The following is a 72,089-nucleotide window of genomic DNA, read 5'->3' as shown; positions in this document are numbered from 1 at the left end:
ACCACAGACAAACCCAACTGAGCTTCTACAGTAAAACACTCTCTCAAGAGGTTGATGGTAATATATCAAATGAACTTGGTGAACTAAAACAATGCACAGTACAACAGGCCAGTAACAATTGGATATTTTTTATCCTCACTAAACACTATGGCCGCGTTTCCCAGATTCGCTCGTTCTTAAGGACTTAAGAAGGCTCTTAAGAAGGGTTCGGCTAAGAAGGAGCGCTAAGATAGGGGTGTTTCCCAGATGCGTTCTTTACTGCCTTCTTAAGATCCCGCCAAAGAAGCTTCTTAAGAAGCTCTTAGTGGGAGCTGTCCACCGCCGTGGTGCTGAAATATAAATCAATCGATGCCAGGCAAATCGATCACCCACCACTTTATCAGCGCTTAAGTCACCCCACACACCTGTGCAATAAGGCTACGTGTGTGTGTGTGTGTGTGTGTGTGTGTGTGTGATCACAGCTAACAGGTGTATCCGAGTAGTAATCAAGCCATTAACGCATATATACCCCACTGGCGGACCTCGTCCCGCGTGGTGGGCATCCTGATGTGTCTCCGGGCATGGCGCAGGAGGATCGGTGTCACGGCTGCCACACTCCATGAAACCGGTGCCTTGCTGAGGCCGGTGCCGTCCCCCACCACCTCCAGGAAGCTCCCCACTGCGTAAAAACGCAGCGCGGCCAGGAGTTGCACCTCCGGGCTGAGGGCAAAATTGCAGCGGGTTGCCCTCTGGATGTGTGGTGACACGAGCGTGACGAGGCGGTGGATCTCCTCCAACGACTGGACAGCCCGGTCCGACAGCACGTCGAGTGGGGAGAAGTGCTGACGCACATAAGCGTTTATATAAACCGTCTGGCTTCGCGCACGGCGACGCTGTTGGTTCGCAGCGAGAATATGCTGTATTGCAGCCATGGTGTCTCACACGCGTGGACTTCGGCAACGCCTTAATATAGACTTGCAGGTGGAGACCCTCTTGATGAGCTGAGTTCAATTACACCTGTCAGTTTCCCTCATATCTGTGAAATACCACAGGGTTGTTGATGTTTTTATAGCTACTGTAAACTCATATGCAGATGCCGAATGTGTGTGAAAACGTAAAGAGTGATAGTAATGATGATTTATTTTATTTATGTAGCTACAGGAACACATGGGCAATTCTTTATTTTTATATCGTTATTTTTCTTCTTATGCTATTATTTTTCTTGCGTCAATGTTCTGCAGCTATGAGCGCACATTCATCATTACGCAGGGTTTTAGTATTCCTTTGTGTCCGATATAACTTTCCCTGATGCGGCTGCACTGAGCGTTTGGTCGCTAAGAAGGCTGTTAAGAGTGGGTCAGGGCGATCTTACACTTCCTTCTTAGTGAAAGATCTTCTTAAGCTAAAAACGACTCTGGGAAACACTTCCTTCTTTCACAGCGCTCTTAAGAGCGTCCCTAAGACGCTCTTAGCGCTTAAGAGCTTCTTAAGCGCTTAAGAGCTTCTTAAGCGCTAAGAGCGAATCTGGGAAACGCGGCCAATAACGTTAGGCCGGACGGTTTTCCCCTACCTGTTTATTGACATGGCTGAAAAGAATTTATCGACAGAGACAGATTGTGGTTGACAGAGGGAGATAGCTTGATAAAAAATTATTTCCGTGAGAAAAGAGAGAGAGATTTAATTTCAAATTCCCGTTGGCAAAAAAATATGAAGAAATCTGGATTTATTGCTCGTTTGTAAACACAACACTCATCAGTCTAAATACGAACCTAAAGGTTTATTAATTCAATTCAATTCAAATTTGCTTTTAAATCGATAGATTTGACAGGTACTGATGCGTGGGTCAGGGCTTCTTTGGTTCAGCACCGCAGACAACGGTGTGTGTGTGTGTGTGTGTGAGAGAGAGAGAGACAGAGAGAGAGAGAGAGAGAGAGAGAGAGAGAGAGAGAGAGAGAGAGAGAGAGAGAGAGAGAGAGAGAGAGAGAGAGAGATTGCGTATGCAAAGAAAGAATTCTGTTTAAACATAAAATAATTTTGTGAACTGAAAAGGAGCGTGCTTGCGGGGGGTGGGGGGTGTTGTGTGATAGCGGAGCGGAGAGCCATCAACTGGATTTTGCACCCATGCTCAGTATTAGCATAGTGTGTATAGGCAAACAAACAAACAACAACAACCACGACCACTATTCATTGCGTTATTACATTTGTGGGAAGTTATTACAATCTTGAAAGTTGAAGATTTTCACTTCCCCACAAACATAATAAATCCCTGCAAACGTAATAGTTATTACATTTGTGGGAAATCGCGTGTTACGTTTGTAGTAGGCAGCGGTTATTACGTTTGTGGAAAATGTATTACGTTTGTGGGATTATTACATTAAAAGCTACAGATTTTTATTACGTTTGTGGTTTATTACGTTTGCGGACATTATTACATTGGCGGGCGTTACATTCGTTCTTACTCTTCTTAACGAGCCTCTGCAACGTCATTCTGGATGCTTGCTGCTTCCCCTCCTTCTCCTCCTCTTCTTCTTTTTATTTTACTGCCCCCCACAGGTCACAAATAGAGGTTTGGATAACTCACAAATCTCGCAAGGCTGATTTTCAACGCAACGAGAAATATCGTCGACTTTAATCTTGTGAGATCTTGTCACACCCCTATCATTAACCCAGCATTTTTGAATTGTAACTTTTTGGTTTTGCAACAAAAGACACAATTTGCTATTATTTCAAGTTTATGTATCAGGAAGATACAGTCAGTAACAGTGGCAGCTCACCAGAGGTCAGGGTCTGTCAGCTTGATGGGGATCACGAAGGATTGCTGGAAGGAAGAACAGAAACAGAAGATCATTCCCATCACTCATCCCCAAAGCATCCACACTTTCCATAAGTTACATTAATCAATCCCAGAATTTTTTCTGATATCAAGACTTAAAAATAATCAAATAATCAAAACGTTGAACATAATGAACTATATTCAACTGTGTTTCATGACATCAGACAAAACAAATATGTAAAGAACTGCAATTTATAACAAATTGCTGTTTCCCATTTAAATAATTTAAGTGATGATATTAATGACTTACTATTCTTGATCATGCTTTTCCTAAATTGTTATAGTGTAGTGTGCAGCGGTCCATCAGTAGATGATACGATCTATTCCTAACAGGATCTGATTTCTCACCGTCATGATGGATAAAGGTTTGACGAAAGTGACGTTCTTAATGGAAACCGTTCCCACCACCATGTCAAAGTTCAGGGCCTGCACTGTCAGATTGTAGGCCTGCACCGCCACAAAGTTGTTGTTGGTGATGTTCAGGACATTCTACGAGGAAACACAGTTATGATTTTATAACACATGATACATCAACCTTAAAATGAGAGTAAATACCATTGTTTTCTTGCTCCAACTATCACTACTTTCACTTCTCTTTCATTCTCTCTACCCACCGTGATGTTGATCTGGATATCCTTATCATGGATGTAGACAAAAGAAGACTTGACAGCTACTGGAGAAAGGAGGACAGAGCGAGGAAACAGGAAAAACAACACCAGGGAGCTGACCAGGAGGCACACGACAACAGACACAGCAACATACAGCTTCCTGAGGAGACATGTCATTAAAACACCATTACTCCAGTGAAACAAACTGAGACAAATCCTTTCATGTAATCAGACGCGGTTTTACAATAGAGGCAAGGTAGGCAACTGCCTGGGGCCCCACCAACTTCCCCGAACTGCAGGGGCCCCCAGACCAGCTGCCCACTCTCCATTCAGCTGGGAATCGGGGCCCTCAGTGATCCCCAGCCATTGCGTTTTTAAATGTAAATGTAAATTTGTATGTTTAAATCGGAAACAAAGACAACAAACTAAAATACAAAGAAATAAAGTATCCGTCTACACCCCCTCCCATTTCGTGTTATAATGGACTATTCCATCCAGGCCATGATCGAGAGTTCCAAAGTTATGTGACGGAAGTGGAGGGAAGTTTGGAAGACGTTACGTGATCGGTGAAATTGATATCAACAGTTGGAAAATGAAGCGAAACTACCCAAGTGGTGCCACCAAAAGAAGGAAGCGGGAGGAGGCGAAATAAAAAAAATGACACACTCCCGAAGTTGACAACATTTTTTAATGTTTCGACAACACCGCCGGTTGTCGAGGAGCAGCAGGAGGAAGCGGCTAATTCAGAAGGGGAGGAGGTAACCATAGTAACCGCGTCATGCTCGAGCTCTGACAGAAGAGATGTCAACAATGAGGAGGTGGTGAGTAGCAGCCCTGATTCTGTTGACCACCACGAAAGTGTTGTTATCATCGGAGATGATCCGGCGTTGTGGCCCAACGTTTTCAGTGACTGTCAACGTAAACTGCAAACTAGTAACTAACTGTAAAAAATGTTTGTAGAAATTACAGTAAAACACTGTAAAATTGCATCTGAAATAGGTCGTAAACATTGTACATCACCCTAGTAGATACATTTAGTTACTGTAAATCAAAGAATAGTATAAAACTTTAAATTCTACAGCCATAAACTGTAGAAAAGAAAGTAAAGTTGTAAAGTTAATGGAGAAATACCATGATGACACAATTATCCTAAAAGTAATGGGATTATTCAGTATAAAATTACAGTTTTTGCTGATATTTACATTTACATACGCTCACTGTATTTTTACGGTGAAGTTCTGGCGACCACAGCTGGTATTGTACCGTAATTTAAACAGATTTTTGTTTTTACAGTGTATATAGCCTATATGTATACATATGTATAGTTGAAATGATCCCTATCTTGACAACAGTGAAACGCTGCTTACATAAATCTATCAATAATAATAATAATCAAATAATATATGTAAAAAGTAAAAAACAATCTGAGTGGAGCCATTCTGCATGATGAGTACTTTTACTTTTGATACTTTAAGTACATTTTGATGTTGATACTTTTTTACTTTTACCTCAGTAAGTTTTGAATGCTGGACTTTTACTTGTAGTGGAGTAATTTCATAGTGTTGTATCAGTACTTTTACTTAAGTAAGAGATCTGAATACTTATTCCACCACTGTTAGTTACATTCCAACAGTGCGTAAACAGCGTCAGGTGAGTGTCACCATGGTGCTCACCTAGCAGCAGGATTTTAACCACGTTCATCATGGTATTTCTCCATTAACTTTACAACTTTACTTTCTTTTCTACAGTTTATGGCTGTAGAATTTAAAGTTTTATACTATTCTTTGATTTACAGTAACTAAATGTATCTACTAGGGTGATGTACAATGTTTACGACCTATTTCAGATGCAATTTTACAGTGTTTTACTGTAATTTCTACAAACATTTTTTACAGTGTGTGTGTGTATATATGCTGTAAATATATATATATATACAGCAAAAAAAGTCAACAGAATTAAATAACATAAAACTCTTTTTGTTAAAAGTAAGGATTTGTAGGGCCCCCTAGATAAATTCGCCTTGGGCCCCCAAATTGCTAAATCCGCCACTGCATGTAATACATTACATTAGAACTCATTAGGACCAACAGTGACGCAGGTAAAAGGTTCGACTGTGTGTGTGTGTGTGTGTGTGTCTGTGTGTGTGCCATATGCACATCTGGGGCCTCATGTATCAACGGTGCGTATGATACATTGCGTACGCTGTTTTTCCCGCAAACGCCACATGTATGAAAAGTGAACTTGCCGTGAGAATATGCGGACCGCTCCGCAACCTTTCGAAGTGCTGTGAAAATGTGCAGTAGCACCGCAAACTTTTGTTTGGTGGAAACTACTGTCTTTTATGCTCTATTTAAAATGTGTTTCATATCTAAACTCAAACTACACACAACTGGCATTGTATTTACAGTTTATAGGTCTCGGACAATGGAGGAAAATGCTATTTTCCACCCTCAATAACCCATTCTAAATATGAGGGGATAGATGATTTTCTTTTCATCTATTATCACATTTTAGATTTCACCTGCGTACTGCTGCTTACTTGTGCAATGAAAGTATGTTGAAGTCTATATGTTTTGATGTTAAGATTGTATATTTTCTGAAATCTATATTCTGCTATTTCCACTATTTTTATATACCGAATTTCCCTCCGGGGATCAATAAAGTACTTTAATGGAGCGCATATGATTTCCACAGTTAACCTGCCTTAATTGCTGTGTCAAAGTCCCGATCGCCGACCGTTTCCCCTTTGGTTTAACATGGAGATGTTAACGCTGCAGGTGCTCAGCGATCCATGACGCACAGATCCCTCTCTCCGGAGAAAAAACGTGATTTGGAAATCCTTTCAGAATAAGTCAGGCGTTATGCATATTTGATCCCGTATGTGATGTGTAATTGGGACAACAAGTTAAGTGTGGCTTATAAACTGATGCGTAAAAATGCTTTTGGCAGGCATTACGCACTGGCTGCCCTAACGGCTCTGAATAAGATTAACAACGGTGGAGTTTAGAAGGAGCGTGTGTTGAGGGACCCTTCTGCCATGGTGCAGGTCTCTGATCCGGCTGCGTTAACAGCCACAGTGACACCTTGTTGCTGATCCCAGAGCTGAGGCAACAAAAAGCTAATTTTTCCTGCCTCCACCCCGGAGATCACCACGTCCACCTCGAGCGCAGTGGCAGTAAATTGATTTGCCGTTGTTTTGTTGATAAGCAGCGGACATGCCGGCGATTTATAGTCATCTGCATATTAATTTTCGGGAGGAGGCGGGCGTGGTTGGTGGCTCGTGCATGTGCGCTCAGTTCCATGCTGGTTGGGATGTATCAAGGAAAGGTGCACTGAACCTGGCGTAAGCACAGTTTGATACATGTGGAGGGGAGTTTGCGTACGTACTTTTCTAGTTTTGGGAGTACGCCATCTTTCAGTATGAAAGCTACGCACTCTTTGATACATGAGGCCCTAGGTGTCTGAATCTCGCCACAGACTGTGATTAAGTGTTTGTTTCTTACGTGTGTCTGGGTCTCAGCCTCTGATCGTTACAGGGGATGACAGCCACAAGCTTGCTCTCCTGACCTGGAACACACATGGAACATGGTTTCAATACTGAAAGGAAGTTGGTCTTGGATCCCCAGGGCTGGGAATTTTTTTATACTGGTTTCAATACAAAACCTCAACAATAATGGCAGACTACTTTTTTTCTATTAACAAGAAGCTAAAGTTCTCAAAAGCTAAAATTGAGCATATCTAGCAAAATTTAGACATTCGTGAATGCACTGAACATTTTGTTCTATACAAATTCTTTTGATCGAATAAAAGATGAAATAAAATATTGTGCACATTTATCTTCCCAGTTAAAGTCCAATTACACTGCAAATGTTTAATATTTTAGCCAAGTTTTGATGTAAATTTAGATTTATTATAGGTTAATCAATAATAAAAAGGCCTAATATAGGCCTAATGTGGTCAGATGTTAGGATGTGCAGATCCATTGCAGTATGTATACAGGGTGTATAGAAGTGTGTTCAACGCTTTACAGTTTAGTCATGTCAGAAAGGGATCTATTCACAGCCAGTGTAGAGTGAACGAAGGATTATAGAGACAAACAATTATTTAAACCGTGGTTATTAAAGATAAAGTAAAATGACTGATGGAAAAAATAGAAACATTTAGCAGCACTCTAGGATGAGATGTAAGGAACTTCAGATTACAAACAAAGACTAAAGTAAGGGACCGTGTGTGTGTGTGTGTGTGTGTGTGTGTGTGTGTGTGTGTGTTACCTCTGGGTATACGACCAGTCCCCTGGCAGGTGGGACAGTGCACCGTCTCTCCAGAGCTGTGTCTCCTGCTTTCTTCCTTCTCAATTATCGGCTTGCTGTCACTGTCCTGACCACACACACTGTGCTGTGAACCCGCCCCCCCAGTGCCACTATCACACCTGGTGGGAACTGCCCCCATACCTGAAGACACACAAGAACATTTCAATTACAGGTCAACTATTGGCGCAAAAAATGCAAACGTTGTCGGTAAAAAAAAATCACAATTTCAAGACATATTAAAATTTAACTATGACTTTTTTCTTATCATTATTTTCTCAAATTATGACTTTTTCTGGTGAAATATTACACTTATATTATAACCCCCAATAAAATTAGTACAAGCTACATTTGTTATAATTTATTATATTCATATTATATTTGAATGACCGTCATAATCTTTTTTTCTGCGTTTTTACATCAGATATTCAAACTTTTAGTACTCCGGGTTACACTCCCCTTAACACTAACAGTGAATTCCCTTTTAAACGGCATCTCATGATTGCTAGAAAGGAAAAGAGGAATAATCACAGTTACAAGTTTCAATTCTTTTATCGGCACCTGACTATTGCTGGAAGACCAACGAGAGAAATGTAAATGAAGAAAGAGGAAGAAGGAAGTAAGGATCTAAAAGCATAAATAGAGTATAGTAACTAGTATAAATAGAATACAAAATAACAGAGTGTGGTGAGACTCCCTGCTGAGAGGCTACAGCTGCACAACACACCTGCAGAGCAAACATAATGAGGAAATAATCACGCTTATAACAAAAAATACTAATCAGCATGGACTTTAGTTTCCTAACTTCACCTTGGTATCATAAAAGACTTACGAAAGTTACAAATATTTAAGTCTAAATAATGTCAGCTGATTTAATTGAATATGAAATGAAAATTAATTAGTAGATATATAATAATACATTTAGCTGCAATTTAATATGCATAAAAATGTGGACTAGAAAGCCATTTATTCATATTGGTGACATCATATAAATGTTTTTGAACTGCTGCCTGGTATAAGTGTCTGTAATGGGCCACTGGAATATAGAATAATAATAACAATGCTGCACTACACTTACTCATGTTTTTTTTATTATAAAAATCTGTTTAAAAAGCTTTGTAAATGGATTCATTCGCATTCAAATGTATCAATGCTGTATATAAATAAACTAGAGATTATTTAATTAGTCATAAATAAGTGAATTTTCTTATTTCATCTTAATAGGATTTACTGAAAATTGTATTTTAAAGTTGTATTTCTAACAGGCTTTTAAATGTTTCTTCTGGTAATTTTTAAAATGCAATATTATATATATATAATAATAAAATAAATGTATTTTATATACTTTTTATACTAATGATACTAAATATATATTATATATATAATACATATTTTATATCAAAAGGGAAATAATAAAATAAATATTTTTTGTATTATTTAATACATAATATCATTATATATATATATATATATAGTAGTAACAATGAGCCCTATCTTTACCAAATTAAAACGCTGCTTACATAAATGCAACAATACAAATAATGTAATAATATATTAAGAATATATAAAACAATCTGAGTGAGGACATTCTGCATAACGAGTACTTTTACTTTTGATACATTTTGATGCTGATACTTTTAAATACGTTTTGAATGCAGGACTTTTACTTGTAGTGGAGTAATTTCACACTGTGGTATTAGTAGCTACTTTTACTGAAGTAAAGGATCTGAATACCTTTTCCACCAGGAAATAGAAACAAAGGTAGTAAACAACAACAAAACAACGTCGTGCCAGGTATGCTGATGAGATATCAAGGCATAATTTACTAATGTTTAACTCTACATGCATTAGGCTAACGTTATTCATTCAACAAATATTAAAGGACAGGTATAAGTACTGACGAGTTGTTTATGAAAGTTTCTGCAGTGGATCATTTCTCAACAAGATGTCTACAACATGTCGCACTTTGATTTCCGCCTCTCTCCGGATGATTCTCAGCAGTTCAGCAGGTTTAAAACTAGCTGATTACAGATTACCTGAGCGCCGAGCGTCTCTTCACAGGTGCTGACAGGTTCTCAGTCTTCAGGAGAAATCAGGTGTTTTGCAGATGTTCGGCGGTGCAGGACAGCTGACCAACTGTGCTGCTGCCTGTCACACGGCCCCGACACCCTCCCACACAAACACTTCCTGTCACAACCTTCAAAGTAAAATATCAATCAACGCAATTCATCACATTTTTTCAGGAATATATCTAGTACAGGGATGGGCAACTTAAATGCTGGAGGGGGCCACAATTTTTCATCGACACTATCACGGGGCCACATATAGGACCGTGCACTTAACCAGATATGATGAAACTGCATTTTTAAACATGTTTACAGTGCAGTAGGCCAACTTAACATATTTCATGCTCAAATGCATGTATAACAGTATAAATAGGAATAAAGGTTTTGAAGCAAATAAAAAATAACCACTTATTGTGATTTCTTTTTTTCAGTGCAAGAACAGCAGACCATTGTCTTATTGTCCTAAAACATCCCTCTGGATTTACTTTGCTTAATCGTTATAAATCTATAATATTTATTAAATTACATATTAGTCAGTGAAGTGACAAAAATGATTTTCAGCTTCCTATGGATCTCTTCTTTGAGAGATCTGCTTATCAAAATGGAAATTGTAACCACGGTAACAGGAAACTTCCAAAGATCATTTCCCTTTTATTTTGAAATCACAAAAAGCCACCTTACTTCCTGTGTCATCCTGGCTATTTTTGGCGGCTTAGCTAAACAGTTATTCAGCATTTTTTTTCTGTCTTAACCATTTATACAGTCTATGGTCTTAACTGACTTTATGCCACATGCTTAGCAGAAACATCTGGGCTCTGTGCATATATAACCGAATGGCCTTTTTCTGCTTATAATACGTCCATCCTCAACATTACTATATCAACAACCTGTGGTGGAAAGTAACTAAGTTCATTTACTCAAGTACTGTACTTAAGTACAATTTTGAGGTACTTGTACTTTACTTGAGTATTTCCATTTTATGTAACTTTACACTTCTACTTCACTATATTTTGAGGCAATTATTGTACTTTTTACTCCACTACATTTAGCTGAAAGCTTTAGTTTTTACTTTTCAGGCTGAGATTTAACATAAAAAAAACCCCCATAGCATATATTAAGTAGCTAAAATGAGCCCTATGTTGTTTACATAAATGCATCATAATAATCCAATACTATTTGGAATATATAAAATAGTCTGAGTGGGTCCATTCTGCATAATGAGGACTTTTACTTTTGATACTTTAAGTACATTTTGATGCTGACACTTTTGTACTTTAACTTAAGAAAGTTTTGAATGCAGCACTTTTACTTGTAGTGGATTCATTTCACAGTGTGGTATTCATACTTTTACTTAAGTAAGAGATCTGAATACTTTTTCCACTACTGTCAACAACCAAACACAACTGTTTATATCAGTCTTTGACTTATGACAGTCAGAAACATTTTTAAAACTACAGTTCAAGAGAAACTTTTTTCTTTTAATTCCAGGCTTGAGCTACACAGTGGTGCAGTGGTTAAGAGGGTCTCAGGTAAGATATCCAGCTTTTGCATCATCCCTGTCAGCGCGGGTTCTCTCTGGGTTTAATTGGTGACTCTAAATTGCACATAGGCAGTGGTGGAAGTACTAATACTACATTGCAGAATCACTCCACGTAAAAGTCTTGCATTCAAAACCAATTTAAGTAAAAGTGCAAAAGTATCAGCATAAAAATGTACTCAAAGTATTAAAAGTAAAAGCTCTTGTTATGCAGAATGGACCCACTTAGATTGTTTTATATTTTCCAAATAGATTATTGGATTAATATTATGATGCATTTTTGTAAGCAGCATTTAATTTTATCAAGATGGGGCTTACTTTAGCTACTTAATATACTGTTATGAGGATTTATTTATAAAAAAAAAACAACAAGTCGAATCACTTTAAATGTATTTTTTATGTTAAATCTCGACCTTAAAAGTAACTAAAGCTAAATGTAGTGGAGAAAAAAAGTACAATATTTGTTACACAATGTAGTGGAGTAGAATTATAAAGTTACATGAAATGGAAATACTTATGTCAGGCACAAGTACCTCAAAATTGTACTTAAGTACAGTACTTGAGTAATTGTACTTGGTTACTTTCCACCACTGCCCATAAGAGTGAATGAGAGTGTGAATGGGTGTCTGTCAGCCCTGTGACAGTCTGGCGACCTGTCCAGGGTGTCAGCTGAGATTGGCTCCAGATATCGGATAAATGAATATGTTTACTGTTACTAAAAAGAAAAATGATCAGAAATAAATTCCGTAGTGTAATGACTTTAATTGGAGACAGACTGATTTGTACATTATAACCATGTTCATAAAGTGCAACACAGAAGAAAAAAACAACAACCTCAAACAATCCAGCTTTTCTCTTCCTCCAAATAAATACTTCACTTGTTTTCAATTCACACCCCAATAAGAAAATATTTTCACTTGACCATCCCTTATAGAATACAATTACGTTTGTTTAAAGCAAAATGACAAACAGTACAGTGTGTGAAACTCTGCACCTTCATCGAGTGCACATTTCAGCTCGGTTCCATTTCACCACACAGGACTTTGGATCAGACGAGGGAACTCTTGATGTGTTTTAAAGGGACTGTGGTGAAATTCAGTTGAGTGACTACGATGCAAAATGTACAAGAAACTTTGGAATACATGATGTGAAGTTTATGTAAACTATGGTAGATAAGAGTTTGTCTCCACATCCTTCATCTCATCTAACTCCTAGCAGGAAAGTGAATGAGAATATCTCCCAAAATGTGAAACTATTCCTTTAAGAGTATGTGTCTATGGATTACTTAAGACTCTTTTAATTTGACTTTGGCTAAAAAACAAAATGCAGAATTAGTATCTGGACTAAAGTTGTTGACCGCTGATTCATGTAATACATATACACAAAACTAATCATAATCCTACAACAAGTGCTATGTCTTCAACTCCAACCCATAATCCCTCAGGTCCAGTCATATAGAAAGACAAACTTTAATCAATCTGGTTACCCTTTTTTTTAAAAAAACAAGTGAAAACACTAACACACACATACCGCAGAGCAAACTCAACCACCACACAATAAGCCTAAAAATACAACATCATCACCAAACAGTCTTCAAGCATCCGAAGCAAAAGCACCTTAAACTTAATTTTTTTTAACTCAAACAAACAAAGTCAACTGATTCATTGCTTCCAACTAGGAGGTTCTTTATATATTCATACATTTGTGAAGGGAAAAAAAACAAGCACATTTTCACATTGTCACACACTGTTTGATTCCAGTTTAAGTTCGGAATGACCTTACTGTTACTGTACATACTAAAAGGGCAGTATCAGCCCCACACCTGACCACTCTGAAGAAGCACAAAACAGATGACAGGAGTACAAACTGATATGAACACACATGAGCTTTGCTGAGGAGATTCAACTCAACATAGCTGAATCCTAATTTAAGTCATTAATACCCCTTTTCGACCAAAGCGGTTTCAAGGCCGGTTTGGAGCCGGTGCTAGTGCTGGTTCACAGTTGATTCAACTTGCTAGCCAGCTAACGTTAGCCAGCTATCGACCGCCCGCTGATGTTAGCATGCTAGCTCACCCGTATCAATCACATTGCAGTTAAACAAATCAAATAAATTAATTATACACGTTTTAGTTGGTCTCTCTCAATGGAACCAAGTTGGTTTTGGTCTTGCTAGCCCGTTGACGTTAGCACGCTATAGATTGCCCGATAACGTTAGCATGCTAGCTCGCCTGAAACAATCACATTGCAGTTAAACAAATCAAATAAATGAGTGATACACATTTTAGTTGGTCTCTCTCAATGGCACCAAGTTGGTATTGGTCTTGGTCTTGCTAGCCTGCTAACGCTATCATGCTATCGATCGCCCACTAATGTTAGCACGTTAGCTTGCATGTATCAATCACATTGCAATTAAATATATTGAATAAATGAATGTTACACGTTTTAGTTGGTTTCTCTCAACAGCACCGAGTTGGTCTTGTTGGTCAGATAGCCCCGTCCCCAGCCCCTGACGTAAGTGGTTTGCCGTTCAAAACCAGCAGAGTTGGTGCCACTGTGGAACCAGTTTTCCCAGCCAGGAGCAGAACCGTTCGCAATTGGGCACCAGCTGGGAACCGGCTCTGGTCGAAAAGCCCTATAAAGGATACCCCCAACTAAATGCAGTTACACAAATCAGCCAAATGTCTATGGCTGATTTGTGTAACGTGTGATGTTATAAAAAGAGTAATACAATGATGGTACGAGGCCTCCATTTTTAACATTTTCTAACCTCAGTATGCTTCAAACAAAGGGAATATTAGGTCATCTGAGGTGCTTTACACCTGTTGTTTGGTCTATTTGGTCCAAAACAAGCAGAGAAAAAAAGACCTTCTTGTCTGTTTCATGTTCACACTCATTTATTGGACAGTTCTGGTGATGTCATGCAGCATCATCAGCACTTGACTATTTAAATAATGACAACCGGTAGAAATAGAATGATGGTGGGATGCAGCGGGAAGAAGATGCTTTGAATGTGGCCGTTCACAACAGGTAGAAACACTTGCTGATGGGGGTTGTGCGACAAAGTTTTACAAACTAGTTCATTGAAGCATACTGACTTTAGTCTGACCAGCATGTAAGGCTCCAGGAGGTTAGTTTTCAACTTTATAAGAGAATTTATTTTTCTGCCGTAACAATCAACCAATCTTCAGAGTATGCATAAAGAACAGTGAAAGGTGTGAAAACCCTTTGAATGATCCAGTGATATTGACACATTAAAAGAATAATAATATTGATTGATTATTATTATAATAATAATAATAATAATCATTATTATTATGCAGCTGTAATGTAATATACTTCAACTTAAATGAGCACAGATCATAGCTGAGTACCAAGCTCTGAAGATCATGATATACTTGCTTTTTACTGATATGAATGCATTGACAAGTGGCTCCAACACAGTCAACTTTGTTCTTATACCTGTCTGCCAACAACACTAATTAATATAAGACTATATATAATTCTGTATCCCATTATTGATACACTGTATGTAACCAGTAAGTGGATTTTCCGAAAATATCTCTGGGAAACCAATTGAAAATGTATTTAAAAATAAAATAACCAGGTGGCAGTGTATGCTTTTGGCTAATCCAGTAAATTAAAAACCTCGTCATATCCCTGAACCCTTATCTGGATTTAAAAAAAGACCTGGATTGACCTGGATCGTACCGGCAACTTTAAGTCCAGACCCAACCAAATTTGAGACCCAGACCCAAGCCAAAACCTGAGGCCTATACTACCAATACTGAAAATCCAAAGTTTTCATTGAAGAATTTTCAATGTAAACATCACTTAACATGGCAACACTCTATGAATTTGACATATTGTACAATGTTAAGACCATGGTTGAAAAACTGGTGACTAGTCTCTCTGCTTAGCTACATCTTGAAGAATGTGTAGCGAAAATTTTTGAGGACGTAAACAGCAGATTCTCCAAAGGAACCAGCATGCCCAAAAGACACACAGAGACAGACACACACACACACACACACACACACATTCTTGTACTTCTATCTTTGTGAGGGCCCTCATTGTAATAGTGAATTCCCTTGCAAGGTTATAATAGTTTTGGATTTTTCATTAGTTTTAGTTTTAATTTTATTTATTTATTTTAAAATCCTTTAGTTTTAGTTTAGTTTTTATTATTTTTTGTGTTAGTTTTAATTTTTTTGTAATGGGGTATTTGTTGGGTGGGAGATTAAAAGAGGTCACAGTACATTTTGATTTTATTCTCTTTGTCCTATCCATCTTCATTATGTATGAAAAAAGTTGACAAAGATGAAAACGAAGGAGGTTTTCACTATAATTTTAGTTAGTTTTGTAACCACACAATACAGTTTCAGTTAATTATCATTATCATGTAACCTCTAACCCTTAAAACAAAGACTGAAATCTCAAAAAAAAGCCTTAAAAGAAGTGAGGACCGGCCGAAATGTCCTCACTCTGTTGGTTAAAAACGTGTTCCGGTCCTCACTATGTAGGAAGTACAAGAACACACACACACACACACACACACACACAAACAAACAAACACACACATGAACACCCACACAGTTAAAAGGAAGTATATCAGTGCTCTGAGCTGTTTGGTGTATGGAAAAACCACACGATAACTTCAAGGTGGATCTGTGAGGTTGAATGGTAGCAAAGTGATCTCCATTATTCTCAGCAGATGAGTATACTTGATAGTATCTCACTGTGCCAGGTAAAAGCGCTATGTGTAGCATTTCAACTCAAAGAAATCATAACTATTATTATTTCGATGTGGAAATGTTTTGTGTTTAGGTAACACAACTACAAATTAGCATACTGTGCTACATTAAAATACATATTTTCTATTACTGATAGCTTTTATCAGCTTTTATACTTTTCAGAAGAAATGGTGCTATGTACCCTCTTTGCAGGCTACAGTGGGGCTCGTGGGATATGTGGTCTTAAGTTTGAAAAATGCTAAATGCTACACATAGCTCCTTTAAGACTTTAGGAACATGTTCTTTTATCATATATTCCTATGCAAAGCAGCTGTCCCGACACTAACAAGACCTAATCTGAAAGTAACACTACAGACAGGGGGAGTTGGATGCTCCGGTACAATATCCCAGAGTGTTTGTTGGAATGTCTCCTTACATGGTCAAAGAGAAGATTGATCTCCATCCACCTGGACCATCGAGAGGAGAGATGGGCAGAAGGAGGAAGGCAAAAAGGCAGATGAGCAGAAATCAATTTCTCTCTCCCAGTCTTTCTTTCTCTTCTCTCTTCATTTATAATTCAATGTTTCATCTCCTTCTCACTCCTTTTCTCCTCTTCCTACACTTCTTCATCTCTCTATCATCAGTAGCGTGTAGAGTACCAGTCATTGTCAGTCATCTGAACAAGCTCGTTGACCACGTCCAGCAGGTTGTAGTTGTACTTCTTAAGCAGCCGCTGGTTCAGCGGCCGGTCCCCAAAACCCATCTCCACCAACACAGCCATCATGGTGTCCTGGGTGGATGCATCAACTGGAGGCTGCATAGAAACAAGAACTTATCAGTCCAGGAAACCTGCTGTTATAAAAGACCAAATGGAAACATAAATCCCCATGGAAACTCCTACCCTGAACAGTGCCTATCCAATCACAAGATAACTAACTAGACATGGCAGCCTGGCATTGGTGGGCATGGGGCAGCAGTGTGAGAGATCGGCCCAATAACAATCTACACCCAAACACCTAACTACTAAACCTTAACAATAATAAATAACATCATTTGCACAGCTGTAATTTCTTGAGTGTGTTAGTTCATGAGGGCTCAAAATGCTACAAAAAGGACAGCCTGATCACACGAAATTATGTGAAATTACTACGACCTATTAACACCGAAATAATTGCTGGTGGCACGAAATTGGTGAAAATTACGTTACCACATTACCACATTCGGGAGGGAGGGGAGGTGGATGGGTCAAACAAATGATGGCCTTTCACCCAGGAGAACCGGGTTTGTTTCCCATGTGAAAAAAAGGTAAACTTTTTACTTTTGATTTCAACTTCCATTGTTTACGTAACTTCTGTGGCTCATGGTTTGTGAATCACAATTTTTTATGAAACTTAGGTTTTTTAACGTCGCTTAGGTTTTTTTTTTTAAACATAACTTTTAGTGAGTTAGTTAGTTAGATTTTTTTATGTAACTTAGGTTTCTTACGTAACTAAGATTTTTTTTTGGTTCGGTGGCTTCACTTCCGGCATTTTCGGGATATCTATTTACTTTTTAAACCATCCAACACCCTACATGGACGTTTTTTTGCCCTTAACCTAGGTCAGTAGTTTTGTAGCCTAAATTCACAGAAACTGCAGCTTTTTGTACAACAGCGAACAGTACATGTAGGTATAACGACGTGTGTGCTATTTTTACAATGCAATTTTCACACATTACATGCCACCAGTACAGAATTGGGTGTTAAGATGTCATGCTCATTTCACGTAATTTTGTGAGACTTGGTTGAAAAAGAAGGAATGGACACAACAAATCACCATTAAAAAAGAAAGAATGAAAGAAAGAAAGTCACTCAAAGCGTCAGCTTGTCCCGTTATTCAACTTGTACAATGAAAATTGAAAAAGGAAGCTGGACTCTGCTTAATGGTCACTTGACAATAAAACACTCGACAATTTGACAGCGGGATAGCCTTGAGCCCCCACACACTTAACAAAAAAACTCTTCCAAACCAAATATATAAAAGGTTATGTAAAATAAACCCTGTTTATGACTACCATAGCCACAGTATAGCATTGTGTAGTGTTGACCTTATCTTTAATTTTTAATTTCTAATTAAGACAGGAAATGTGCTGTGTCAGAAAAGGATCCGCCCTGGTATTGGCAAGTATCTAATATTGAAGAACACAGATTGGGATCAGGGCCAAAAAAAAAAGAATCAGGACATCCCTAGTTTAAGTACTGTGAACATCTCAACAACATAAAGTATGACATAAGATGGCAGAGAAACGGCGTGCTGACCTGTGTGGGGCCTTGTCCAGTGAACAGAGCTTTGTAGGCAGAAGCAGCTACTGACAGAGCTCCTTTCACCAGGCCACTGGTGATGCCTGGGTGCCTGGAAGGGAACAATATAGAGGTTATGAAGGTGACTGGTATGTGAAACCGTGGCTACAACTCCAACTGCATTTATACAGAAATAATGACGTATTATAATGAAACATTTGTGGATATTTTTAAGATCAAGGTTAACTCTGCAAAACTTGTGCTCTATACACTCACCGGCCACTTTATTATGTACATGTATTATGTATTATTATGTGCCTTTGTTTTTTTGTTTTTTTAACACATTTATTTTTATAGAGAAATGATGGTGTAGCAGCATGACACCAATCACACACCTCAATGCAGAATGATTCTGATTCACTCACTGACTACTACATTAGGTACACCTGTTCAACTGCTCATTAACATAAATATCTAATCAGCCAATCACATGGCAGCAACTCAATGCATTTAGGCATGTAGACAAGGTGAAGACGAGCTGCTGAAGTTCAAAGCGAGCTTCACAATGAGGAAGAAAGGTAATTTAAGTGACGTTGAACGTGGCATGGTTGTTGGTCTGAATATTTCACAAACTGATGAACCAACAACCATCTGTAGGGTTTACAGAGAACGGTTCGAAAAAGAGGAAACATCGACAGAGCCTTAATGCCTTGTTGATGCCAGAGGTCAGGGGAGAACAGAGACAACAGTAACTCAAATAACCACTTACTACAACCAAGTCTGCAGAAGAGCATCTCTGAACACACAACATGTCCAATCTTGTGTGGAGTCAGAAGAATGTGAAGACCCACATTTAAAATAAAAGCAAACACATGTAGCTTTCAAAATAAGAGCACATGGATGTGTTAACAGAGTCCACCACAGAATTGCAGATTCTGATGCCTTAAATAAAACATAGAAGAACCCTTTTTCTCCTTTACAATAATTCATTAAAATATGCAATGATTAAGATGAAATAGTGGCATTAGAATGTGCGAGAGGCACCAAATTTAGGCTTTTAGGGCAAAAATGATCCCCTACTTTGTTCAGGTCCCCCATCATAGTCTCAGAAAATCCTGTGGTTCTAAAGCTTGATTTGCAGTTTGAGTGTCATTCTTTAATACTTTCTAAATTGCTGATTGATATTTACAAGTGGGGGACATCCTGAAAAAAATCCTAGGGGAAACGCTGTTAGAGTGCATGTGTGCGAGACCTGGGGTCCTCAGGGTTGTCCTCCTCTGTGTCTTCAGTAGCTTCTGTAGCTTCTGTCTGAGTTTGTTCAGGATCAGAGGCTGTGGGGCGACATAACAACACATTATCATACATTCATTGACATCTACTGTGCATCTCTCAACATCTCAACATCAAGGACGCCAACAGACTGACCAAACTGATCAGGAAGGCGGAGTCTGTTGTTGGCTCCAAGCTTGTCACCCTGGAGGAGGTGGTGGAGGACAGGATGCTGGCAAAACTGCTGGCAGTCATGGACAATCCCTCCCACCCCCTCCACAAAACACTGGTCAAGCTAAAGAGCAGCTTCAGCAACAGACTCATACAACCCCGCTGCTCCAAGGAACGATACAGAAAGTCGTTCCTTCCTTCTGCAATAAGACTCTATAACTCATCTACCTCTGCCAGAACCAACTACTCAATTACTGAAATGCACTAAATCCACGCACGACACTTTGCTATGCTATTAATATTATTACTGTTATTATTATATATACTGTTGCTGCCATTACTATTATTACTATATACTGTAATATACTACTATTATTACTATTATAGCGGCCTTATTTATATATTATTATTATTACTATTACTATTATTATTATATATCATATTATTTTACTTATTACTTTATTTATATTTTTCATTTTATTTTTATATTGTTATCTATTATTACATATTATATTATATATATTATATACTGTACTATTATTATTATTATATACCGTCTAGCCACTATAGCATTGTTGCCATCATATCATACCAGTTTAATTATTACCATCATCTGCCAACCATCCTACCAGCTGATGTTCTTCTTTTTAACTTATTAAGTGTCCTTGTTCTTGTTCTATTCTGTGTTTTTTTCTATTGTTGTTTTTATTTATGCTACCTCAGTATTTTATTTTATTCTATTGTATTTTACTGTACTTGAATACCGGACTGCTGTGACAACCGAATTTCCCTTCGGGGATGAATAAAGTAATCTATCTATCTCTCTATCTCTCTATCTCTCTATCTATCTATCTATCTCTCTCTCTCTCTCTCTCTCTCTCTCTCTCTCTATCTATCTATCTATCTATCTATCTATCTATAATACATTAAGTCGGTACCAGTATGACCAGTATGGTTAGATCAAACACAGAAGTCAGAAAGTCTGGGCAAGGTGTGAAATAGCACTTAGTCTTGTTATTTCACTGCTAACAATACAGCGATGTGGTTACCGTCTTCAGTCTGGTACAGTTCAGAGCCCTCTACTCCTTCCGCAGCAGCAGCAGCAGCAGCAGCAGCAGCAGCAGCAGGGTCAGCATCTGTTTCTCCACTGCTCCCTGGACTGCAAAAAAAAGACATTGTCTTCTATTATTTAGTATTTACAACCAGTGAAACAAATACCAAGACAAAACAAAACCATTTCACCAAAAAACAAAAGAAAGAAAAAGAAGAGAGTGAATACTGGGCTAACTTTCATCAAGTGAACAAACTCCAAACTAATGCCAACGTTGCTTTGTGTCTGCTGGAGGTACTATTTGCTAACGTAACACATAACAACAAACATATTAATACGTCAGCTGTCCGAGTTCAGTTGTTAGCCGTCTGTGCTTTCTGCCAGGAACCTTGAAATTTAACTTGTTATTTAAACCATTTTATAGCCCCATGTAAAAATACAAAATAAATCCCATGGAAATAAAATACACTGCTGCCACTTATGGGAAAGAAGTGAGCATGAATATGGACTTCAGAAAGCCAAACATTAATGTTCTTAAGCCTTAATAGGTTTAATTAATAGATAATTGATTAAGTCATTTTTGATTAGAGATTTCAGATGATTTACTGTACACTACTGTTTACTGTTTACACCACCATATGTGGAATTTATTGTTGACCTGCCATCTCCCCCTGAACATCCACTGCCCACAAGCCCAAATTCTCAATGAAATGAGGCGTAAATAAAAGGGGTACATTCATGCTGCTATTTCTGTATCCTGCCCTTCGTACTGACCTTTGTGTGAGGACGGCTTTAGGAGGAGCCACCACCTCAGGTGTCAACGGTTCATCATCCAGCGTCTGAGATGTACAAAGCATGTCGTTGGCGCTGCTGGTGCCCGACACCCCTGTCCCTGGAGCCGCCACAGCTTCATCTGCCTCACCCAGCTCCTCCCCTGGGGTGAAACTGCCCGGGCAGTCGGGAGACGGGGTTTCTGGGTCAGTGGGGGTCTTGGCTGGTATGTCACCAGGCTGAGATAAAGCAGAGCTGCAATGGGGCAAGGAATGGGGAAGTAAGGTAAGCGTAACAATATAGAGGCTGTTCACATCTATATTTAAAATGCTTCTCTACATGCATCTTAAGTGACCACTTGTGATTGAATCTTACATACATACACAAACAAACAGGGAGTATGGCTATAGCAGACATTGTGATGTAGGATTGCAGGAATGTCTGTAATAATGGTGGGGGAAAAATCAATACACCAGAGTATCGTGATATTCTGCGTGGCGATATTATATCGATTCATGGCCGACAAGTATCGATATTTAGGGTTCCAGCAGCCGTCAGTATTTTCGTCATTTTTTTTTTGTTTTCACTTTTAGGAATATACTGGAGATACTGGTATCATATGAAACAAGAATATCTAATGAATATATAGCAGTGAAGCTTAAAGTTGAGGAAAGTTTGATAAAATGCTGCAGTTGTTGTCGTCCATACATGTTTGATATCAGTTGAGTTCAGTTTGACTGAATACTATGTTGGTCAGTCTGTGGGTTTGACTCTCATTGTGGAGAAATAAGAAGACTGAAGTGAGATGAACAGACTGAGAATTTTCTCTTATTTGACAAAACCATTTGTGATGGAATTTAATTTTGTGGACACAAAATGCAGTTTTACAGTTAAATCGCAATATATTATATCGCAATACTCACCATATCACAAAATGCTTAAAATCACAATAATATTGTATCGTGACTCGAGTATCAGGATAAAATCGTATTGTATAAACTCTGGGGACAACTCTAGTATTAATGTGCATTTGGAAATGTATTGTAAATGCAACCATTTTTCACAGGCATCACAGGTTTACATGACAACAGGTGCTGTCACTGCCAAGCCAACAGGTCACATACCTGTACATAGACTCCCCCAGTGGCCGACTGGTATCGAAGCAGTCAGGGAGGATGATGATGTAATCTTCCGAGGAGGTGGAGGAAGAGCGACTCCTCGTCCCTTCTCTCTTCTCCTCGCCCTCTTTCTCCTTCTCCTCCTCAGGCCCCTTCTGTCTCTCCTTCAGCCTGGACTCCACACAGATGTTCTCCATGTGGGACTCTTCACCTTCAGCTGTGTTGGAATCAACAGAACAGATAAGTTTCACAGACCATTCAATGTCACTGCAACATCTTAAACCCTGTGGGTAAGACTATGGAAATTAAATTCTGTTCAAGATCTAATGGGCCTTATTATGAATAGTTCAATAACATTTTGTGTTCCTAAAATTCCAAACGTGTCCTTCCTTAGCAACAGTTAATCTGCCTTCTCAGCACTTCTGAGCACACAGGAATGAGTCCTTAAACCCGGAAATAAGTCTTCAGCACCATGGGGTCTAACCTCTCAAAACAATGATGATTTGTTTCTATACATGGGACATAGATGCAGATCGGATCAAATTTATGACAAATTAATTTCATGGAGAGGCAGCGTTCAGTTTTTATGCATCACATATCTGGAAAAAAATCCCAGAAAACTGCAGGTCTGCTGCAACTCTCAACTCTTTTAAATCATGACTGAAGACTTTTCTGCATCTGCTCGTTTTAAATTTTAAAATATTATATTTGAATGGAATTTTATATACAGTCATGGAAAAAAATAGTAGACAATGTTTTCTTGATTGAAATCATTTTGAAATCATTATCAAGAAAACCATGGAAAATGGCTAGATATCAGTTCTTAAACTAAACTCTTATGAGCTATTTTTGTTATTATAATTATATTTGTTCAAATAACTGTACCTTAAGTTGTACCAGGCATTAAAATGAACAAGAAACTGGATAAAACAAGGGTGGTCTAATATTTTTTTTATTCCCTGACTGTATGTCTCTTTCAAATGCTTTTAAAACAAGACGTTTCTGTTTGCCACTGCTTTCCTCGTTTCCTCGTTTGGAGATGCCGCTTTTTCTCCTAAAAGGGCGATGCTGGGTGTGCCGATGCGGCGTAGGGGATTAACTAATATTTTCCATAATAAACAGTAGAAGAGAGAATCTCCTGTTGAGCGGTAGAGATAAACAATAATTGCTGATACTGCACTGTAGCTTCTATTTGATATTTTTTTCGTAAATATTTCATCTTCTCATTTTCAATTTTAAAATTGTATAATTGAATGTAATTTTATATATGTCTCTCTCTAATGCTTTTAATGTTTTGTGTGAAGCACTTTGAATTGCCTTGTTATTAAAAGGTGCTATACAAATAAATTTGCTTTGCTTTCACAGACTTTTTCTTGCCACTGTATGTGACCTTACATGCATCTTTTTTTTATCTGCATGTATCTGAACTATCATTGAAGATAAATTAACATTGTGCTGCTCAGGACTACCTCATCAGCTTAACGTTACCACTAAGGTTATTTATAGTATAGAGAGGAATGCTGCTTTCAGTGAAGCATGTGCAGAAAAGACACTGAGGTCTGCAGCTTCCACTCAGACTTATTGAGCTTTATTAGTCAGCCTGGATATAAAGTCAAAATCAATAGTGCTGATTAGCTTAAAACAAGATGAACTGGACAAATACACGTCCAAGTTTTTTTCCATCTTTTTAGTACTATCAATACATTTTCCCCTTTCTATTGTCATTGCTGCTAATGAACTGAAGAAAAATAATATCATTATAACTGTGGTGGAATAAAAATCACATAATTCGTGTCACAGTGAACTGTGTATAAAACGTGATTTGTGAAAACTGAAGCATCTTTGTGTATGACAGATCCACCCAGTAACTGCATGATTTACAAGTGCATAAGTTGAATCAAAGTCATTGTTTCATGTAGTTTTATGTACTAAGGAAGTCTTCATTTTTAAACAGACAAAAATGATTTACATTATTATATAAGGTTGGGGTTCAGCAAGATTTGATCAAATCTGAATCTAGTTTTAAACCCCTTATTGAATCCATTTCTCTTGCGCCTGTAACAAACATGAAATCTACTTAAATCAAAATGTGTTCATCATTGTTTTTGAGAGGAGAAACACTCCAGTTTAGAGTTGCAGTCAGTATTGGTCCTGAGCCATTGATAAAACCTGAAAATGAGATGAGCCATAGAAAATATACAATGCTGTTAAAATGTGTCAGACTAATCAAAGGAATGGCTGTAGCTGACCTATTTTTAGGGTCTGAGCTTTGACCGCAAGCTGCGGCGAGGAACCTATTGAAATTGAAGGAATTATTATTATTTCGATAAATGAATTGCCTTTTTGGAGGCTTTCTCACACTCAAAAAGTTGTGACATTTTGAACGTATGTCAAGTCTGGTGAAAAACTTGATATTTTAGCAGTCATGTGAAGGGGCGTGGCAAATTGGCTCAGTAGTGCCCCCTAGAAAGTCAAGAAAATTGGGCCACTTGCACATGAATGTCGTAGAGACATGAAATTTGGTACATACGTCTATTATGGGGAGACGCACCAAAAAGTCTCAAGGATCCATACCCGAAAACGAACAGGAAGTCGTCCATCTTGACGTAAATATCGTTTTTTGGCCATTTCTCCGTACTTTAACAAACTCCTCCTACAACTGGGTCAGTCCCATCATAAGACCTGTTTGATTACAACTCGTTAAACCTTATTTTTCATGAGCTACTTTACAAACTAACATGATACAAATTAAAGTTTAACTGGGAGATTTTAACAACTGAAGCAAAAGTGAAGCAGCTACATGTCAGCACTCTGTTGTTGAACTACAAAAACAGAAAGTCCACGAATGATTATTAGAGTGGTGTTTCAGAGTGAGGCTCCTTCTGATCTTTGGCTTCTACCAGAAACCTTTCAGATTCACATCTGAACTTAAGTTCACACCTCCATAATAAACATTCCCATCATGTTTAACCAAACGCTGCTCATTCTCCCTTAATAAAGAACCATTGTTATGTTCTGATGTCATATGGAACAACCACTGAACCACTCAACTGCTCTGTTTTCTGCCGTCACCTGTGGCTGTGTGCTCCTGCAGTGTAGAGGACCTGGGCGGAGCGAGGAGCGGGGTCGGTGCTGAGCTGGGGCCGGGTCCCGGGGTCGGGGTCAGGGCCATCGACAGGGGAGCAGGCAGGGAGGCTTTCAGTGGGGGAGGGAGGGAAGCCTTCAGCATAGCCGGTGGTTTCAGGGTGTTTCTAGAGGTGCTGGGGCTGCTGTCTGGGCTCTCCTCTGTTTTCACTGTTTTACTCTTCACACAGGATAGAGAGGAGCCGCCCTGAGCAGCCGGACGAAGCACTGAGGGCAAACAGGAAGTCCACTGTCAGATATTCTACTAAATACTTCTCTCTTTCAATTACATGCAAGCACATGCAGCTGCAGGCAGAGCATAAACTCCCATCTGAAACACTGATGGAGCTGAACACACACATAGGAAGAATGCTGAAAATACCCACTCACAAGATAATAGGCATGTATTTAGAGGTAATTAAGGGGGATAAAAAAAAACATGTATATTACCTTTACCTGTTCCTGGGCGGGACCCTCTCAGAGGGGCGTGGTCAGGGGCCTCCTCTAGGGTCATTGAGCGAATCACAGTCTCACAAACAAACTGTGTCCCGCTAATGTCATCTTCCCCTTCCTCCTGAGCCGGGACTCCGCCCCCCTCTGCGCCCGATCCCGTCCCGCTAGGAACATCTGAGGATCAGTAACAGGTGGACAAACTTGTTTTTCAGACCAGGGGCTCATTTATCAGTTAAAAATGTTCCTCTTTCTAATCAACTGAGCCTCACAAAAAAAGTAGCAAAAAAGTCCAATTCACAAACACCAGCATTAACAGCCACACACAGTTTAAGTGAAATTATTAGCTTCTTCAGAAAGTTTATGGGAAACGATAATGACAAATATAATGTCGACTCAAACTCCATTATTTTGGGATTCAGTGACAGGACGTTTCTCTCATTCCCTACATGTCGTATTTAAAAATAGCCTACATGAGAAGTTATTGAAAAACAAGGTTAATAAACGAGTAGATTTCTGGCTCAGTCTGACTCTTGTGATGTCCACTCACATATGCTCACTGTGTGAAAGTGGACTGACTGTGTGTGTGCGTTTGTCTGCGCCAAGCTTCAAAATTGTGTTTTGGCTGTGATATAATTAGCGCAATATCTTTTGTGAATGGGTCCTTGTGGTGGGCCAGATAGCGGTTGCAAGTGATACGCAATTCATGGTGCTTTCAGCAGCCGCAATCCATTCTTTGTGACTTCGCTCCTCATTCCTATTTAATTGAAAGAAAAGGCATGCATCTGTTTTGAGGACAGGAAGATGACTGTACAGTCAGCCATTATATTTGTGCTTGACTATGGACATATCCTGTATTCCCATTCAGTTTGCTCCACCTTACCACTTAATGCAGGTTATATGGCTGTGCTGGAGATACATATCACACTCATCACTGAGTACACTGAGAAAATTTAGGCTGCAAAGATCTCCTGCAGAGGCTGCCTCACTATATCAGATCTCTTCTTTAACCGTCTGTGATGCTTTCATCTTAATCTTTCTCAGTCTACATCACATCAGGCGATTTCCTTTGGCTATGTTGACTCGGGATATGCATTTGGAAGAAACCTGCCAACTCAAGCATAACGTTAACGATCAAATAATCGAATAACCGCTATGTTTTCATACATACTCCAGTATGTATGAAAACATGCATATATATATATATTTTTTTTATTTTGTATATATATATATATATATATATATATATATATGCAAAATAAAAAATATATACACAGTACTTTGCAAAAGACTGCTTTGACAACGGACACTTTTATTTTGAAAGGGCAAATAAAACTAAAGTGAGGTGATACTGTAAAGATAACGTTAAAAAGTTCAATGTTTTATGTTTTAGCCCCCAAAGAGGCATGAGGTTAGTTTTCACAGTAATCTTGCATATTCAAGTACATTTTGTGTTTAAATAAGTTTTGGATAAAATTAAACCCGGTAATTCATGCTAGCAAGGTTTGATACAGTAAACTAGTTTTGCTCAAATTAATACTCTTGTATTTCTGTGTGTTTTATAATTGTTATTGCAATTTTCAGTTTGCAAACTGTAGCTTTATCCAACTTAATTCTCTGCTCATTGACTTATTCACGTACGGCCGCAGAACTGAACGCTCGGCCATGTTTCAGTTCAGTGAGTACTGATACCAGTCATAAATAAAATTGAAAAAACACAGATCGATTTAAAATTCCACATGATCCACCAAATTCTTAACAAGCATTAATCGATCATCGATGAATTATTCCCATCCCTAATGTTGACCATAGAAATAGTTCTTTGCATGCTTTCATAAATGACGCCTCAGATCATATTCAACTGTCACATTCATCAAAAATGAATAGAAAACTCCCTTACCCATGATGCTAGTGATAACCTCCGTCTCTTCCTGGATGAGACCCAGAGAAGGACTGCTCTTGTCCTGCAGGTGTCCCTCTTGAGGCAGAGGGGACATGCAGGGAGTCATGTCTGGATGAACAAAAGAAATCAGAGACTGAACTCAGGTCTTTTTATCAGTCAGTTACCAATAGGATACAGGTCTGTCTGTATCTGCTGCTACAACATCAGCCATCTACATCATTGATACAAAACAGAATCAGTATCAGCGTTTGAGCACAGGCTCTCAGTGTTCCTGAACCAACCACCAACCACTGGAAACCACAAGAACTCCTCTTACCAGCAGGGGTGTTGTTGGGGACACTCTCCAACTCTTGGACGATGTTGATGTCCAACAGCTCAAAAGACAGAAGATCCTGAGAGATCAGCAACAACAGATAGCTAATTAAATTGCTCTTGATCTGCACTATGGGAAATGTAGGAGGCAGCGTTGTAAGAGTTTGACCCATACTAAAGATTAAAAGTCAGGATATGTCAACTTCTGCTCTTTTGATTTAACCAACTCTTGTGGGTTTACCAAGCTTAAAGAAGTGCACAATAAATCACTGGGGTACACCTTAATTCCAAACAGTCCCTAGTTTCAGCTTCTCCAATACAGGAATATGCTACTCTTTTGTTTTGTTTTTAAATCATAAAACTCTTTGGGTTTTGTGTCAGTGAAGACAATACATTTGAAGAAATCCCCTTGGGCTCTGAAAACCCAGATTCAAAATTGTTTTTCAAAGTAAAATAACCTTTTTTTCAGGAATTCATGTATGTGCTTGACAATAAATACATATTATTGTCAATCAGTGTTGAAGCATAATTTCATTATCATTACATGTTTAACAAAGCTTAATAAAGGGCTGACATTCCATTATTTTCAATTACAAACTTTTATCTTCCGAGAAGTATAAATTGTTTAAATGATCTCCACCCTAGCATCTGCAACATTAAAGTACAAACAGATATAATGTAGTTAATATTACTTTTGGCACTATAAGTATATTTTGCTGGCAATACATCTTGTACTTGAGTACAATTTGGAATGCAGGACCTTTAATTAAGCCTTTTCTAAAATATGCTACTAAACAATAAGTCTAATTTTCACAAGCCTACAAATATTGCTGGTGTGTGATCATCTTCACTTACAGCTAAAAGGAGTTCTGTAGTTACAGCCTCACGTTGGCTTACGGCCGGCCCACACTGCCTCTGTGAGCAGCACGTGTGCATCGCTGAACCTCTTGGTTTTTATTTCGGCACCCGTGCTAACATGCTAAAGCAGCCACACAGCTATTTACTTATGCAGTTGTTAACATTTTCCAGCAACATTGTACTTCACTATGGTTTCAGTAGCCATGTTTCCAATGAAGTAAAATCCAATTTTTAGCCAAAATTTTTAAATGTTGCATTAAAGAAAATGTGAATTAGGGACATTTCCATCGACTGTTTTGGATCAAATAAACAAAGCTGCATAAGAAGATGGCAGTGTAATGTATTACTAATTCCTGCTAATCCGCCAGCAAAGAGTATAGTCAGGCAGCTGAGGACCAGATTTGAGAAGAATGAGGACACGTCGGACAAAAGCACCACATTTTTTTCCACATGCTCTCCATCACCATAGATTTAAATTTTTGAATGGAGCCACTTCATCAAGATGGAAAATATACATTTTCAGGGAATCCTTTAAAGCTATTGAGAATATCACTAGATGATTATTTGATCAAACAGATATGTTCATTTTGGCCATGTATTTCCTTAATTTCCTACTCAGTTCCTAAGCGCTCGGACATAATATAGGTCATATACAGTGCATGTATTCTGAAAAATGAATGACCGGCATACATTTAATTGAACTTTATATTCAATTTATTGGTTCTCAAAGATTTTGTATGGCTGCCATCTCCGATCCACAATCTTGATGAAGTGGCTCCCATCAAAAATGAAAACTTATGGTGATGGAGGGCATGTGGAAAAAAGCATGTTCCCTTTATTTTGCTAAGCAGCCTGACTAGTAGAAGAAGAAGTGATTGAGCAAGAGAAAAAATAATAAAAAACTGAAAAGAGAAAATATGCCTTCAGGAATTAGATTCAACTGGACAACTTATAGTTGTTCTTTCATGTCAGCTCGTCTTGACCAGTAGAGCACTGTGGAGGAAACATGAATTGCATGGCTCTATAACTTAGTAGAGTACCGGCTTTTAATTGTGGAAATACAAAGGTAGAAATGATGTTCTGTTATTTATGGATATTATTTATGGATATGTAAACTCAACATAAATGGCAGGCAGTGCCCTAGCAGCACAGCAATGAAAAACGCTGTGTGTGTTGATACTGCTCCGGTTCAGCAAGACAGTGGTCACTTGCTGCTCACATAGGCTGTGTGGCCTGAGCCTAATGAAGTTTTAGAACAAAGTGTCCAGCAGTGTACGGATTGCAGATGACTTTACCTGTGCAGTGAGCAGGTCCACAGAAGGGATGTAGTACTCTTCTTGATCCACTGACATTAATGGTTGCTCGCGAGCTGCACAGGCTTTTCCATCCTTTGCCACTGGGTTCTTGCCCTGCAGACAAAGTCAAAATTTTAAAGTTGGATATTGTACACACACATATCAAAAGAATGTCTGTCTTCCTGTTCCATTCATTAATTTTTGACACCGTCTAATTGACTGTTCACAAAACTCCTCCCCCGAACACTCCTCGTCCAATCCTACCTTAGCAACCGTTACTAAGAGAACAAGGTCCGTCAAGCTTTGAGCTCTGAGCAACAAGGTGACATGGTGTGCATACAGGATTTGTAATCTGACACCAGGTACCCAAAAACTCAAAAACAAGAGGAGCGTTGCTGGCTGTTGAATAAACAGTGTGGGAGACCCCACTCCCAACTAAATATCTCCAACAGACACATACATGTCTGCTCCAAGTTAAGCTGCTAATAGCGAGCAAACATGAGCTAACTAACGATTGTCTGGCTGTTAGATGAGATAATACAAACCGAATTTAACAGTTATGCTTCCTGTCTAGTAACTATTGTTATTACCACTACTAGTGCAGAACTAGTCCAAAAACTTATGTCAATGACACCATGTGTAAAATTAGCATGCTTAGCTAGCTAGCAATGTTGCTAGGAGCTTAACATAACACAAGGCTGTACAGTGTTAATAGCTAGCGTCGCTGTATCCCACATTGGCCAGCTTTTGGCTAAAATTCTATCAAAATATCACATTAACTACCAATATAAATGGACATGTTATGTTTCCAATTAATTAATTGGTGTGAAACCAGAGCCTAACTTCTTATCTTTCAAACCATATAGCGTTTTGACCGTGTACGTTAGCCTCGGGTTTACCAGAGTCGGCAAAAGGACGCTAACGCCGTTGAATTAGCTTAGCGCTATCGTTGTCATGGATCGGTCACTTCAATCTCCTCGTAGTAAAACAATGGGGGCTGCTGATTTTTTGGGGGAAATTGGATGTTTCTGGGTAAGCCAAATAAACGTCACCTTTATCAACCATCGTTATCAACCATCCATCATGAGATTGCATTTTCCATTCATCCACCAGTTCGTTTTACCTGTGGTGTGACACATGGTGACACCAGTATCCCATCAGCCATCATCGGCGCTGGGGCCAGAGGATCGACCACAATGCTGCACCACACCCTGGGCCCGAACTGCTCACCAGCGTGGGCCAGACGCCAGTGGGAGGTGTAGGAGCCCTCCACGGTGGGAGCACACAGCGCCACACTCACTATCCCAACCTGGACACACAGAGAATTCTGTGGTAGGCAACATCTCAAGAAAGCAGTAATATAGTGTAAAACACTGCAAATGACACAGCAGGGTAGTGCTGACCACATCTATCTGACTCAGTGGTACAAAGAGAAAACAAGGATGAGCTGGCTGACACCTTCAGGGTACTTTTTCCAAAGATAAGTGAAAATGAAACTCTCACCTGTCCGGGCTGGAGGAAGGGAACAGACACTTCTCTCCAACGGTCCCCAGAACCCACCGCCAGGTTTCCCCACATGAACTTCAGCTGCAGGGAGAAAACAGGGCCAAATATGATGTAAACACAAGTAAATGCATTTCTTCGCTGCATCTACAAATACAGGTTTAGACTCTATGCAAAGCCAAATATCAACAACATCCAGAAACTTCAACTTCTCTGGTCCCAAGCTCATCTGAGAGCGACTGTCACAAAGTGGAAAACTGCCTGCAGTCCAGACCCGTCTCCCACTGAATATGTGTGGTATGTTATGAAGTGCAAAACATGGCAAAATATGACCAAACCTTCCTAAACATTTACTGAGTGTTGTTAAAAGAAAAGATGATTTCACAAAATGGTAAACATGCTCCTGTGCCAACTTTTGTGGAATGAGTTGAAGACACATAACCCACACAAACACATCATATTTAACTGTCACACTAATTGTTGACATGAACCGAGCACATTCATTCTCTCCAGATGACGAACCATTGCATGAATTTTACTCTAACGGCACAAGATCTCTCCTAATCCACCTGGCACATTTTCATGAAATTTGCTTATCATACTTATACCTCCAAAGAGGATTAACAGTGTTTATTAATGAGACAAGAGTAGGCTGGACAACAGCAGAATTCTTTACCTTGGTATCAGTGCTCCAGCAGATCGTTCCAGTATTCCTCATCTTCCAGTACTTGATAAATTTGGTCCCGGGACGCAGTCGGGTCCCATCAGGAAGGTTCTCGTCCAGAAATGCAGCCGTCATGGCTGGAACCACCAGCGGACAGGGACGCTTTGGACGCCTGGGCAAGATATAAAGTCAATAAGTTCTGCATTGATCCTGAGTTGTTCTTTCAAAGATGTTTTTACCAATATTCAGACCAGCTGTGAGTATTTGTGTATTGAAAACGTGCACTTAGCAAAACCTACTACAGTTGTTCCAGCCTTTTTGTCTGTTATGAACCCAAATGATGTTGCACACAATATTTGATGTGCAATTTGATGTAAATCAAGTTATCCTAATAATTTCAACTTTTTATCTATTATTCTTTAGCCATTTCACAGTTTAAGCTTATTATATTGAATGCTAATCCATTACATTAAGCTATCTATTTTTAACCATTATTCATATTCTAATTGGTACTACTTATGTGCTAGCTTTCACACACGTATAGCTGACCCGATATGTTTTTATTGAAAAACTGAAAATAGCCCTGGTTCAGATTTACTGACCTACGCTTATAGTGAATAATTTTCTTAATTTACAGAGACCTGAGAAAATAAAATTGTAGTGTGTACTCCAACAAATCTAGTTTGGACCGTGTTTTTTTAGTAGCCTACTCGGGGCTGTTGTGCTGGGTGGCTCGAGGTTGCAGAAGGACGGGGGAGGAGCTTCCGTCTCTGTGGGAGGAGCTCCATTGTATGCCCCGCCTCTCCATTCTCAGCTGTTTCCGGATCTCTTTCACCTCGGCCTTCAGGAGACGCTTCTCCGCTTTCAGACGCTGCTTCTCTGCCTTCCGGAAACTGCGGTCGCCTCGCCTGTAGAACCTGAAAGGGACAGCAGTGTGTGAGCCGGTCGTTCCATGACCATAACATGAATGCGCCATCAAGCACAGCTTTAACAGTATTATTTACCGTCTGTAAGATACCTCAACAATGGAGGATAATCCCAGTACCAATGAATTCAAATGACATTCTCTCTTCAACTTCAGACAAAAATGTAGCCTAATACATTGTTTTGCTTTTGACCAATTTTGTTTTATACAAGTGGACAAAAATCAAGGAGTCTTCTTTCGATACAAATTCAATGGAGAGCAATAGATTGTTTTACTTCAGCACAACTGCTTTACTCTCAGCAATACGGACACTAGCCTCTAGTACAGTACTTAAGTACAAACTTTCAAATACAATTTAGCTGAACCTTCAGCCAACTAACACAAACATTTTTTAGCTACACATTAATGCATGAGTAAAAGTGATCTAGAAATATGAATCCACTTTTTTTTGCAGAATAACTACTTTCACTTCTAATGCTTTACGTGCAATTTGCTAAAAATATTATGACTTAAGTGACATTTTCATTGCATGGAGAAATACTTTTAAATAACTGTACTGATACTTTTGTGTAAAAAACACAATTTGTATAAATCTAAGAAAATGTCAGACTGTTTTTGTACACACCACTATCAACACCTGGCTCGTGATTTATGAATGTGAAAAGTCATTGTTTTAAAACTTAAACATTTTCTAAAGAGATTTTTATTATAAATTCCATACATTCTATTAGAAAGCAAGCTAGTCTGGCTCTTGTAAAATATATTTTTAAAAAGTCTCTTAAAGTCTTTGAAACAAGATAGCCGTGTCGTACCTGCTGTGGTCCGGGGCAGGTGATCCGTGCTCTGGGATGGACAGAGGAGTTCTGGCTCTCACCAGGTTGTGACTGGGATCATGAGAGAAGCTGCAGGGCTCGCACAGAGTACAGGACGTACACACACTGAGACACCAGACAGAGAGAGGGTGGAGAGACAGAGAAAGGTTGAAAATGAAAGACAGAGGCACAGAGAAGAGAGAAAGGGTAATTCCAACAAATACCTCAGAAGAGTCCACAACACTGTTCACTGAGACAAAAGGAGGACTGTTTGTTACTTGGCAACATATTTATATGAGGCCAAAACACACGGAAAGAGAAAGCACAGCAGCTGGAGTCAGTTTCTGTTGAGGTACACAGAAACTGAATCCCATTTTTAAGTTTCAGATATCAGGGAAAAAAAAGGTTTGTGTCTTATTAACTCACTCTCTTTGTCCTATTTACACTTTCTCAAACAGTTCATTTGAATATTCCATATTAGGGATGGACGTTTGGAAGAAACCTGCCAACTCGAGCATCTATGATAACGATCAATTAATCAATTAATCGATGTGTTTTTACACATACTTCAATATGTGTAAAACATGCATACATGGGCAAAATAAAAAATAAAAATATATACACAGAACGTTGCAAAAGCCTGACGCGTTTATTTTGAAAGGGTGAAAAGAGACTTCCTGACGATCGTAAAACTAACTCAAATGAGAGAATACTGTAAAGATAACATCAAGGAGTTCAATGTTTTATGTTTAGCCCCCAAAGAGGCATGAGGTTAGTTTTCACAGTAATCTTGCATATTTAAGTGTTTTTTGTGTTTGAATAAGTTTTGGATAAAATTAAACCTCAAAATTCATGATAGCAAGGTTTGATACCATGAGCTAGTTTTGCGCAAATTAATCCTCTTGTATTTCTGTGTGTTTTATAATTGTTATTGCAACTTTCAGTTTGCAAACTGTAGCTTTATCCAACTTAATTATCAGCTCATTGGCTTATTGACGTACGGTCGCAGAACTGAACGCTCGGCCGTGTTTCAGTTCAGTGAGTACTGATACGTAGTCAGAGATACATTCAAAAAATACACAGATCGGGGCGTCCCGGTGGCTCACACTGGTAGTGCGCGTATCATTAAGGCTGAGTCCTTCCTGCAGCGGACCCGGGTTCTAATCCGGCCTGAGGTCCTTTGCCGCATGTCCTCCCCTCTCTCCCCCCTTTCTATCAATCACTTTCAATAAAGCAAAACTGCAAAAAAATAATCTTTAAAAAAAATAAATAAATACACAGATCAATTAAAAAATTCCAAGAGATCGACCAAATTCTAAACGTCCATTAATCAATCATCGATTATTATTCCCATTCCTAGTATTAAAGCAGAAGTCCAAATGATTGCACAGCAGCGTTGTGTTGGATTCATGAATGTTTTCTTCTTTAGTGTTAAAAATGCACCAAGTGAAATACGTGAGTGTAGAACATGAACTTCTTAAAAACCTCAAATTGCATGAAAAACTTTAAGTAGTGCAAAACATGCTATATAGTGATAATGACTAACTATTAATAATTAAATCTTAATTATCATATTAATTCATCTTGTAATAATCATGCTGGTGAAAATATAAAATCCAAGAAACATATATACTATATTGATTGTTTTCCACCTCATTAGACATTTGATCACATTTAAAAAAAGTTATGTTATTTATTATCTCCTGAAGAGTTAAAGTGTAGTGGTTCTGGTAAGGTTGGAGTTTAAAAGAACAGCTTCTGGTGGGCGGGTGTTTACAGTCAGACTCTGAATTAGTGCTGTAACTAATTTACTTATCTAAAGTGATGTGCAATAGCCAGTCAGCTGCACAGTTTAACATCACATACCTGCACTGGTAGCCTCCTCCGGTGGTCTGGCCCCGGCAGGAGGAGCAGGGAGGGGTGGAGGAGGATGGAGCTCCAGGCAGAGTGGAGGAGGAGACCTCAGGGACCTGCTGGGCCTCCGCTCCTCCTCCTGCTTCCGCTCTACCTCCCCCACCTCCTGCTCCTCCTGCTCCTCCTCCCAGGGGTTTGTGAATGCAGCACTGTCCAGAGAACTCCCGACAGATCTTCTCCACCGCCTCACGAACCACCTGGTCCTTAAACTGAAGGAATGAAGAAACGAGGGAGGGATGACAGAGAGTGGGAGAGTTTAAAGCACAAAGCTTCCATCAGCAGAAAGACACTTGTCACCTCCATCAGGTTGTTCTCACCTTCTCCATATAAGAGGTGAACCAGGCTGGAGGAGTCTTGTCTTCTTCTTTGGTCCCCTTCACGTCTTTCAGGATCACCTGGTCAACAGAAGATATGATATCCATTAGAAAAAACACAACTATTAAAATTTTTCTTGAATTCTCAATGTAATTGACCTTACAGGTTTCATTTCACCATCAACCAGCTCTGATAGCAACCGGTGGTGGCAGAAATATTCGGCTCCCTTACCTCAGTAAAAGTACTAATACCACACTGTGAAATTACTCCACTACAAGTAAAAGTCCTGCATTCAAAACTTACTGAAGTAAAAGTAAAAGTAAAAGTAAAGTAAAGTAAAAGTACTTGTTATGCAGAATGAACCCACTCAGATTGTTTTATATGTTGAAAATATATTATTGGAATATTGATTGATTATTGATGCATTTATGTAAGCAGCATTTAATTTCATCAAGATAAGGCTCATTTTAACTACTTAATTTAAAGTTATGAGGTTTAATTAAAAAAAAACAACCAGAGTCCAATCACTTTAAATGTATTTTTTATGTTAAATCTCGACCTGAAAAGTAACTAAAGCTGTTGGCTAAATGTAGTAGAGTAAACAGTACAATATAACCTTAAATAACAATATAACCGATATAACCATGGTAACCCAAGTTCCACACCTAGAGAGTTGATGGACACCTAGAAGAAGAGAGGGGAAGTTTCTTTATGCACATTAGGAAATTAAGTGTTTTCACTGTGTTTTCATTTGGTTTTTGCTTTGCTGACACAGTTTCAGGAATTAAAGGGACAACCCCCTGCTGGCAGCCTGACTACTAACCAAACAGCTTACGGGAAAACTTGAAGACTTGGTCAAAACCCAGTATATGGCTGACCACGTTTGGTCAATGCGATTTACAGGAAAATGTAATGGTAGTGTCTATGATGTGAGTCAGGGGGAGCTCACAGACGGACCAAAAGCCTTGATTTATCAATAAACATGCATTAAATATTAGAGGTGTGATCTATCTATCTATCTATCTATCTATCTATCTATCTATCTATCTATCTATCTATCTATCTACCTACCTACCTACCTACCTACCTACCTACCTACCTACCTACCTATATGTATATAGTTGCATGCATCCGAAATAATAATTCTGTACAGAATGGTCTGAAAAAGATAATTTAAGGGAAAGAGGGAAAAACTTAAATAATAATACTAAAATACTTATTATCCATGCTTTCTAATCTGAGGGTACAAATGGCTCATCATCGTTACAGCAAAACTACTGGAGTACTATGGTGAGGTAAACATTTACAAAGTTTGTTAATATTGTTGCATCGATATATCATAGCTGGAAAGTGGTAAATGAAATGCCCGGTGCTATGTGTCCTACTCTTACCATGCCCTGTTCTGGTACTGCAGCCTGGATTTTGCGGCTGACCACCTGGGCCAGAGAGGGGCAGTGCTGCGGGGGTCTGAAGCCCCTCTTGGGCTCTGTGCCGCTGGCCTTGGTGGTGGGGACTTTTGCCGGCTGGCCCCGAGTCTCGTACACATTCATGTGGAGTCTGTTCCCCTGCCTCGCTGCACTCTGGGAAATAAGAAAATGGGTTAAAGTCATTTTTTTTTTTTTAGAGTTGCCATTTTTTAAATCAATTTTAGATCAGTTTCTCAAATAGGCTGTGTCACCAGCATCAACCTCTTGTATGCCTTGCAGAAAGTAGCAAGTGTAACAAGTGTCACTAAGGGTACCATCTATTCTTTTTAGTCAGCGGTGGAAAAAGTATTCCGATCTCTTTACTTAAGTAAAAGTACTAGCAACACACTGTTAAATTACTCCACTACACGTAAAAGTCCTGTGTTCGAAACTCACTTAAGTTAAAGTACAAAAGTATCAGCATCAAAATGTACTTTAAGTTTGTAAAGTAAAAGTACTCATTATGCAGAATGGACCCACACACATTGTTTTATATGCTCTAAATATATTATTAGATTATTAGTATTGGTGCATATATGTAAGCAGCATTTTACTGCCGAATGAAGGGCTCATTTTAACTACTTGGTAAATGGTAAATGGAGTGCACTTATATAGCGCTTTTATCCAAAGTGCTTTACACTATACACTACGCTCATTCACCCGTTCACACACACATTCATACTGGTGGCCGAGATACTTCGACATGTAGGCTGCCATGGTTGGGGATCGAACCACCAACCCTCCGATCACTGGATGAATGCAACTGAGCCACAGAGCCCTTAATATACTTTATGTACGGTAGTTTAATTGAAAAACATGCGTGATCACTTTAAATGGATCATGTTTTTATGTTAAATCTCGACCTGAAAAGTAACTAGAGCTGTCAGCTAAATGTAGTGGAGTAAAAAGTACAATATTTGCCCTAAAAATGTTGAGAACTAAAAATATAAAGTTACAAATGTTGAAATACTCAAGTAAAGTACAAGTACCTCAAAATTATACTTAAGTACAGTACTTGAGTACCTTTTCTTAGTTCTATTCCACCACTGTATTTAGTGTACAGAGTTAGGGTTAAGGCTACCTTCAACTCTGTTAATTAAAAAACTTGCATATGGTGAAGTCTAAAGACTGGCTCTGTCATTACACCCTCACCATTGTCATGATGAGGGCAGAGATCAAATCTACTGTATAGAAACCTTTTTGTGTCGAAGAAGTACATAAAAGTGAATACAAATTGAGCTTTAAATCAACTTACTTTCAACGCCTCCTCGTATTCCACTGAAATAAAAGCACAAACATTAATTAACAAGAAATCAATATGCATGCCATTTTTATGTCACAGTTTTTTGGTTTTGTTTAGCAAATCTACTTACCTTGGCTATTAATGGACACCTGGAAGAAGAAAGAGAAAGATTTCTTGATTTAAAGTTTGATATTGTTGACACAGTTTTTAAGGAATTAAAGGGGCACATGAAGCTCAGTTCACTCATTAAGAAGAGTATTACTCAGCATGTGAAAACATGTCTTCTGCAGCTCTGGAACAGCTTGGTCAAGTCTGAGAAAAATCACTGATGATTTCATTGTGTTGTCATCACGATTATCTTAACCAGGATTTGTAGACAACAAACGGATGGTGAATTGAGGGTCTATAGTTTAAAAACACATTGGGCAATTAACAGGCAGGGAGGACTTAGAGGCAGACAAGCATCCAACAAGTCACCGGCGACTACTAATACCACTGATAATGGTTCGGCTCGGACTGTTACCATGACTACTACTACTATGATCCTCAACAGAGATCGTGGTTGGGTCTGGTCAAAAACGGTGAATATAGTGACGGTGCTGGAACGCTAAATATCGATACTTGCCGGCTATGAATTGATAAAATATTGCGATTCTATTCTGTATCGATTTCCCCCCACCTCTAGTATCTATCTACTATAAATTTCATATTATCATTGCTACTGCTAGAGAATTGGAGTTGTAGAATACGGCAGGTCGTTTCTGATGCAGCAGTCTATTACACAATAATTTGTTAAAATCGTGTCTACGCTCAGCTCATGGAAACAAACAACAGATATGTTATTCACATCCATTTATAATATTAATAAATGTTGATATTTGTATTATATAGCATATGATGAAGTAATTTTAAACTACTGAATATGTAATGTTATCCTGTGGAATATTGTTTTATTTATATGTTACAAACCAGATTTTCTGGTTCAGAATAGAGAATTAATAACAACTCAGCTGTTATGACAGAATCTTACATAGGTTATTGTTTGTTAATCATTGTTGGAGCAATCTGAAAATAACAACAGAGTCTCTCACCTCCTCGTTCTCCTCATCAAAATAGGTCAGCTGAAGACTGCACAGGCCGAATGAACGCTTCACCTGCAAACCAAACACAAAGATCTGGTGAGGATACAGGAATAAGAGCTAAGTGCTGAGGCATATAGAGTGGTCACAATTTCACACCTAGAAGTCAGTTTGACTGAACCCGGTGACTCAGACCGAGATGTGTGTGTGTGTGTGTGTGTGTGTGTGTGTGTGTGTGTGTGTGTGTGTGTGCCTCCTTGCCATCAGAAAGGTGACCTCTGAGAAGAGTTGATGGCTTGTGCTCAGCCAGAGGAAGCCTTGTTCACACTCTTGGTATCTCTGCATTAGCTGAAAGCTGTTTCTCCATTCAGCAATTCATGTCAGATAAAGAACAGTTGATGCTTAACCTATACACCAAACCCACTTGGATCTCTCTCATTGGAATAAAGCAACAACTCAAAGTGAAGTGTGACATCTGTGACTCAGCAGCACTCAGACAAATGAACTCTCCTGAGAGTGACCGACCATAAATCCAGCACTACCAGCACATACTTCACCTTCTTTTCTAAAGACTGAGGGACAAATTCACAAAGAACGGATTCCAGAAGATACCAAAGGCATCAAATGAAGAAATCTTTTGTCATCAGTATCACTTTAAAGATACTGGTATTGGTAATGTTTAGGGATGGTCGTTTGGGAGAAACCTGCCAACTTGATTATCTATAATGTTAACGATCAGTTAATCGATTAATCGCTGCATGCATACATGGGCAGAATAAAAGATATATATACAGTACTAAGCAAAAGCCTGTTTTGATACCGGACATTTTTATTTTGAAAGGATGAAAAGAAACTTCCTGTTGATCGTAAAACTAAATCAAGTGAGATTAAACTATAAAGAAGACGTCAAGGAGTTCAATGTTTTATGTTTTAGCCCCCAAAGAGGCATGAGGTTAGCTTTCACAGTTATCTTGCATATTTAAATGTGTTTTGTGTTTAAATATGTTTTGGATGAAATTAAACTCATAAAACTCTTCATGCTAGCAAGGTTTGATACAGTAAGCTAGTTTTGCTCAAATGAATACTCCTGTATTTCTGTGTTTTTTAATTGTTATTCAAGCTTTCAGTTTGCAAACTGTAGCTTTATCCAACTTAATTCTCAGCTCATTGGCCTATTGACGTACTATTACACAGTCAGGGATAAAATAAAAAAAATAAAAATACACAGATCAATTAAAAATTCCATGTGATCAACCAAATTCTTAATGGCCATTAAATGATCATTGATTAACTATTCCCATCCCTAGTACTGTTATTGTATTTATACATTTTTTACAATACCCAGACCTACAATTGACTTGGTTCGACATGCTAAACTTGTTGATTGTCCATCAACATACAGACCTTTTTACCCTGTTATGTAAACTTGAAAGACGTCCACTACATTATCCATGCTACTGCTCATTTGGTTATGCATTTCACAACCACTCATTTAACTTAGTTTCAGGAATGAAGTGTAAATATACCACCAAATGGTGGCAACTGCAGTCATTGTGTGAAAGCCCCTGCAGGTTACAGGTTATTCTCTGGAAAGGGACCCTTTATAATTAGTAGGTTCTGTTACCTCATTCAAAATCAAGCTTACAGGCATGTTTGCCTTTGAAAGATGTTTGGAATAGAATTGGTTGTATTGAAGAGCTTATTTCAATGAGATATTGTCCAAGATGTCATATTTCCAGAGACTCAGTTCATTGCTTCCTCCTAAATATGCCTCAGACCACTGTTATTGTTGTTGTTGTTGTTTTATTTAAAGCAAGTGCCTATCACAAGAATGAAGACATTCTTCCTGTTACAAGTACAAAGTTGAATGGTGTAGTAGAAAAAGTTCCCTAAGAGGAATGCGGATCAGAAAAGGACCAAGTCATCGCTCATTGCTTCACTGTGTGTGTGTGTGTGTGTGTGTGCAAAAACTGAATCTTAAAAAAAAAAATAAATCTTAAACTGATGTAGCACATTTCCATGTTATACACATGAACTGGATTAAGGTCTGAAACTGTCCTTTGATGAAGCATACCTGAAAATATAATATATTTTGGCCATTTCAAAACGAAATTATTTTATGGCCTATTATTATTTTTGATAAATAGGCTTAAATTAGACATTTTCCAATCCGTAGTGTATTACATTAGCTGTAATACCGGCAGTTTTAAACAGACATCAGCAAATCATTATAAAGCATAAAACATATGTGATGATGTTATATTTTGAAGGAATTATACTTAACTACATATGCAAATAACCATAATAATGATTAGTAATAAAGTGAAGTGTTAATGTCAACACACATATTAATAATATAGGGAACTATTTACTATTCACACATATTAATAATATAGGGAACTATTTACTATTTACACAGATTAATAATATAGGGAACTATTAATGTCTGCTACAGGAGAGGCATGTAAGAGACAGGGTGGGGAAATGTCCAGAGAACTAAAACCTTATTCAGTAACAACAATAACAACATCTCCCTCTCTCTTTAGTTTAAGGCATGCATCTGGAATCCAGAATACAAGTGGAGGATTATAGTTCAGAAGCAAGAGATGATGTCAGCAACCATGCTGTCATAACAGCTAAAGGAAAGCCCAAACTAAAAACTAATCTCGTCCACATTTGTTCTCCACCGTATGACCCATCAGCAGCTCCATGAATGAACTTCAGACAACAGTTGGTTGACACCTCAACAACAGTCCAGCCGCCTGAAATGTGATGTGTGCTAACCATGGTGACTCATCAGCTACATGGTTTTGAATGGCAGCCGCAGACACAGTTAGAGTCTGTTGTCCTGACTTTTTTCTACACGTAGCAATGTTCAGTAATGTCACGCAGTTACCACAAGTTGAAGGCAAAAGGGGGTCCAACCTGGTACTAGCAAGGTGCACCTTATGTTGTCGCCGGTAAGTATAGTACAGCACTAGGTTGGCCTCTGTTATTCTACCAATGAGGGAAATCAACATTATACTGACTTTGTTTGATGGACCTCCTCAACAACTTTGTAGCATTTTCAGTGGTAATTTATTTATTTTTATTTTTATTTATTACATCACAGGTCCTTGTTTTTGTCCTTGTTATAGCTCAGTGTTCTGACATATTTTTAAATGATTTACTCGAGTTTGTTTTGTGTTATGATTGTTTTAACTATGCAACTCATGCAGTGGCACTCTCAATTCCGTTGTATAGTATGGACTATATGATGACAAAGGCTATTTGATTTTATTTGATCTGAAGTGCTCAGTTTGCATCAACGGCAAAGCAAAACAGGAATATATGATCAAATGTAAGAAATAAATGCCTCTAAATAAACAATTTCAAATCAACGGAACAATGTATTATGGAATTTAGGCTCCCATCAATAATTGCTGTTAAATACTGTATTTTTGATCACTCATTTTGTGCAGAAAAGCTCTTTACAACGATGCTGTTGTGCCCTGACAGTAACATGCCAGCTAACAGGCCAGAGGAGGAGGAGGCTACATTTCAGATGGATGTGTGATCAAACTGCTCGGACCAGTTGTGTTTAGCAGGTAAACAGTGTTTCCATGACGACAAAGCACCATAATAACCTAAGGACTGCGGTGTCTCCTCTCTGTCCTCTGTTTCAGCTTTAATGTTTCAGCTCACAGGACTCACGCTGTCAGGTGGCAATGCTACAGTGTGTCAGTAGCATCTTTCTACTAGCATATCTGGCTATTCCCTTTAAGACAAGACTCCGATGTGGCACAGAAATGTCATCGATCACAACCAGTGGCGACTACAGATGAGTGTATGTGAGCGGGCTGCGCGGCGGCAGCGGGCGTGTTTCAGATCGGGCCCGGTGGTTCTCCCTCTCTTACCATGGCCTCCATCGACTCCCAGCTCTTGGTCTCGGATCCCGACAGGAGGAAATTTTTGGAATTTCCCCTGAAATTCACCTTCAGATTGATGTAGAAGTCCATGGCGTCGCTTTTCTACGCCTTAACGCATATTACGCACGACGGACACGGAGCGTTTTCCCCGACTAACGAAGGCTATTTGGGTTAATCTCACCAATTCGCTCCACTGTGATTTAGCCGACGGGGGATGAGGCGTATTTTGTGTTTACATCAGCGCCCTGGACACGCCCACCCTGCACCATGTGTCCGGAACAAAGATGGAGACTTCCGCTCTGGGAAAAACAAAAGCACGGCTCGATGCGGCGCGGAGAAAGGCCGCTGGAGGACGGCAGAGCACCTGAGATCAGAGCTGAATGATCAGAGCTGGAGCAGTGTCTTTTACAATATTTCTTTCTGCACAGCATTTCTATAAGTTAGTCTACATGTGCAATATTGTCTGTGCAATGGTCCATATACAACTCCTGAGTCTTTTGTTTTAATAGGCCTACTTTTTATATTTCTACTTGTTTACTGTCAAGAAAAATTATTAGACCCATCTTTTCTTCAATTTATTGTTCATTTTAATGCCTGTTACAACTAAGGGTACATTTGTTTGGATAAATATAATAATAACAACAAAAATAGCTGATAAGAGTTTAATTTAAGAGCTGATATCTAGACATTTTCCATTGTTTTCTTGATCACGATTTTGGTTATTATCTATAAAACCATGGAAAATGGCTAGATATCAGCTCTGAAATTAAACTCTAATGAGCTCTTTATGCTGTAGCAGAACCAGAGTACAACCCTGATTTAAAAAAGGGGTGGGATGCTGTGAAAAATGTAACAAAAATAAAATGCTATTACTTTATTTTGGCACTTTTTTTTGGCAAAGTAGGCCTACAAAGAAAAGATATTTAATGTTGAAAACTTTTGTAAGATACACACACACTCATTCTAAACTTGCTGTATTTTGTTTTTATTTATGTTTATAGACCTGTTAAACTTCGCATATGATATTATTGTGATGCTAGCTGAAATAATGAGCCGATTTTCCCATCTGCAAAACCTTTTTCATTTAAAAACTTTTCATTTTAAATTCTAGTTCTCTAAGAACATCTATGGTGTGTTTGGCCTGAGGATTGTCCCTGTTTTGAAGCCTCTACACATCAACATGCACTCACACACACAAATTATCTGAAGCCACCATGATGCTAATATAATCAAATATATACCTTTATCTACAAATCATCTGACAGAAGCAAGCAATATCCAGTTAAAATCATTCTAGTGTATTCCTCTTAATTTCCACAGCAGGATCAAACATCACCCAAAATATAAGCCGACATCTTGGTACATGTTTGTACATGTACATGATAGTGTTTGTCAACTATTTTTCACATTCCCTCAACAAACAGTCAGTCAGCCTGGCTCCACTCAGTCAGCCAATAGGTCATTACTTTACAACACACACGCACACACACACACACACACACACACACACACACACACACACACACACACACACACACACACACACACACACACACACAGATCATTATCATATTGAGTGGTGGGTATAAGTAAAGAACTATGTAGACCATTATCATGCAGATCAATACAGCTGGTCCATTATGTCATAGATGGCTCATACTAACCCGTGATGACCTGTCGTGACTCTGAGCTCCTGTGACCATCATGCAACTGTTTCAGTCCGCCATTATATCCCTTTCTTGAAAATGAAATTGCAATTAATTTAGGCCTAAATGTATTTGTGATGGATCAGCTCCACTGCTGCAGTTGCTATCAGAAGTTGAAACTTTTGTGATTTAAACAAGTGCTTCGCAAGTATAGAAAAAAACTACAGCTCAATGAAAATGTAATACAGAAGCACCATACTTACATCAACAGACTTTATTTATCACATATGTATACATTTTGTGAACACTCTCTAAAGTACTTTTTGTAAACACTGCTGTTTGTTTTTTAAAAGCATCTACAGCATCCAGGACTCTCTGTATGCTGCTGTAACAGACAAGTCTGAGGTTTTGGTTTCACTTTGGCTCTCTATTGGCATGGGGAGGGGGCTGAATATCAAGTTTCACCTCTTTAAAGAAAAGCAAGCCCTCCCCAGCATCATGGATATTTTCTCTATACATTCCCTTTAACCCTAGCACAAATGCATCACTCTCTCATAAAGTTTATTCACTAAAGACTCTCCTCAGACCCTCCTAAACCATCAAACCCTCCCTCTCCACTATCTATCACCACTATCACTATCCACTTTTTGCAGTAGACTGCACTGTGAACTAATTGTATATTCCTATATTTTTGTATGTCTGTTGTCTATGTACAAAAACACTTTCTGCTGCTATACTTCTCTGCAACATAAATATTGTATTTTTACAGTTTTATATTTTGTAATAATATTTATACTTTATTTAACTGACATTCCAGTGCACAACCACTGTCAGCCAATGCATATGTATAACTGAATGCAATAATGTAAGCATTGTAAAGACACGGCTCATTTCAACTACCCAATATACTGTTATGTGGTTTAATTTATAAAAATGTCTAATTACTTTAAATTATGTTATTTTATGTTAAATCTCGACCTGAAGAAGAAGTGACTAAAGCTTTCAGCTAAATGTAGTGGAGTAAAAATACAATAGTTGCCTTAAAGTGTAGTGAAGTAGAAGTATAAAGTTACATAAAATGGTAATACTCAAGTAAAGTACAAGTACCTCAAAATGAGTAGGCCCTAAATGCACTTAGTTACATTCCATCCACCACTGATATAAATTATATTTATATATTTATACATTTCACAGTAATGTCCAAATGTTTAGATATTTTAGCAAATATTTGAATGTTAATTTAGATTTATTTATAGGTTAAGTTTATTTTTAATGTATGTATAGTGTATGTTTGAATGCTGCTACTGGATGCTTGACTTTCCCTCGGGATAAATAAAGTATCTTCTATCTATCTATCTATCTATCTATCTATCTATCTATCTATCTATCTATCTATCTATCTATCTGTCTGTCTATTTAATTATTTAGAGCAGGGGTCTCAAACTCAAATTACCTGGGGGCCACTGGAGGCAGTATCAAAATGACACAAAATTACTAAAAAAAAAAGCAAAAAATGACCAAAAAAACAAACAAAATTACCAAAAAAGACACAGAATTACCAAAAAAGACACATTATTATAAAAAGACACACAATTATTAAAAAAGACACACAGTTATTAGAAAAGACACAAAATGACCACACAAAAAAGACACAAAATTACCCAAAAGTTATTAAAGGGACCTTCCACACACAACACGGTAAAGTGCCATTCATATAAATCTCACATTAAACTTTCATATCAAGGTGGGGGCCACAAAATAGTGTCACGAGGGTCGGGCCGCAAGTTTGAGACCCATGATTTAGAAATCGTAGCTTCACCTTTTCCCGTCGCCCCAGTCCTCGTGTGTCCCGCCTGCTGCCGTGACGTCAGCTGGGGGTTGGCGCAGCTTTTCCTCGCGCTGCCTCTCTCGTGCAGCCAGTCGTCTCCAGGGTAACTCACTCAGAAGCTGCTCGGCAGGCAACAACGTTACGAGAAGCTGCTTGGAAAACAAACGGACCGGGATCATTGTTTTTTTGCTTTGAAACTTGGATTATGTTCGCAAATTCGGCATCCTGTGACAATGTTGACTAGTTTAAAGAGCTTGGAAGTGGCGACAGGTAAGTTTTATGAACATTTTTACTGCAAAAAAATCAAAATAACCGTGTGTTGACTTTGTTGGAGCGCGGCTCAGCTGCCAGTGATTAGCTAAGCGGCACCAGTCTTTGGAGTCCTTCCGCCGAAAAACACATGGATACTATACTTTTTTTTAACATTTATTTTAATTATATTCCTGAATTGAAACTTCGTAACTAAATTGTAGCTTGTTTTCTACTACAACTGAGAACGCATGCGTTTCTCTTTTAGCCTAAAATGTTCCTTTGCTCGTGTTTTTAATCGCGTTACATACAGGACCTATAATGCATGTTGGTGTGACACAGGCATCGCAGGATTGCTCCGCTGCTGTAGGCTCTCTGTTTTTCCAGTTTCTATGTAGGAGACTGCTAGAAACACAACACCATAGCTACTGATAATGCCCTCTGCAATAGCTCACCATTCAATGTGTAACAAACAATTACCTGCAGTTTGCGAACGCAAGCTTTTTAAATGTTTAGTCTGTCCTTTTTTACACAAAATCAAGAGCGCGTTATAATACGACTTAAACAATTGTTGAAGTGCATTTATAAGAACCCTGCAGCATATGCATCTTTTTAAAAGCTACAATAGCTTAAATGTTAAATGTGCAGTGCTTCACCAGTGAACAGTAAGACAGTGGATTGGAGCTGCACTAAGTCTCAGCTAGTCCAATTAGTGACAGCCCAGTGCCCTTGTTGAAAAAGCTGACTCATGTTTTCCTCCCCCTCTCTTATGTCCTCAGTGACTGCAGCCCTCACTATGTCCCCCATCATCCTGCACCAGCCTTTGAAGTGAGACTAGGAGTGTGAACTGCTCTCCAGCCAGACTGACTCCTCTTGGTCTCCTGTTAACTACCAACTGTCTCCAGACAGACTTTTTTTGCTGCCAAGGACACAGAAAGCAAGTGAGACAAGGACTCAGAAAAACAGTGCGATAGTGGGAGTTTAAACGAAGACCTGACAAAGGAAATAAGTTATCCCTGTTCATCTTAAAAGGGAATTTTCCAGTTTACAGGACATAAACATGGGAAACCAGTTCACAGAAATTGCCCCAACCACCCCATTCCTCCCCAGCTTCCAGTCTCTTCACGTCGTAGTGATTGGTTTGGACTCTGCAGGGAAAACCTCCCTCCTCTACAGACTCAAGCTGCGGGAGTTCGTTGAGACTATCCCCACCAAAGGCTTCAACATGGAGCGCATTAAAGTGCCCATGGGGAACTCCAAAACCAATACTACTACGTTCCAAGTGTGGGATGTCGGCGGTCAGGAGAAACTGAGGCCCCTCTGGAAGTCGTACACCAGGAGGACAGACGGACTTGTGTTTGTGGTGGACGCAGCTGAGGCAGAGCGCATGGAGGAAGCCAAGGTGGAGCTCCACCGGATCACCCGGTCGGCTGAAAACCAGGGCGTGCCTGTGCTAGTCCTGGCTAATAAACAGGACCTGGATGGAGCTGTGTCAGCTTCAGAGGTACGTGTTGCCACATGAATGGCTTGGCATTGTTTTATAGAGCTGCTAGATAGATATACTGTATTGATCCCAAACTAGTAATGTACTCTGTTACAGCAGCAGCAGCAAAACACCAAGCACAACATACAAAATATGGAAAGATTTCTCAATCAACTAAATAACCAATCAGCAGAAAAGTTACGATAAGCATGATATATTTTCCCAGATGCTATCACGATAAAAGATAGTATCGTTGTATCGATGTTTTAGTTTTATAACGATATTAGAGCCGTACATCCTTTTCCACAGCAACACATTTTTAAATCTCGAGAATATTACATTGGAATTTAAATGTGAAAAAGAAATAAAACAAATAAAATAGACTTTCAGGCTCTGTTAACAAAAAAATGCACTGAGATAAACAATATGTATAATATAATTTTATTGTTAAAATATCACATAAATAGCTGTAATGGCTGCTTGGGAATTTTTTTTTCAGCAATTCGTGCTGCCTGTCAAACATTTGCAGCGTTACTTTAAACACAACACAAAAAAAGCACAAAAAGTCACGCATATAAACAACAATATATTGAGTCCAGAAAAAAAATTTCGTGTCCATTTTTATATATCGAACGATAAGTCGATATAGTAATTATCGTGACAGACCTAGTGCTGATTGCAAATGTATGATCAAAACCAATAACAAACCAACTAGCATAGTGTGCATGTACTGTCCATGACCACTTAGTTAGTGGCCTTATGTGCTCAGACCCAGATCTGGCCCTACATGATGTTTGCTGCAGAGCCTGATCATTATTTTACTGTAATGGGCAACAAGGCTGGAAAATGGAAAATACCACTACATTGACCAAATATTGAATTCCCTAGCTAGATACCTAAAAACTAGAAACGCACACGGTTCATATCAGGTTCTGAGCTGGTATATTTTGTTTCTTACAGAGAAAATTAACTTTGAAGCTAGAACAATTCTTTTTTATTACTGATTAATTTGCCAACTAAAATTTAATTGTAAAACATGTCAATTACCACTGGCGTCTTCAGATGGCTGCTTTTCTCCAGGCAGGAGTCACAAACCCAAATGTCTGTGGTTTACTGCCACATAAGTCTGTAATATTTTCAACTCTCGAATTGTCTCACATTATAACCCACTTCCTGTCTTGTGCCTCCTGTGGTTTAGGTGGAGAAGGTTCTTGCGCTCCATGAGCTGAGCTCGTCTACGCTCCATCACACACAGGGCTGCTCGGCGCTGGACGGTCAGGGCCTGCAGCCCGGCCTGGAGAAACTCTACGAGATGATCCTGAAGCGGAAAAAGATGCTCCGACACAGCAAGAAGAAGAGATGAAGTGGAGGATAAGCAGCGGTACTGGGGACAGAGGTTACTCTTTTGAACCAATACTCGTCTGAGGTGCTTGTCAGCAGCCATTTTACACTTTAGTGGGTGGAACCAGAACAAAGACTGTTAGTCCTTCAGACAAGTTGGGATGTCTTCACGGAAGTTCAGACCTTCCTTCACCCACGAGACTTTTGAGCCGACCTGCTACCTTTAGGATTGTGTCTGCTCTTGAGCACTCTTCCCTCTCCTCGTCTCCATTCCCACATCCTTAAAGGAACACGGCAGAAGACTTACAGCTCCAGAGGGGCAACAGAAGAAAACCTGTGCAATATATGATGAATACTCACTGATGCACTCACTCCAATATTGAAGGATATTTTGTACCACAACTTGTACAAACTGTAGTGCCAACAGAAACACGCAGGCCTGACCTGAGCAGAGTTCCTGTTCCTTTCAAGTTTCACTGTCACACTTAAGTCCAAATGTTTATGTTGCATGATGTTCACCCAAATACCTGCTTGGGAATATTACGACAACACTTTTGTTGATCAAAAGAAGACTATTATGTTATGTTAGGTTAGAAACTGCCCAATATTCAGTTAGGTATGTAAAGTGCCAACACTGACATTTACAGACACACTGACTGCAGAATCCAGCCATGCAAGTTTAGATTATTTTTCACTCATCATCAATGTTGTTTCCTTGTCACAGTTGGGTGTATTTGAGGGTTGGCTGGTGAGTTCATACAAGAAATTGTTTTTTATATTGTGTTCATTTTGTTTTGTAAAATTTCATCATGAATAAATTATTGAGCAACTTTGGCAAGAAATGTTTCTCCTCATTTACATACCTTCTTATTTACACATTGACAGCTGTGAACTTAGCTAACCTGGTTTGTAGGTATCCGAGTCAAAGTCATGATGCACGAGGGAAAATGGAAGAACATAATAATGTCTGACAGGTTTTACACTAATGACCCATTCAGTACTGTCAGAACATGCCTTTTAACACATCAGCAGTGCTCCCACACTCAGCACAACTGTTATCTGGGCGTGATGAACACAGTGATGAATGATTCATACCTGCAGGTCGTTACACAATATATATTTAGAGCTATAAAGGCGAATCCGAACTAGGAAAATAAATCACCATCAGGACAAATCCTGTGTTGTAACAGTGTGGTGAGTGTTGAAACGCCAGGGTTTTTGTAGAAATGTTTAGGATTACCACATATAGCAAGGTTTCTGTTTTGTTTTTGACACACCACTGTATGTATGTTGGGGCACACAATGACATCAGCATGTAACAGTGTAATAAAATCAGTGCTTAAACTGGGCCAGTGCTCCCAGGTACAGATTTGCCGCTTAGTTTAATGACCAACTGAGTAGTGTTGCCAATTACACTTTCTTTTTTTAAACAATTCCCATGAAAAGTCCCAAATGGAAAATGTGTCAGCCCATCTCTAAACACAAGCTCCAAGCCCATTGGTTCCCACTTGCTCCAATAAATTGAATTTCCTTAAATAAAGAATTAATAAGACGTTTTTTATCAAGCGTTATTCAAACAGACTCATTACTATCCAATAGAGGCTCCTCCAGTTCAAGCAGTGAATATAATTCACAGCTCTTCACAGCTTAATTTTACAGCTCTAAAAACCTCACAAAGTCCAGTCTTGTGATCCAATCGCCCAAGACGCAGTCTCAATAAAAATCCTATAATTTAAGTTGATGAAAGAATGTATTGTATAAATATAATATGGTGGTAATACAGTGTTTCCATTACTTTACCCAGACCTTGAATTTTTACATTCAGACTGTGCCGACTTACTAGAGGTGTGAATCAGCAGGGGCACCACGATACAATTTTATCCCGATACTTGAGTCATGTTTTTAACATGTTTTTCCGATTTTAAGCATTGTGTGATATGTTGAGTATTGCGATACAATATATTGCTATTTAACTGTTTAACTGCATTTTGTGCCCACAAAATTAAATTTAATCAAGAATCGTTTTGTCAAATAAGAGAAAATTCTCAGTCTAGTCATCTCACTTCAGTCTTTTTATTTCTCCACAATGAGAGTCAAACCCACAGACTGACCAACAGAGTATTCATTCAAACTGAACTCAACTGACATCAAACATGTATGGACGACAACAACTGCAGCATTTTATCAAGCTTTCAAAAACTTTAAGCTTCACTGCTCAGATTTTTTTTGAATGAAACATAAAAAAAAGCCTAACATGATATCCTGCTGCACATACCTATAGATAAGATCAGATCTTCTAGTTTCATATGATACCAATATCTCCAATATATTCCTAAAAGTGAGTCCGATATGGCGAAAATACTGGAGCCGGCCATTGGAACAGTAAATATCGATACTTGGCGGCCATTAATCGATATAATATTGCCACGCAAAATATTGCGATACTATGCTGTATCGATTTTTTCCCCAACCTCTACTACTTACAGATAGGTTATTGGCAAGGGGTCTATGGGCAGTTTGCAGTCTTTAGCAGTATTTGTTGCCATCTGTGTATGAAACAGGTATCTTGTCAGTGTCCTCAGGTGAGTTTCGTCTGTAGGTCATTCCATTATTTCTCCCACACAGCCATCTATTATTACTCTTCCCTGTTTCTGTGCCTCATCTCACTCCCCTCTCGCTCTGCTGTTTTATTGTATCAAGTGCTTGAGCTCATATCACAGACCTGTTCGAGGGGCTTTTGCCCTGCAGAGTCCTTTCAGGAGGAATCCTTCCCAGTGTAAAACAACTCTCTGCTTATATTTCACTTTCATGACGTCAGGAGAGGCTCCAGTTTGTACTGATACCAGAGTAGAGAAGCAGGGTTAAGGGGATACATACGTGAATCCATTTTATTTATTGTAGAACCTAAATGTATTATTTTTTAACATGCTTATTTTCTCTACTTTAATAATCATGTAAAAGTAGTTGGACATTCTAACAGTGTTTGTGTGTCCATTGACACTGCATGGGAAAATGAACAGAGAACAAGGCTTGTCATGTAGTAATCATGAGATTCTAGAATGTGTGTCTAACATCTAGCGGGTGGATTTATTAGTGCATTAAAAATACCACAAATAAAACATGAGAGGTTTGGTCTTTCATAAATATTTGAAAGAGAAATTACTGCAAGACTGTGGAAAAGTTAAACTTCAAACAAACATACACACACACAGGTGCATACATACTCAACACAATAGAAATCAATAATAGTAGGATACTGTATGCTGCTAGAGAGCCAGAGTCTGGAAACCACATAAATCTGCTGAGCTCATTTGTATTTGCTCTGGCAGATGAATCTGGTCATTCTCCCATTCAGACTGATTCTGTCCACTGTGGCCCCACCAGGCCAATCAGTGGGTTTGATAAGATGACTGACCTCCACTGCAACTCATGAAACTCAGCTCAAATTGTCCAACTAGGCAGCATTGAAATCCATTACTTTTAATAGCCAAAAGGAGCTCCTGTGTGATAAATTGTTTTTCCACTACTCTCTGGTGACCCTCTGAATCCAACCAGTGAAGATCAGTCACACAGGAATGTTAAAGCCTGAGCAGCCCAGCCCCCACCCACATGACCTGTCCGGGCTGTTCTCTGATATCAAATGTTGGCACCGTAACTCTGAGCCTCTGCTGTCATTTTTACGGTTAAAGACCCCAAAATGCTCAGTAAACCTACCATAAAACATAGTTTCATAGTTTGTTTCTGTAATTTGCATAGCATTGTGGAACAGAATATGATTGTAAATTGTTTAATTTCCATCACTTAAATGTGATACTGTGCAGTAGTCAGTCATTCATAATGAGACCCTGCATGACTGAAGGCCACCCACACTGTTGTTGTTGTTGTTGTTGTTCATTGGGGCATGAAACCATCAACCAGCCATATTGGCAAGTGGCAAATTTAGGAGCCTCAAGCCATTAGAGCAGAGTCTAGTAAAGCAACATATTGCTTTACTAGACTGCGCTCTAAAGTGCCTATTAATGAAACCATCCCACATCAGGATGTGTGAAGGAAGTACTTTCTGACTCTGCCTGACACTTTGCTGCAGCAACACACCTTTAAAGTCTGATATTCTATAATAATTTTACTTTAACATAAAGTATTGTGTGTGAGTAGCCAAAGCCTGATATTTCTATTCCTCTGTGCCATAGAGCAGTGTTTCACTGAATGGGTACCATGGGGCGCATTAAGGACAGGCCAAGATACGGCAAGACTTATTTAATGTATTTGCAGTAGATATTTAATAGCATAGAAATGGTCATTTAATCTGCCATGAGAAAAAGTCTCCAACATATGCACTATTTCCTGCTGGACTAACATTTCCTAAAAAGTGCAGTGAGCATCTGTTTTGAAAAATTGTTTTGAAAGAGTTTTTTAACACTGAATTTTCACACATCAGTTGTGTTTGATAAAATATTTTATATGATTATTTTGGGAGATTAAATGCTATAATAAGACAGTGGGAAGCAGAGATGACAGGAAATGAGAGTAAGAACATTGCTAATTTGATGAGTAGGGCTCTCCCCTTCCTCTTGCCAGTGCAGCCACACCCCTTAATCAACCCAACTGATAGCAGGTGAGTGCTAATCACCATAGTCCCTTTAAATGTAGCTGCAAGCAGCCTGCAGCAGGCTGGCCTTGCTCTCTCTACCTACCGTCCTGGTGGAGCAATATTGTCCCGGTAAGGTGCGCACTGTCATGGGTATGAAGAAGTGGGTTTTTAGCACAGACTTAAGTATTTTTTTATTCATGTAGATTGTTGCAGGAAGGATCAGAGCTATATGTGGACGCAGTGGCTGCTCTCCTCCCCTCCTTGTGCTGCTGCCCCTCCCTGTTAACTATGGTTTTGTTTCAGATACTCCTTCTTTTAACAAATGCTACCTTTTACATTTGAGTTGTGTGCCATCATGTTTAATGTGACTTCTTACCTCTCGTGGCAGGAATGAGATGATGATGGTGATTGCTGCATGACCTAATTGCTGTAAGACAATTGCCAAGGTAATGCAATACCTTCAGTAGCAATTTTGTGGCTTATTTATTTTGTTAATATGGTTTATTTTTGCCCTACTAGGAGGAGCTCTACCTAATGCTGTTTTTGTCCCTGTTTAATTTACTTTGTATATTTTTGGGGTTATTTTGCTTTATTATTCTACCTGTGAGTGATTTTTATGTAGTTGTTGGTGCCAGTACAGGTGGGCGGCCATATTTCTAAAGGCGGTGAGTCACATGGTGGAGGTCTTCCTTTTTGTCTGCTTCTCCCCTGCCTGTGTTTTGCATGTATAATTTACGGCATTTTGCATGATTATTTTGACTTTGTGTGAAACTTATTGCGTGTCTTTTGTGTTGCAGTGTGTTTGACTTCCCTTTATCCCGGCCTGGTGGTGGTTCCCCCTTCCCCTCACTCCCTCCTGCAGACTTCCCTGACACCCCCTCCCTTGTACTGGTAGCCATTTTAGCTTGTCACTATTGCGCATTTTTAAGTATTGTGTGCATTATTTTATATTTAAATAAAATCTTATCTATTTGTCTATACCTGGAAACGCACGTCTCTGCGCCTCCTTTTATATTAAGAACCTAGATAGTAAATGTGTATTTCCCTGGGTGAAACTCCCAGGGTGGCGTTGTCATATCCAGTGTCAGGGGCTTGTAGTTGCCCCGGTCACACTAACAATAAAAAAAGCCACTTTGTATTTTCTTTTTAGCTTCAAATAAGCATTTACAATCTTAAATCAAGGTCCATTTACTGTATTTCTTTCCAGAAATAGTCAAGTTTTGTGAGATGGTCAAAGGGCCAGGATATGCTGATTCAGAACTAGGACTACAATGGATGAGATGGTGGAGATGCGATATTGTTTAAATATGGAGATAAGATAACAAATGACTATTTATCCTTTAGTGGGGGAATTTAGTTGTCACAGCAGCTCAAGATACAGACACAGATATAGAAGACAGAATAAGAATATAAAAAATAAGACATATCCATGCATTCTATACACATTTCTGCTATTGGGCATTTCTTAATATTTGTTTGTTTTCCTGAAAGTACTTTGCATTTTACAGATATTGCACATTGGAAAAATATATTTTAGCATGTGTTAAAATAATTGATTATTTTCTATATTGGTAAATGGTTTTATGCTTTATTTCTGCTTCTCTGTGGTCTGTCTCTGAGTGACGCAGGTCACTATCAAAGGTCAAACCTTGACTGTAATAATCTCTGCATTTATATTAAGTCAGACAATATGATTTGATACAATGATTGATTGTGTGTTTTTGGTTTAGAAACTTTGACTACATTTATTTTATTGTCTGGTTCATATTTTTTTAGACTTTTACAATCTATGTGACACAGTGAGAAACCTTTGACTCTGTAGACATAATATCTTTGTGAGACAATAACAAAACAGAATTTTTTGTTGTTGAATGTCCTGGAGAGGCCAGGATGGCCTTGTCCGGGGCAGCAAGATCGTATGCCCAGCTGGCATTGACGTGCCGTTGTATTAATTAAAACTGGCGAATCAGCGATCAAGAGGGCGGGACTTCCTGGTGGAAATCGACCAGCATGTTTTGTAAACAATTGTAAGGTTATTTTAATGGGTTCCAGGGAGGGAGTCATGGTTCAGACTTCACGAACTGAAACACGTCTGTTTGTATTCAGGGACATGAGTTAATTTTGAACCCGGAGATCTCTGTAGAGTGCACATTTTTTTGACGTATTGTAATAAAACTTTTGTTAAACTGAGAAACTTGGACGTCTCCAGCTCTTCATTTCCCCATCAACGAATGCGCAGAAAAATGGTGAGGTTTTTTCTGTCGGTGACAGATTATCAATTTTCAAGGTTTCCTCATGCAATTTTTCTAACACATGTTAAATAGGTTGTTGCCTGTAGTAGTATGAACATCAATGAGTAAATATATTTAAATATATGCAGAGAAATACACAATTGTGTAAGTGGAATATGACATATATAGTATAGAAAAAATACCTAAGGCCCTAATGATAAACTATAAGAAATTCATACTGTTGCTCTCCGTTGTTCACAGGAAAGTAACAGAACTAGTTGTGTACAGAGTGAAAAAAGAGACGAAGAAGTTCAAAACCTGACTCAACCTCCACAATGTGAAGTGAATGCTAGATTGTTGGAAAGCTACAGAAAGTTAGACATGCAGCAAACCCACAATCCAACCCCATCCCCCTACACCTAATCTGAAGGTGTGGGGGGAGGGAGAGTTTCTGACAAGCACTTCTGTCAGAAAATACCAGCCCCTTGACACATTGTTGGTTTTGATCTTTTCATGGGATTTCCTGACAGCAAGAGAACAAACAGAACATCACCACACTCAAATTCTTCAGGTACAAAGGCGAGACAGCTGATGAGCAATCTCTGCATTTCAGTTTTCAAAAGAAAAGGAAGCAACTAAAACATCAGGGTCTCCAAGGCCAAAATAAACAAAAGTCCAAAAAAGATTCAGCTAACTCTACCAAAAACAGACAATACTAAGCTTCCTAGCTAGGCAAAAGTAGACAGTAAAAAAAGTTAACAAAAATGGCAGAGAACCCCTACCAGGACTCCAGACACACTTTGCAAAACAAGCTGAATTACAATGAAGCTGTAACAAAACACTATTTTTAACAGAGCCGTTTCAGAGCAGGTACAACAAAATAACCAGTAACAGTGTTAGAAAAATTGTATGAGGAAACCTTGAAAATTGATAATCTGTCACCGACAGAAAAAAATCTGTCACCAACAGAAAAAACCTCACCATTTTTCTGCGCATTCGTTGATGGGAAATGAAGAGCTGGAGACGTCCGTAGTTTAACAAAAGTTTTATTACAATACGTCAGAAAATGTGCACTTTACAGAGATCTCCGGGTTCAAAATTAACTCATGTCCCTGAATACAAACAGACGTGTTTCAGTTCGTGAAGTCTGAACCACCACTCCCTCCCTGGAACCCATTAAAATAACCTTACAATTGTTTACAAAACATGCTGGTCGATTTCCTCCAGGAAGTCCCGCCTTCCCCCTCCGCTGATTCGCCAGTCTTCTTTCATACCGTCACACATCAGGCCACCTGGGCAAAACAATCACTGCTACCCAGGACAAGGCCTTGTGGCCTGCTAACACACTTGTTAGCACAAACATTTTTCCTTGTTATGACTTACAGAGATTCTCACACGGGATTTTCATTCGGCCTTCTGTGGTCTCCCCTCTCCAGACACACATACACACACACACACACACTCACAAATGCACATACACACACAGCAAAAACTGTGCATCAATATATCTGGATGTCATTCTTTGTGATTTATAGAATCTTAATCAGTTTAAGCAAATGGAATATATGTAATTAAAGTAATCATAGTTTTCTACATCAATATTAACACACAAACACAATCAATGTATCAAATCATATTGTCTGACTTAATATAAATGCATAGAGATATTTATTACAGTCAAGGTTTGACCTTTGATAGTGACCTGCATCACTCACAGAGAACAGAGACAGAGAAGCAGAAATAAAGCATAAAATAATTTACCAATATAGAAAATCAATTATTTTAACACAGTCAACCAAGCAGGTGAGTGGCAGAAGAGAGATGAGAGATCATTGGGTCTGGAGGTTGATAATCAGCTCCCCTGATGAGCAGATCACACTCAGGTGTGGGTGAACCAGGCCTGCAGAGAGGGGCGTGGCAGGACCTGAAACACACACACACACACACACACAGAGGAAAAAACACCTATCCTCCAGAAAGAGGCCAGAGGAAGTCAGTGGCTGTAACACACATATTATAAAGTTGTTTTCTTTTTTGTTTCTTTTAGTTTTATGGTCGACAAATCCAAAGAGCAATATATCTTTTTATTGTCAAGCAATAATGTCAGCTGCTGATACCTCTACCAGTGGCCCATCCACTAGGGCTGGGCGATATGGACTACAACTCCTATCCTGGTATTTTAAGGCCGATGGTGATATTCAATATATATTGGTATTTTAAACAAAACGTGCAAAGTGTTTGGTTTTAACTTCACAAATATTCATCATCAACCTGTTTTATGTAGGTATTTACCGAAAAACCTGCCAATTACAGAACCACTCTAAGCTTGCTAAGATTGTTTCAACTACATACCTCTTTCCAAAATATATCGGTATAACTTTTAATACCGATATATGGCCGATCGCTGCCATCCGCCCAGTCCTAGAGCTGTAGAAACTGCAGGTTAGATCGCTGCCCAACCCCCAACAGTCAGTCCTAACATTTGTCTTGTGTTGAAACCTGCAGCCTAATCCACTTTATACCAAGTGCCATATGTTATCTGAGTTCCTCCTGCTTCCTCTCTCACACAGTACAGTGAAGTAGACAAAGGAACAAGTCAGGATTTAACATGCTGAAATCTGTTATTGTGCAAAACTTGTTATATTTGGATAATTATAATGCTGTGCAGAGCAACTTATAATTGTTCTCTTTGCTAGTGATTTTATAATCTCCCACAGATTTATGGGGACTCGTTTGTGTTCTCACAGAAATAAAATGAGATTACAAGCTGTCATGTTTAGGCTTGGTAACTCCTAGATACACGCCTGTAAGAACAACACCCACCCATACACACACACACACACACACACACACACACACACACACACATTGTGTATAACAATCATTGTGAACAGCGGTTGTTATTAGTAACTGGCCAATAGAACTCAGTGTCGTGTACGTCCATTTTTTTGTACGAGGGCAGGCCTATCTCAAGAAGAATTAAATGTTAATTATTACAGTGATGGGGGCTCATTCTGACGTCATTCCTGCGAGAATAATGTTATTCTAAGACGAAATCTGCATAACTTAAAATAACCTAAATAAAGGCCTGCTGCATTGAGACCAGTCTTTTGTCTCCTCTTGTGTTTATTCTTGGGCTTCCGATCTACGAACCTGAGACCTTTACAATCAGGGAGTCAGTTTGTAAATAGTAATGGACAGTTTGAGTGGCATTTTACCATTAACCTTTATTTTTACTTCCAGTTGTGTTGTGGGATTTTGTTTACAGTCTGTCCAATCATCTGACTGCTCATGTTTCAAGTACACCTATGATCATGCCTGTTTTAGCCATGTGTGCAATTTTATTTATATTGCCCATATACATGTCACCACCTTCTGAGATCTTAGCATCATTTTGATGTTTCCAACATAATCCGAGCTGATTTACTGACAGACATTAAAACGATGTTGCTTTAAGACAATGGGAGGTTTGTTCACTGTTATTTTTGGTCGACAGTAATCTTTTTTATCAGCAAACAAAAAGGTGATTTGTCTCCTTTTTCTAAGCTTGGTTAGCAAGCAATGCCATTTACATGGAAGTACATTTGACCTAGCTTACATTGCAGCTGTAAACACTGTTGTGTAGAATACATTTTCTATGCTGATATTTGTTGGCAAAGAGCTGTCTATGTTTCTGGCCCATCTCCCTGTAGTCTTTAATTCACTGGTCCAACTCTCCCGTGCCCACTTATTGCTCAGTCAATCCAATTACCCTGATTGGAGCCTCTCTCTCCTGCTGCGACTCAGCTGTTGGAGCAATAAGTAAGGAGCAGGATCAGTGAGTCAGCAGAATGGACGAGGAAACCCTTTTTAGCCAGTGAGAGCCCACTTTGATTTACCCAGGCTTCATTAAATTACTGTCTTTTTTTCTTGTTGTGTTTTTTTGTGTTTTCATCAGTCAGTTTGACCTTTTCTTGCTCCGTCGGTTCACATTGATCCCACCTCAAACAGTCTCACCAATTTAACGCCTTTGTTACTACCTCCTATACAGAGCTGGGACTAAGGAGCCTGGCCCTGTCGGCCCCTGACTACTGTTAAAACTAAAATCACTTGCAGAAAACTAAGATTTTAGCTGTTTTCTTCTTGTTTTGGTGACATGAAAACCCTCCTGAAAGGGCCAACGAGGATGCAAATCAATTTGCTACGCCAGGCCATCTTAGAGTTTAAAACTAAGATGCAGTAATTGTGTAATGTCATATTTGTAACATTCATCAGTGTTATAGTTACCTTTTTTTGTGTCGCTGCGGCTTGCAATAAAAGTGTAGTGTTGCTGTAGATTAAATACTCCCCAATGCAAAGGAGCATATACTGTTTCAAAGCATTCTCAACATGGTAAAAAGCAAAAAATGTTCAAAATGAGCTTTTTTACCATTTCAGTCCAATGCGAGGCAGTGCAGCAGTGTCCAGCTGTCTCCCATTATCTGTGGTTGAGGCTACATCTCTCTCTGGAGTTACCCTGGTAAAGAAGTCAGCAGGCCTCACCACACACCAAACCCATCCAGATGTTTAGCTCTGGCTCTGCTTTGCTTTGTATTATCACTCTCCATCTGCCTTTGTGCCTCACTTCTCTTGTCTGCCTCTACTAAAGCTCACAGGGGTTTATTTGCAAAGAATCATTCAGATACATTACATTTTATCCAAATTGACGTACATTTGAGAGTTCATAGAACACAAGCAAAGATGAAGTCAGAAGACAAGACATGAATAAGTGCCATGTCAGTTCAGTTTGAGCAGTTTGTGTAGAGAGTTTGAGTGGATTATGTGTGAAGGTGTTTAGTAAAGAGCTGGGTCTTTAGTCTCTTCCTAAAGATTGAGAGAGACTCGGCAGATCAGATGGAGTTTGGGGGAACTACCGAGGAGAAGAGTCTAGTTTGAGACTTTGGGAGGAGCCAGACGCCTGAGGGTGAGGGTGTGTGGACATGAATAAAGGAGTTCTGGAAGGCGGGAGCTGTGCCAGTTGTTGCTTTGTAGGCAAGAGACAGGGTTTTGAACTTGATGCGGGCTGCAACTTGGAGCCAGTGCAGAGAAATGACATGTGCTCTTTAAGGCTGGCTGAAGACCAGACATGCCGACATGTTCTGGATCATCTGCAGAGGCTCGGCGGTGCATGCAGCACGACCTGCCTGCAGAGAGTTGCAGTCGTCTGAACGTGATATCACAAGGGCCTGTACCAGGAGTTGTTGAATAATCGGTCAGGTAGGGTCTGATCTTCCTGATGTTGTAGAGGGAGAATCGACAAGTTCAGGAAATTATGGCCACATGAACCTCAAAGCTCAGCCGGTTTCGTGCAGAACTTGGATGAACCCTCGGTCTCAGAACCCTCAGTCTTTAACTGTTCATCCTATAGAATAACTGGGAAGGAACCAGTGTGTTTTGAACAGAACTGTTAAGGGGAAGTGCTAAAAAATGGAAGACATATCACCTCCCCTCCCCCATGTAGTCTTGTTCCTCAACTCCCATCAGTGCAGCACCAGACTGGAGACTTTCATGTCCTGACATGACATGCGGCCACTATATGCAACACAACACAGGACTGCTGAATTGACTCAGAGTTACTTTTAAAATAAATCACACAAGCTCTTCAGCACCGTTTCATGACCATTCATGTACACTGGCTAGCCTGGTGGCTTAGTTGCAGCAAATACTATGGAAGAAGAACAGCAATGGTGAAAAGCAGGACTAGAGATTTATTTGGTTTGACCAACTTCAAGGTGGAACTGTTGCAGAAAGTAATACAAGTGTGAGGCAAAAACCTTACAACCTCACATGTAATTAGTTTCTACCCTAAAATACAACCCTCAAGAGCGTTTCCAAAATTAAGAACCCTTAAGATCAGTTGCAGAAGATCAACACATCCTCATATCTAAATGTGATGGTCGTTGTTTTAAACACATTGTTTAACGTTGTGAAATGGTCACAGTTTCATTAGTTTAAGGTTAGGGCAAAAAGGCACATGGTTGGGCTTTATAGCAGAAATGTCAAATAAATGCACATTACTGCAGGAAGTGTCGTTACGTTGGGGATTTTTCTCACCTCTCTGAAGTGTAAAAATATTGTGCACACCTTTTTTGTTGGCGGGGGAAGGGGCTCCAGAGGGATTGGGAATTCATACTGCAAAATAATTGTTCCTGGAAGGAAGAGGAGCTGTGGGGCGTCTAGAGTCAAAGATGAATTTTGTTTACATCTAATTTAAACTAGACAACTAGCCACAAATTACATTTAATCAAGTACTTAAGAACAATTATGAGGTAATTTCACCTCACTTGAAGGCCCTGGACAGAGTTGAACAGTCTGCAGAGATGTTGACAAGTTCAAGCCTGGTACTCTGCTGTGGTTCACTTTGGTGTTTATGTTTGTGCCTTACTTAACCTTCATTTGCACCTTTTAAATCCATGTTTAGTTATTTGATTTTTGCACATCTATACAAATTTGCACATTTATGCAAAGTTTTTGTCACACTTTCTTTATACTTGACACTTATTATGGTTATTTTTATTTTACATTATATGTTGTCGGTACCATGTTTTACCATGAAGTTTTCTAGTATATTTCTAGTCTTTATTTCATTTTATACTGCCTATAATAAGAGGTTTTGTTTGATTCTTAACCTAAGATCTCCCTTATAATTCCTATTAGCACTCTCAATCAAATAGACCAGTCCATCTACATTCCAGCTCCTGGGTACCTGGGTAACTGGAAAACCGTGCTGGGGAGGTGGAAGCCCGAAATACCTTAATGCTTAACCTGCTGCCCTTGCAACCTGGCCCTGGATAACCAGTAGAAAAAATGATGGCTATTCTTTTCTTTTAAAAAACAACTTTAAACTGACTGTTTTGGTGGCTACTTTAAAAAGTAGACTTACTTTTTAAAGTAGCCACCAAAACAGTCAAATACCTCTAGGCTGCTACCACTGAGTTACTATAGCCTATAGGTCTTTCTTCCAATCGGACATGCAGCATTCATTGTGTCCAAGAGGGAAATCTGATCATGTGGCTGCTGGTCAGAACCTTACCCCATTTCCTGGTATCAATTCTTTCATAGAGGTTTGGTGGTGGTTCAGTTTAAGTGAGAAAACTGTTCATGGAATTTAAAACACTAGTGCAGTGCCTGTAGGAAGTATGTATGGGTATAGTGGGAGATTAAGTAGATTTCGATTTTGAGGCCAAATGAGGTGTGTGTGAAAGTGGGGTGTACAATGAGGTGTAATACTCTTGCGTAGTGTTAATACACAAAGTACATATACATGGAAAATACATGGATGTACATTGAGATATAAAGAGACACAGAAATGGTTATTTTAAGGAAAGGGAACTTAATCATTCAACATGGTTAGACATATATAAAGACACAGATATAGGAGGGAATAAGTTTACATGCAGCACAAACAGATGGATGTGAATAATGTGAGTAAGGGTTATTAGGTGTGTTGTGCAACGTGTAGATTGACTGATAACTATTGTGTTTCATATATTGTGGCTATGCAGACAACTACAACATCTGCAACTCCATAAAACACTTACTTTTCATAAGGTACACACACCATCCAGCACATACACATTGAACATTGTTATTCACTGAAAACTATTTGAATATTATTGGAAAATCAAACCTTGTAGCGCACTTTAAAACTCTGAAAGATAGGTAGGCTAAATAGAGATGAGGAAATCACACACACACACACACACACACACACACACACACACACACACACACACACACACAGACACTTCTTGCTTTTATAGATAGATGTGGTCATTGAATGCATTTTGTCTGAAAGCAATGAAAAGTCGCTTACAGTTTAGTTCACATTGGCTTCTGTTGTGCTGACTGTGTGAAAAAGTCACCTCAGTAAAAAACAAAATAACTTTTTTTTACATCATCACTTTTATTCTTTAAAAATTATACCTCCTCATTTCTTTGTTCTTTTATCTGACAGCTTTGCATACTGGCAGTTGTGTCAAAGTGGAGCAGACTTAAGGTGCAGGAGCTATCTCTGTAATGATCACACACGCAGAGGGAATCCTCCTCTGTGTCTTCTGGCCGGACTTGTCGTGTTAATTCACAGGTTAAAAAAAGAAGGTGGTTCCAGGGCATGACCTAAGAGTTCCAGGCTGTCCTGAACCATGTAAAGCATGTGAAGCATTCGCTCTGACATACTTGAGGCTACTAGTCACATCACATGAGGCATCTGAAAGCTACAAGGCCATTCACACATTCTTATCTGTATTTTATTTTTCACATGATTTGAACTCTGTCACTGCTGCCCTTTCTATTTATACATATATACGTAGGCAGTGTTATGTAAAACAGAACCTTATCAGCACAGTATACTCCAAAACTGTTGGATTATTTTTACTGCCTTCCTCTTATACTTTAAAAATAGATAAGTTCAAAACATATAAAAAGCAGATATTAAGATATTAAAGCAGATACTAAACGACACAAAAATAGACTTGACACATAAAAAAACCTGGGGTTCTCTGTGAGACGCGTGTCTCAAGGCCTCATTGTGAATTGACACATTAAATAAAATGTAATCCTATGTGATCCATGAGACTTGATGTGATGAACAAGAGGTTTATTATATAATTAATAAAAGAATTACTTGTTTGTATTAAAGGGACAAAAGCATAGCATCCAAAATATGCACACACACACACACACACGCACGCACGCACGCACGCACGCACACACGCACACACGCACAAAGCCTGATGATCTGCATTCACAAATATGCTAATGATGTTCCAAAATTATGTTAAAATGAATAGTTTTTGTTCAAATAATGTGATTTTTTTTTCTGTGCAGGCATTGAGTGGTGGTGTAGATGACTGGGAGAATTCCAAACACAGCAGTCAACTTTTTGAAAATGTATGACCTACTTTTACAGAACTTTCTGACAAAACATTGGTCCATACTGTGTACTTATTACATTTAAAGATCCAGTATCACTGCATGTGTGCCTGAGGCAATCATTCAAGTTACTCAGGTAACACGGCATGACAGCTCTCCCTCGCTCTGCGACTCATTCTGTTTCCCATTGTCATTCACTCCACTGGCTGTACACAGTTGGTATATCACTGAGGATTGACGTCAAAGAGGTGTTTCACTGTTCCAACCCAGCAGCTCCACACCCACCTGAGCAGGTGGTGGGAACAGGCCTGTCTGGATATACAGCACCACCACCCCCAGGCGTCAAACACTGGAGATCAGGGCTGAGCTGGGTGAACTGTTGATAGGGATACATAAGAGTGTGACAAGGGATCTTTATGGTGACTCCAAAACACAGGTTGTTATAGAAGAGTTGTTTATTATTCAGTTTAATCACTAGTGCACTCTTTAGAATATCAACACTAATCATGAAAAAACATTTTTCTTCATTTATCCTTTTTTTTATTTCTCAAGGAATCATTGAGGGCAGCCCCTCATTTACAATGATGTCGAGAGCACAGAAGAAAACATAATGAAAGATCAAACAATTCAGACAGAACACTTGAAAAATATTTAAAATAGTTACGGTAGAATTATTGAATTATTGGTTATCATAGTTTTAAACTTGTGCATAGTTATAATTGTGTTGAGTTTGGGTGAATGTTGTAAGATGTTCTAGGTAGATGCAGCAGAGAAACTGAAAGCAGTTTTTCCAAATTCAGTATTTTTCCGGGGAACACTGAGCATTAAGCATCACTAGGGCGTGTTGGATAATGTGAGCAGTTTAATAAAGTGCTGAGGTATGGTGGCATGTTGCCTATCAAGACTTTATAAATGGAAAGGAACCAATGCATATCTCATCGTATAGACACAGGTGCCGATCCCACAGAACAGAACAAGATCAATAACAGACTGAACAACTCATGTTACAACAATGGTTTATGTTCTGTAGTGTGCCACAAGGGCCAAAGACGAGCCCATTGATTATAACAACCTGGTCTACTTTACAAACAAAATAAAAAAAAGTCCTGCATGTTTGTATAGTGTGATATGATAAACTAATATATACTGTACATATATATATATATATATATATATATATATATATACATCTGAAATCTAATTAGAGATTTTGCAGAATTGTACAGTAGAGGTGTGAATCAGCAGAGGCCCCACGATAAGATTTTATCCTGATACTTGTGTCACAGTACGATATTATTGGGATTTTAAGCATTTCGCGATATGGTGAGTATTGCGATACAATATATTGCGATTTAATTGTTTAACTGCATTTTGTGTCCACAAAATTAGATTCAATCAAGAAGTGTTTTGTCAAATTGTACAGAGGGCTGGAGAATACCCATGTTTTTTGTTACAACTTACGGCTCTAATTCCTGCTGCCAAGGGACAATACAGCACAGTTTACAGTAAAGAGTATATGGGTGACGTAATGGCTCTCTGAGTACACAAGCCACAACATTGTGACACCATCACACTGTTTATACTACTAACAGGTAATGTTTATCATGTTCATGTGATAAAAACTCTGAGGATCACAAATGTTCTTGCTATAAATGAAACAGTTAAGATATTTCAGAGTTCATTTCTGGAAATCAGAAAGGATAAATATGCTCAAGAACTCTCAGTAGAAATCTGGTGTATGAACAAAGTACTGGCATTTGACAGCCTGCCCTAGCTGCACCACATGAACTAGCTTATCTTACATAGAGATTAGTATGCACACAATGTTTACACATACTTATGTGTTACTTCTGCTTAGCTGACTGAACTAAATGACAAAACTAGTATGCTGGTAAATGACTAGTTTACAGTGAAAGGTAAACAAGTCATATGCAATATGGTTAAATATTCATGTAATGTGGGAGGCTTTAAATTACATTCGACAAGAATAACCTTGTATACCCTACAATTCCAAAACATTAGGCAAATAATGTTAGACTAAATGACCAAATGAGGTTGGTCCTACTTTAAAAAGAACTGTCAGGTAAATATGCTTGTACTTTAGAAAGCCAATAAGCATAATTCCCATAATGTCCTTTGAGTGGTAGAGGTCACACAACACAAGAATTTCGTAATAATTACTTCTTTTTAGATATTTTGATTTCCAATAACTTAACCAACAAAGCAACATCTGCACAGTGGCTGGAAGGCTCCAGTGAGTAAAAGGATAACTGTGAATATCCCTTTACCAGCTGTCTGGAAAAAGATGGTAAGAACCACACACACACACACACACACACACACACACACAGTCTGAGTTTCTCATGTGGGAAACAGCTGTTGAGGCCTCTGGGTGATGATGTAATTACAAAAACTGTGGAGAATTAAAGCTGAACTTTTATATGTGCATGTGTGTCTCTCTGTGTGTACTTGTGATTGTTCTGCCAGGTACACTGATGATTTGTTTTACTGCTTTAAGCCTTGTGGCAGTGTGTACTAAGTGTGTGTGTGTGTGTGTGTGTGTGTGTACTCCACGCTGACAAGTCATCATACGGAGAAATTGTTATTCATGTGTGTTTGCTCAAAGCATACGTGGCATTTGCAAGCAGGGCTCTGTATGTGTGTTTGTGTGTGTGTGTGTGTTTGGGGGGGGGGGGGGGGGGGGACCGTGGTGGTAAGACAGCAGGCCTGTTGTTCGGGGAAAAGATGAGTCAGACAGACAGAGCAGAACAAAACAAAGGGCTCCAGCCTTTGAGGGATGAAAAAACACAGATTTAAAACCACAGTGTTTATGTGTGTGTGTGTGTGTGTGTGTGTCGTGTGAGTGTGTGTTTTGCTCAGATGAATAAGCGCCATGATAAATGTTGTAAAAAAAACAACAGTGTCAGAGTGTTTTGGATAAGCAGGTATAAAATGTCAAATATGAAGCAGTATGTTAGGCTGGTGGTGGCATTCACAATGATCCACTGAGGTCAGTTTACTCTCGTTTGCAGACTCAAAAACGTCAGTATAACGCGTTTGTACAGGCAGCTAAATATATATGACTCACATTTACGGTTTAGAAGGTCCTCCTTGTAGTAGCAATGATCAACAGAGATGTGGAGTTTAACTGGCAGATATCATAGGGGCGAACACACGAATTTCAACTAGGAGAACAGGGTTCATGTCCTGTGTGAAAACAAAAGAAAATTACTTTTACATAACTCATTTAACTGTCTTTTATAATCAACAACTTCTCCAACCAAAAAGACTTAAGCGGTTGTGTGTCAGTACCACAAATTACGGCACATATGTACGTATCGTGGCTCGCGGTACAGCGGCACGTTCTAAAAATAGCACATACGTACGTTCACGATTGTAAAAAGGGCTGCAGTTTCTGTGGATTTATGTTGTAAAACCACTGACCTAGGTTTAGGGCAAAAAGCTTCCTGGTAAGCTGTTATCAAAGCGTTTAAACGGTAGATAAATGTATGTAAATGCCGGAAGTGAAGTAGTTTCAAGGGTCACGTGACTTCCGCAATTTACGTAAAAGATATAAGATACAAAAACGTGATTCACAAAACTTAAGTTAACAATAGTTTACTTTTGTTTTCACATGGGACGCCAACCCTGCTCTCCTGGGTGAAAGTCCACGTTTTTTCGACCCATCCACCACCCCAACCTCCAACTGAATGTGGAAATCCACCGTTTTAAACTTCACTTGGCTTTCAATCACGACTACATCAGCAAGATGGCGGCGGACGCATCACAGCGGACAGTGAAATACGTCAATATCACTCGTTTTTCGCTGCCTGTAGTATACAGACATTTTTGAGGGGAGAACACGCTGTTTATAGCGCCTTACTAGGAATTTTTTAGCCCTAAACCTAGGTCAGTAGTTTTATAGCCTAAATTCCCAGAAACTGCAGCCTTTTTTACAAACACAAACCGTATGTGTATGTATAATGATGTGTGTGCTATTTTATAATGATCTGCTGCACCATGAGCTGCGAAACTCTAATTCTGTTATTGACAAATGGTCTTTTCTGACGTTTAGGTTGGAGATCTTGTTGCTCATTTGACCCACTTGCATTATTTCTGATTTGTGCTGGGACCCTGCTCAGTGCTTAGTTGTATTTGATACAAACACATGAGTGCTTTTTCTCAAGTATATCACAAATGAAGCACTTTATCATTAATTATCATATATAATTACATACATAAGGTCAGGACACTTACACATGTTGTTGTCTTTATGTATTAACTAACATAAACTATAGATTGTTATATTTTGCATTATGAATGTGCCAAGAGATGGACACAATAGTTTTGATAATATTGAATAATTAAGAAAGTTTTATAGTTAGTGCCTCACACTTTTTCATAAAGTTTCCCCTGACTCAGCAACTCACAGAATTGTTCAGGGACCAAAATCCTATGCTCAATAATACAACAGGCTTTACTGTTCAAGAAATAGTTCCATCACAAAAGTCTCCCTAAAACCACCGTACACTTTCCTGGTGTCATTGTAATGTGTATAAATCCATGGCCGAAAATAATCCACAAGTAATGTAAATACTGATACTGACAAAGGACAGGCTTCATGCTGAGAGATGGTGGTTGACTTCAGGAGGAAGAAGATGCTTCCACAGCCACTTCTGATCAGGGGGGAGGTGGTGGAGGAGGTGGAGGACTACAAATACCTCGGAGTGGTGATCGACAAAAGACTGGACTGGAAATCTAACACAGAGACTGTGTACAAGAAGGGGCTGAGCAGACTCTATTTCCTGAGGAAGCTGAGATCCCTCAATGTGTGCAGCAAGATGTTGGAGATCTTTTACCAGTCTGTTGTTGCCAGCACCATTTTCTCTGCTGCTGTGTGTTGGGGCAGCAGCATCAGAGCCAGCGACACCAACAGACTTGATAAGATTATCAAGAAGGCTGGCTCTGTACTCGGTCTCAGGCTGGAGACTTTTGAGACTGTGGTGGAGAGGAGAACACTGAACAAACTGCTGGCCATCATGGACAATGATCAGCACCCTCTCCATCACACAGTAGAAAGACAGCGGAGCACCTTCTCTCACAGGCTGCTCCAGCTCCGCTGTCATAGGGACAGATATAAAAAATCTTTCCTGCCACATGCCATCACACTGTACAATAACAAATAATAACCTGGTTCATTACATACTGTCGTTATGCACTTTATGTGTTTTTATGCACACTGTTCATTGCACCTTATTTGTTTCATAGCACCAACATTTTTATACTGTATATTCGTATTTATTCTGCACTGGAATTCTATTCTACTCCTTCTTTAGAC

At 38.9% G+C, this 72,089-nt stretch overlaps 3 protein-coding genes and 1 long non-coding RNA gene across 4 annotated transcripts in view; 2 read left to right on the top strand and 2 right to left on the bottom strand.

Moving 5' to 3' along the window:
- The window catches only part of LOC131984104 (transmembrane protein 106B-like), a 14,092-nt gene extending 4,193 nt beyond the window's left edge, over positions 1–9,899 (bottom strand). The window contains exons 1-6 of the mRNA XM_059348986.1: positions 9,764–9,899; positions 7,692–7,871; positions 6,924–6,987; positions 3,427–3,580; positions 3,161–3,301; positions 2,754–2,797 (exon numbers count right to left, since the gene is read on the bottom strand). Of these exons, the coding sequence (XP_059204969.1) occupies positions 2,754–2,797; positions 3,161–3,301; positions 3,427–3,580; positions 6,924–6,987; positions 7,692–7,869 (581 nt within the window). The 5' untranslated portion in view covers positions 7,870–7,871; positions 9,764–9,899. The remainder of the gene's footprint in view (positions 1–2,753; positions 2,798–3,160; positions 3,302–3,426; positions 3,581–6,923; positions 6,988–7,691; positions 7,872–9,763) is intronic.
- Positions 9,900–12,836: 2,937 nt separating this feature from the next.
- On the bottom strand, positions 12,837–44,712 carry nbr1b (NBR1 autophagy cargo receptor b). The gene is made up of 23 exons (XM_059347966.1): positions 44,479–44,712; positions 40,595–40,657; positions 39,634–39,652; positions 39,516–39,538; positions 38,186–38,374; positions 36,797–36,874; positions 36,432–36,688; positions 34,566–34,691; positions 33,539–33,745; positions 32,841–33,000; positions 32,165–32,248; positions 31,785–31,970; positions 30,662–30,775; positions 28,513–28,588; positions 28,194–28,304; positions 26,294–26,470; positions 25,793–26,071; positions 22,727–22,937; positions 21,606–21,857; positions 20,830–20,939; positions 19,593–19,671; positions 18,359–18,452; positions 12,837–16,876 (listed from the first exon to the last, which is right to left on the bottom strand). The coding sequence occupies exons 1-23, from the start codon at positions 44,578–44,580 to the stop codon at positions 16,703–16,705; spliced, it is 3,171 nt and encodes a 1,056-aa protein (XP_059203949.1). The 5' UTR covers positions 44,581–44,712; the 3' UTR covers positions 12,837–16,702.
- A 3,357-nt stretch (positions 44,713–48,069) lies between these two features.
- LOC131983897 (ADP-ribosylation factor-like protein 4D) lies at positions 48,070–51,879 on the top strand. Its single transcript, XM_059348724.1, has 3 exons — positions 48,070–48,234; positions 48,993–49,717; positions 50,895–51,879. Exons 2-3 carry the CDS (start codon positions 49,274–49,276, stop codon positions 51,057–51,059), a joined length of 609 nt encoding a protein of 202 aa, XP_059204707.1. The 5' UTR covers positions 48,070–48,234; positions 48,993–49,273; the 3' UTR covers positions 51,060–51,879.
- Positions 51,880–55,842: 3,963 nt separating this feature from the next.
- On the top strand, positions 55,843–57,822 carry LOC131983898 (uncharacterized). The gene is made up of 2 exons (XR_009395505.1): positions 55,843–55,919; positions 56,017–57,822. It is a non-coding gene; the product is annotated as an uncharacterized LOC131983898 (long non-coding RNA).
- Positions 57,823–72,089: the final 14,267 nt, after the last annotated feature.

This window comes from Centropristis striata, chromosome 13 (genome assembly GCF_030273125.1).
Source record: "Centropristis striata isolate RG_2023a ecotype Rhode Island chromosome 13, C.striata_1.0, whole genome shotgun sequence".
In the NCBI taxonomy this organism is placed as follows: Eukaryota; Metazoa; Chordata; class Actinopteri; order Perciformes; family Serranidae; genus Centropristis; species Centropristis striata.
The sequence above is the reverse complement of the archived record's forward strand: the minus strand, read 5'-3'. Positions and strand labels throughout refer to the sequence as shown.

Excerpts from the sequence above, each read along its gene's own strand:
- nbr1b (XM_059347966.1), bottom strand. The coding sequence starts at position 44,580 with ATGGACTTCTACATCAATCTGAAGGTGAATTTCAGGGGAAATTCCAAA. Across the intron at positions 38,375-39,515 it reads AATACGAGGAGGCGTTGAAA|AGTGCAGCGAGGCAGGGGAA; the intron begins GTAAGTTGATTT and ends CTTATTTCCCAG. Across the intron at positions 30,776-31,784 it reads CACCATGTGTCACACCACAG|GGCAAGAACCCAGTGGCAAA; the intron begins GTAAAACGAACT and ends CTTTGTCTGCAG.
- LOC131983897 (XM_059348724.1), top strand. The coding sequence starts at position 49,274 with ATGGGAAACCAGTTCACAGAAATTGCCCCAACCACCCCATTCCTCCCC. Across the intron at positions 49,718-50,894 it reads GAGCTGTGTCAGCTTCAGAG|GTGGAGAAGGTTCTTGCGCT; the intron begins GTACGTGTTGCC and ends CCTGTGGTTTAG.